Source organism: Ahaetulla prasina, chromosome 8, assembly GCF_028640845.1.
Source record: "Ahaetulla prasina isolate Xishuangbanna chromosome 8, ASM2864084v1, whole genome shotgun sequence".
In the NCBI taxonomy this organism is placed as follows: domain Eukaryota; kingdom Metazoa; phylum Chordata; class Lepidosauria; order Squamata; family Colubridae; genus Ahaetulla; species Ahaetulla prasina.
Genome location: NC_080546.1, coordinates 4,695,018 through 4,764,242, shown reverse-complemented (window position 1 = coordinate 4,764,242; position 69,225 = coordinate 4,695,018). Strand labels below are relative to the sequence as shown.

The 69,225-nt window shown below is 46.9% G+C and overlaps 1 protein-coding gene across 3 annotated transcripts; it reads right to left on the bottom strand.

Moving 5' to 3' along the window:
- Positions 1–18,932: 18,932 nt before the first annotated feature.
- LZTS3 (leucine zipper tumor suppressor family member 3) lies at positions 18,933–64,978 on the bottom strand. 3 transcript variants are annotated; one of them, XM_058193499.1, is made up of 5 exons: positions 64,900–64,978; positions 53,393–53,473; positions 24,585–25,029; positions 21,078–21,911; positions 18,933–19,807 (listed from the first exon to the last, which is right to left on the bottom strand). In XM_058193499.1, exons 3-5 carry the CDS (start codon positions 25,002–25,004, stop codon positions 19,088–19,090), a joined length of 1,974 nt encoding a protein of 657 aa, XP_058049482.1. In that variant the 5' UTR covers positions 25,005–25,029; positions 53,393–53,473; positions 64,900–64,978; the 3' UTR covers positions 18,933–19,087. The 3 variants fall into 3 exon arrangements, with proteins under 3 accessions (XP_058049482.1, XP_058049481.1, XP_058049483.1); XM_058193498.1 differs by lacking the exon at positions 64,900–64,978 and having other exon boundaries at positions 24,585–24,991; positions 53,393–53,547; XM_058193500.1 differs by lacking the exon at positions 64,900–64,978 and having other exon boundaries at positions 53,393–53,514.
- Positions 64,979–69,225: the final 4,247 nt, after the last annotated feature.

Sequence of the window (69,225 nt, the reverse complement as noted above, 5' to 3'; positions counted from 1 at the left end):
AATTAAATCGATTTAGAGCCTAATAATCCTAGACGTGTTTGTTCAGAAGATAGTCATGCTATCTTTTTTTAATTATTGTTAAGTTTGTGGCTATAGAAATAACAACAAGTGGAATCCTAGCCTGGAGCCCTTTGGAATTCAGTGGCATTTACTTCTGATTAAATCTGATTAAGTTTCCAATGCTGTTGTGCAGATCCCGAATCACTTGAGAGTTAATCTAAGACGTAACACTCCATTCCCTTTTCATGTTTATAGAATAGAATAGAATAGAATAGAATAGAATAGAATAGAATAGAATAGAATAGAATAGAATAGAATAGAATAGAATTTTATTGGCCAAGTGTGATTGGACACACAAGGAATTTGTCTTGGTGCATACGCTCTCAGTGTACATAAAAGAAAAGATACGTTCATCAAGGTACAACATTTACAACACAATTGATGGTCAATATATCAATATAAATCATAAGGGTTGCCAGCAACAAGTTATAGTCATACAGTCATAAGTGGAAAGAGATTGGTGATGGGAACTATGAAACGATTAATAGTAGTGCAGATTCAGTAAATAGTCTGACAGTGTTGAGGGAATTATTTGTTTAGCAGAGTGATGGCCTTCGGGAAAAAACTGTTCTTGTGTCTAGTTGTTCTGGTGTGCAGTGCTCTATAGCGTCATTTTGAGGGTAGGAGTTGAAACAGTTTATGTCTAGGATGCGAGGGATCTGCAAATATTTTCACGGCCCTCTTCTTGATTCGTGCAGTATACAGGTCCTCAATGGAAGGCAAGTTGGTAGCAATTATTTTTTCTGCAGTTCTAATTATCCTCTGAAGTCTGTGTTTTTCTTGTTGGGTTGCAGAACCGAACCAGACAGTTATAGAGTGCAAATGACAGATTCAATAATTCCTCTGTAGAATTGGATCAGCAGCTCCTTGGGCAGTTTGAGCTTACTGAGTTGGCGCAGAAAGAACATTCTTTGTTGTCCTTTTTTAATGATGTTTTTGATGTTAGCTGTCCATTTGAGATCTTGCGATATGATAGAACCCAGAAATTTGAAGGTTTCTACTGTTGATACTGTGTTGTCAAGTATTGTGAGAGGTGGAAGTATGGAAGGGTTTCTCCTAAAGTCTACCACCATTTCTACGGTTTTGAGTGTGTTCAGTTCCAGATTGTTTTGGTTGCACCACAAGGCTAGTCGTTTTAAAGCTACGTTGTGCTAGACTGGGCTTTTATAATCTCGCTTTTCAAAGTTTTCCAAGCTTCTTGGCATGTTTTGCCCTTCAGGATTCTTCTCATCCATGGTATCCTTCCCAGTGGTGGGTTTCAATTTTTTTTTTACTACCGGTTCTGTGGGCATGGCTTGATGGCTGTGCCATGGCTTGGTGGGCATGGCTCGGTGGGCGTGGCAGGGGAAGAATACTGTAAAATCTCCATTCCCACCCCAGTCCAGGGGAAGGTTACTTCAAAATTCCCATTTCCTCCCGATCAGCTGGAACTTGAGAGGCAGAGAATAAACGGTGGCGGGGCCAGTCAGAATTTTTATTACCGATTCTCCGAACTACTCAAAATTTCCGCTATCGGTTCTCCAGAATACCGAAACCCACCTCTGATCCTTCCCAAACGCTCTCTAAATTTATTGAAATTGGCACTCTTACAATCCAAAACTCTAGTCTGGCTTTGTTCTACTGCTTGTGCTTGCATAATGCTAAATTTCAATGCAGGGAGTCTTCAACGTAAGACCACAATTGACCCCCCCCAAAAAAACCTGGGTTTTTCCCCCAGATTTTTCAGGTTTTTCCCCCAGGCCTTCCCATTTCAAAGTCCACCCTTCTTAAAAAGTGTTCCAAACATCTTAAAATTGGTTCAAACATTGAGAGATCTGGGAACACATCACCTGCGTCTCTCCAGGGCTGTTTTCCTTCTTAAATTTCATGTGGTTTTGTTCAGGAGTGTAATGTAAAATTTGTTACTACCGGTTCTGTGGGCGTGGCTTGGGGGGTAATGTGACTGGATGGGCGTGGCCAACTTTTTTTTTTTTACTTTTAAAAGCATTTTTTCTACAATCTCTTCAGCCAGAGAGGTTGTAAAAAAAATGCTTTTCAAAGCCTCTGAAGATCAGGCAATTCAGCTGGGATCGCCAAAGGAGCCTTTTAAAAACATTTTTTTTACAGCCTCTTCGGCTGAAGAGGTTGTAAGAAAAATGCTTTGAAAAGGCTCTGACGATCCCAGCTGAGCCGCGCGATCATCAGAGGCTTTTTAAAAAACGTTTAAAAGCATTTTTTCGGCCGAAGAAAAAATGCTTTTAAAAGAAAAAAAAACACCTCTGATGATCGCGCGGCTCAGCTGGGGCGGAGGGAGGCAGGGATTTTTGCTACCGGTACTCCAAACCGCCCACTGCCATTGCTACCGGATCGGGCAATCCGGTCTGAACCGGGAGCATTTCACCCCTGGTTTTGTCCTTTCAGACATTTTTATCACCACGTTTTTGTTATTCTTCCTTACAGTTACACAGAAATTTGGAGAGTCACTTTACAATTGCAATGGATTCTTACCGTTTTGAATATTTCAATATCACCCGCAAGTTAAAATCTTAAATTATTGGTCATCAGGCCAACCGTTACCCAGTACAAACATAAATTATTTGTCCTGCTGTTGACATATATATTTCCACCAGAATGTCTCTGCCTTTAGTATATGGGTACTCCTCAACTTGCAACAATTCACTTAGTGACCATTCAAAGTTACGGCACTGAAAAAAAGCGATTTAACAACCGTTTTTCACAGTTACAACCTTTGCAGCATTCCTGCGATCACGTGAACAAAATTCAGATGCTTGGCAACTGGCATGTACTTATGACGGTTGCTGTGTCCCAAGGTCGTGTGACCTTCTGACAAGCAAAGTCAATGGGGAAGGCAGATTCACTTAACAAACAGGTGACTAACTTAACAAATGCAATGATTCACTTAACAACGTTGGGTGGCAAGGAAAAATCACTTAACAAATGTCTCGCTTAGCAACAGAAATTTGGGGTTCCATTGTGGTCGTAAGTCGAGGACTACTATATAATGGATGGGGAGAGCATTCACCTGGTAAAACTCACTAGAAATATAGGGAAGGCTTTTCCTGTTGAATTTCCTGCGAATGGTACATGACCTCTATTTGAAAATCAAAGCACATCTTAAAAATGGTTCTGAAATGGATTTTTTTCATAGTTTTCTGTGCTTATCAGCGGAGAGATAGACCGAGGAAGGCCAAGCTAATAAATAACCTGAATAAACCATTTTTTCCGTGTTCTCCAGAACAAACATTCCACGTTTACATTCGGATGCCTAGATTGGCGGGACAAAATTCTTTTGGTAAATACCACTCGTGTTTTTTTTTAAAAAAAACAACAACCTTGAATTACAGTCTAATTAGCTGAAAGTCTCACCCCTGTTGACTTTTAGTTCAATAATTTACGAATGTAAAAAAAATAAAATCACTCTTTTTAAAACCAGTTTACAAGCAGCAGGTTGTTTAGGATAAAGATGAGTTTTTTTTAAAAAAAGCCTCTAGTAAGAGGCATGACTAAAATAATGTGGAAATGGATGACAGGTTCATTAATTAAATCGGCTGTTTAGCAGAGGCCTTAATTGATCTGCGACAAGTTTCCGGAATAAGTGCAATGAAGAGTCTATTACTCATCTGTTCTTATTAATGCTGCTTTATCTCTGGGTTTGAATAACCGACCGACAATCCTGCATATATAAATATTTATTATCTGGGAGGTCCTGTTACAGCAGTAACTGTGAGAGGGATCTCCTAAGGTGGTGATGGCGAACCTATGGCACGCGTGCCCAAAATGGCACACAAAGCCATGTGGCCCGGCATGAGCGGCCTTGCCTGTTTGTCTTCTGGGTTTTTGGCGCGCATGCGCATGTGACGATCATGTGTCCTTTGCATGCGCGGCAGTCAGGGGTGGGTTCTACTTACCTTTATTACCGGTTTGCATCGTGCAAGTGCGCAGGCGCTCGCTCCGCTCTTTCTCTCTCTTGCGCGCTCTTCTGCGCATGCGCAGAAGAGTTTTGATGACGTTTGGGTCAGTGGGCGGAGCCTCCCGCTGGTTTTACTTACCAGTTCTATAGAACCGATCCAAACTGGGGGCAACCCACCGCTGGCGGCAGTGTCGAAAACCAGTGTCTGCATGCGTGCCGGCCAGCTGATTGGCTTTTCCAGAGCATGACCCTTTTGTGTTCGGCAGTGCCGAAAACCCACATGTGTGCTGCCCAGCTGATCGTCGGGCGCGCATGTACGCTAGAACCCAGAGGTTCGGCTTTCCCGGAGTGCAGCCTTGACGAGCGTGCGCGTGTGCCAGAGATGGGCTTCAGCAGATTCTGACCAGTTCTGGAGAACCGGTAGCGGAAATTTTGAGTAGTTCGGAGAACCGGTAGTAAAAATTCTGACTGGCCCCTCCCCCATCTATTCTCCGCCTCCTGAATCCCAGCTGATCGGGAGGAAACGGGGATTTTCCAGTAATCTTCCCCTGGATTGGGCAGGGAATGGAGATTTTATAGTATCCTTCCCCTGTAGTGGGGTGGGAATGGAGATTTTATCCTTCCTCTGCCATGCCCACCAAGCCACACCCACAGAACTGGTAGTAAAAGAATCTGAAACCCACCACTGCTGCAGTCCTCCCCTCTGCTCCTGCCCAAGGCTTTGTGGCAGGCGGACGTTCGACAGGTAAAGTTTCCCCAATTGCTGGGTTTCAGCTGAGGCTCCCTTCAGGATTCATTGCCCAATGGATGCTCCAGGTATGGCAGGGTAGTGGAAGAGGGTCTTCCTGTAGCCCTCTACCTAGTTTTAGCCCTTTCCTCTAAACTTTAGGGCCTCCAGGGGTGGGGGAGGCTGTTTTTGCCCTCCCCAGACTCACAGAAAGGCTCTGGAGCCAGGTGAGAGAGAAAAACGGGCCTACCAGGCCATCATGTGCCAGGAGCGGGAGGAAATGGGGTGGGGTCGCACACGCATGTGCGGGGGTGGGGCGCATAGAATTATGGGTGTCGACAAACACACGTGACAACCTCCTCCCGCCCCCCGCCGGCACGTGATGGCAAAAAGGTTAGTGTTGTGACCCAGGTTCCTGGACCCGGACTCCTGGACTCGGATGATTCAGAAAGTGAGGGAGAAGACCTGGCCAGCCCTGCTTCTCTTGAGCCCTTTCCCTCCCTGGCACCCACTCAAAGGGAGGAGGAGGGGCCGGCAAAGCCTGATTCCTTGGAGCCTCCTTCTGATTTGGCAACGCCCCAAGAACAGTTTTGGAGTGATGCAAGATTACGCAGACGTGACCGGCGTGCGCAGCAGCGGAAGAGTTGGGACAAAGCCAAGTCATAATTGTCATGCAGTGACATCTGCAGAGACTATAAATAGGAGGCGGGACTTCCTGGTTTTTTGTCTTGGACAAAGTAATGAATTTGCGCGGGCAATCTGTATCAACGGAGGGAAGAATATATTCGTGAGTAATTCTGGCCTTATCTGTAATTTCCTTGTTATCTCCAGAAACTTGGCAGGCCCGTGGGTAGACGTAGCCAGGACATTTATATATATGTAAATAAATCAGAAAAGGAGGCCTCTGACTGACTCTTTGCTGGGAGTATTGGGGGAAGGGAAACAGAACATTTTGTCCAAGACCCCGACTAAAACATCTTCTACCAAAGATGGACCAGCAGCAGGTACAACAGCAGTTACAGCAGCTACAAGCGGCTAATCAACAGCTCCAGCAGCAAGTGGCTCACTTGGCAGGCCAACTTGCTGCCAGGGATGTGGCTGCAGCCCCCATCCTCCCACCTCCTCCTCCTCGCCGCAGTGCCCGATAACCGTGCCGGATAAGTTTTCTGGGCAGCCTGAGATGTTCCCGACCTTCTTGGGACAGTGCCAGCTCTACATGGCTATGCGGCCAGAGGATTTCCCAGACGACTGGGCTAAGGTGGCCTTCGTGATTAACCTTCTTTCCGGCTCGGCTGCTCGATGGGCCACACCCCTCTTGCTCCAGGATAGCCCCCTGCTGGCGGACCAACAGCGTTTTTGGCAGCACCTGCGCACCATGTACGAGGACCCAGTTCGAATGCTGACGGCAACCAGGCGCCTTAAGGAACTCTGTCAAGGGAAACGCCCCCTGCAGGAGTACATCGCCGAATTTCGTCTTTTGTGCCAAGACTCTGACTGGAATGATGCAGCGCTGGTGGACGCGTTCCAGGAGGGACTCTCAGAGGAATTGCAAGATGAGCTGGCCCGGGTGGAGGCGCCGCGGACCCTCGACAACTTGGTGCCCCTTTGTCTCCGACTCGATGCCCGTCTGCAACGGCGACCATCCCGTCGCACCCCCCGGGACCCGCCGTCGACATCTGCACCCCCACTTCCTGCACCACCAGCACCCCAGGTCGCCCCACGTTTTGTAACCGCTGCGGAAGAGCCCATGGAGTTGGGAGCGGCCAGACCTCGCCTGACAGCCCAGGAGCGGAACCGGAGGCGCCAAGGGGGATTGTGCCTGTACTGTGGAGAGCCCGGCCACTTCGCCGCTTCTTGCCCCAGAAAGCGAAGTGGGGCACGCACGCCGGTCCCCGAATCACAACGTAACCAATCGGGAAACGGAGCAGGCCCGACCTCGGGGAAACCCTAGGTCGGGCACGTACTAAGCCCCCACTGGACGTTGCGGAAGTAGACTCTGGGCCCCCTCGGCATCTGATTCTGGACACACGGATATGGTTGGGGAACCAGTCGGACGGGCTCCAGGCGCATGCGCTGGTGGACTCAGGGGCCACAACAAACTTTATGGACCAGGCCTTTGTGACCCAGTTTGCGGTCCCCATGGTTCCGGTGGACCCTCCGATGCGGGTAGAGACAATTGATGGACGAGAACTGGTGTCCGGCCCCATTAAATTCGCCACCCAGCCTTTGCGCCTGGCTATTGGGGACCATGAGGAGGCGATCCAGTTTTATGTCACGGCGGACCTTCATTTTCCCTTGGTCCTTGGGATGGCCTGGCTTCGGACCCACGATCCTCAGGTGGCCTGGTCGCGGAACGCCATCTCTTTCCCGAGTCTGCAGTGCGTCGACCACATCCGCCACACCTGTGCCGGCCAGAACGTCCCCACCGCTGCCATCACCTTGCCTCCGGAGCTGACGGACTTCGCCGACGTGTTCAGCGAGAAGGAAGCGGACCGACTACCCCCGCACCGGCCCTACGATTGCCCCGTGGACCTTCTGCCCAACGCACCACTGCCTGTGGGACGCCTGTATTCCATGTCGGAGCCCGAGTTGGCCGCCCTCAGGGACTTCCTGGACAAAAACCTGGCCCGAGGGTTCATCCGGCCTTCAAAGTCCCCTCTCTCGGCCCCGGTCCTCTTCGTGAAGAAGAAGACAGGGGACTTGCGCCTGTGCTGTGATTACCGCCGGCTAAATGCCATTACGGTACGGAATCGCTACCCCCTGCCGCTCATCCCGGAGCTACTGGAGAGGTTGCGGGAGGCCACGATCTTCAAGCTCGATCTCCGCGGGGCCTACAACCTGGTGCGGATGCGAGAAGGAGACGAATGGAAGACGGCATTCAGCATCCGATACGGACACTACGAATACACTGTCATGCCATTTGGGTTGACCAACGCTCCCTCCGTTTTCCAGCACTTCATGAACGACGTGTTCCGAGACATGTTGGATCGGTTCGTGGTTATCGACATCCTGATTTATTCCCGGTCCAGGGAAAGCCACCTTCGACACGTCGGTCTGGTTCTGCAACGCTTGTGGGAGCAACAACTCAATGCGAAGCTGGAGAAATGCGTCTTCTTCCGGACTTCCATAGAATTCCTCGGGCATATCATCTCGCCCGAGGGCATAGCCATGGACCCATGTAAAGTAGAAGCTTTGTGTAGCTGGGAAGCCCCTCGTCGGGTGAAGGATGTTCAGCGCCTGCTGGCCGCCAACTACTACCGGACCTTCATCCCGGGCTTCGCCACACTGACGGCTCCACTTACCCAGCTCCTCAGGAAGAAGGTTGCGTTCCGGTGGGGTCCCCCGCAGCAAGAAGCATTCACAGCCCTCAAGAAAGCCTTCGTCATGGAACCCGTCCTGAGGCATCCTGACCCGCTCCGGCCTTTGTGGTGGAAACGGACGCATCCAATGTGGCTCTGGGAGCGGTGCTGCTACAGGCTCCGACGAATGGCGGCACACTTTTTCCCTGCGCTTACTACTCCCGGAAACTGAATCCTTCCGAGCGCAACTACACTATCTGGGAAAAAGAGTTGCTGGCTATCAAGGCTGCATTCGAGGCTTGGCGACACCATCTGGAGGGGGCCCGACATCAGGTGGAGGTCCGAACGGACCATCGGAATCTCGAGCACCTCACCACAGCTCGGAAGTTGAATCAGCGGCAGATCCGGTGGTCGTTGTTTTTTGCCCGGTTTAACTTCCGCGTGACCTACATTCCCAGCGGTCACAACCAGAGGGCGGATGCCCTGTCCCGCAAGCCAGAGTACCTCTGCGCCAAGGACCCCCTTCCTCCACGGACAGTGCTGCCGGCAGAAGCCTTGGCCGCAGCACGGCAGCCAGTGGACTTGCGGGCCCAGGTGCGAGAGGCACAGCGCCAGGACGTCTGGTCGCAGCAAAGGAGAGCGGAGGTGGGCCCCGCGTCTCCTTGGACCTTGGAGGAGGACTTACTCAAGTTTCGGGGGCGATTATATGTGCCCACAGGACCACTCCGAGCCCTTGTCATGACCCAGTGCCATGACAACCCTGCAGCAGGACATTTTGGGTTCTTCAATACCCTCCACCTGGTGACACGGACCTTTTGGTGGCCCCGAGTGCGGCATGATATACATGCCTACGTGACATCCTGCGTACCGTGCCGGCAAGCCAAGACCGCCACGGGGGCCCCTCCCGGGCTCCTCCAGCCCTTGCCGACACCCGACAGACCCTGGGGGGCGATCTCTATGGACTTCCTGACAGACCTGCTGCCGTCCTCTGGGTTCACCACGGTGCTGGTGGTGGTGGACATGCTCACCAAGATGGCACACTTCATCCCATGCCGCGGACTGCCCACAGCCGCAAAAACGGCCCGTCTCTTTCTGCAGCACATCTTCCGCCTCCATGGTCTACCGGACAGGGTGGTTTCGGACCGCGGAGTTCAGTTCACAGCCCGCTTCTGGAAGAGCCTGATGGCCGCGTTGGAGGTGCAGGTGTGTCTGTCATCATCGCACCATCCGGAGACCGACGGGGGTACAGAGAAGGTCATCGGTATACTGGAACAGTATCTCCGTTGCTTCATCAACCAGCAACAGGACAACTGGGCCGACTACCTGTCCCTGGCGGAGTTTGCTTTTAACAACTCTCAGCACACCTCTACTCAGATGACCCCGTTCTTTGCCAATGTGGGGTACCATCCGCGGCTCTTCCCTCTGGCACCACCGGACTCTCCTGTTCCCGAAACGCAGACCTTCCTGACGGAATTGCATGCGGTCCAACAGTTGGTATGTCAGCAGCTGAATCGGGCAAAGGAGGACTACAAACGGTCCGCCGACCGCTCCCGACGGGCAACGCCCCCGCTGGCAGTTGGAGACTGGCTCTCCACCAAACACCTCCCATCCGACCGACCGGTAAAGAAGTTGGACCACCGATCCATCGGCCCGTTCCCTGTCGAGGCAGTCATCAACCCAGTAGCCTACCGACTGATCCTGCCACGATCCATGCGGATCCACCCCATTTTTCACTGGTCCCTTCTGGTTCCTGAGGCCACACCGAGTCCCCTTCGGTGCCCAACAGCACCCGTCACTGTCGCCGAGGACGGATCGGAGGAATATGAAGTCCACAGCGTACGAGACTCCCGCTGGCTGAAGGGTCGTTTCCAATATTTGATCGCGTGGAAGGGATACGGGACTGATTTCTCCTGGGTAGATGCCTCCGACGTTCATGCCCCTGACCTGGTGCAGGCCTTCCATGAGCAGAACCCAGCCCGACCGCATCCCGATCGTCAGCCCCGGGGGAAGGGCCCTGCGGTGAGGGATAGTGTTGTGACCCAGGTTCCTGGACCCGGACTCCTGGACTCGGATGATTCAGAAAGTGAGGGAGAAGACCTGGCCAGCCCTGCTTCTCTTGAGCCCTTTCCCTCCCTGGCACCCACTCAAAGGGAGGAGGAGGGGCCGGCAAAGCCTGATTCCTTGGAGCCTCCTTCTGATTTGGCAACGCCCCAAGAACAGTTTTGGAGTGATGCAAGATTACGCAGACGTGACCGGCGTGCGCAGCAGCGGAAGAGTTGGGACAAAGCCAAGTCATAATTGTCATGCAGTGACATCTGCAGAGACTATAAATAGGAGGCGGGACTTCCTGGTTTTTTGTCTTGGACAAAGTAATGAATTTGCGCGGGCAATCTGTATCAACGGAGGGAAGAATATATTCGTGAGTAATTCTGGCCTTATCTGTAATTTCCTTGTTATCTCCAGAAACTTGGCAGGCCCGTGGGTAGACGTAGCCAGGATATTTATATATATGTAAATAAATCAGAAAAGGAGGCCTCTGACTGACTCTTTGCTGGGAGTATTGGGGGAAGGGAAACAGAACAGTTAGCCATCACTGCTCTAAAGTATTGCCACTGGGTCTTTGAGGCTAAAACATAAAAAAGAACGTTTGCTGGAACTGGGTATCTACTTTAATGAAAAGGAGGACTAGAGGTGACACGATAGCCGTATTATTTGAGGGGCTGCCCAAAGAGGGGGTCCACCTATTCTCCAAAGCATCTGAAGGCAGGACAAGAAGTAATGTGTTCTGACCCAGTTCCCCACACACGACAAACCCTCTGTAGTTGAAGCAACGATTCCTTTATTAGGTGCACCGGCAGCCCCGGCAAAGTTTCTCTCTCGCCGCAGGCTAACAAATCTGTCCGGCAGGGAGATGAATAGCCCCCACTGCCGGTGCTACCGGTTCGGCGGGGTGGTGGTGGGGAGATTTCACTGCTGGCCCAAAGTCTCCCAGCTGGCTTTCATGCCTAAAGTGGGACTAGAACTCGCCATATCTGTGTTCTAATTTTTATGAATATAAAGTGTTAGTGTTAAATTTGTACCCTATGACTATCATTAAGTGTTGTAAGTGTTGTACCTTGATTAAGGCATCTTTTCTTTTATGTACACTGAGAGCATATGCACCAAAGACAAATTCCTTGTGTGTCTAATCACACTTGGCCAATAAAAAATTCTATTCTATTCTATTCTATTTTATTCTATTCTATTCTATTCGATTGCCATCTCTTTTACCTTTTTAAAGGGAAGGGAAGTTTTGCTCCATCTTCTTTTTCCCTCCCGGAATAAATACTTTTCAGAGCCAGGTGGAGATTAAGACAGATCAATACACATATAATATATGTATATATAGACTTGTATATATTTATATCTGTTACACATGTATATACACAATACTTCTCTATAACTTTGTGCACGCGTATGTAAATATATATTTATTTATGTTTTGCAAATATATATTTATATCTATCTATCTATTTGTATTTATTATAAACAAAAATAACAACAACCTTGGAAGGCAATAGCTGTTTTCGTCTTTAGAATGCAGAGGTGTGATGAAATTGAACTGCGCCAGAAGGCAGAGGTGGTATTCAGCCGCCCGAACCGGTAGCGGAAATCACTGGTGGGCGAGCCCACCTGCCCCAGCTGTATGCCGTCCAATTTAGGCACGTTTTAGAGGCCGGGCGTATGTGCGAAAGGCGTGCGAGCGAGTAAAGCATGGACACACGCGCTCTCACATTTGCGAACTGGTAGGAAAAGTAAGTGGCGATAGGTGTAAGCAACCGTTTAAAAATCGCTGCCTTTTTTTATACAAAAAGACCATAACTTAATCAGAAAGGCAAAGGCGATCAAACAAAGTTTGAGTGCAAAAAAAAACTAGGTAAGAGAATTTTTATTTTATTTTTTTTTAGCATTTTTTAAATTCTCTTTTCTTTTTTCTTTTTTTTTCACCCTTCACTTTGGAGAAGAACGAACTCTCCTCAAAGATAGTTCCCCCCCACCAAAAATAAAATAAAAATAAAAATCAACAGTCGAGTATCGAGTATGTGACAAAAGGATTAACAAGTTTTGATTCGGGACGCCTGACTTAAAATTCACAGTAAGAGCAGAGAAACCGGTGGGGGCTTTAAACGAGGATATAAAAGAACATCAGGGCAATTTTGCTCCCGATCTACAGGTGGTCCTTGACTTACAGTGGTTCGCTTAGTGACCGAAGTTGCAACGGTCCTGACAAAAAAAAGTGAATGTCAATGACTGCTTTTCACAAACGTGAAAAGCCGCATCCCCATGGTCACGTGGTCAAAATTCAGGCGCTTGGCCACTGACTCGTATTTACGACGGTCGCAGTGTCCTGAGGTCGTGTGATCCCCTTCTGCGACCTTCCGAGAAGCAAAAGTCAACGGGGAAGCCAAATTCACCTTCACCAAGTTAAGGAGAAACTTCCTAACAGTGAGGACAATTAACCAGTGGAACAGCTGGCCACCGGAAGTTGTGGGTGCTCCATCATGGCAGGTTTTGAAGAAGAGAGTAGGACAGCCGCTTGACTGAAATGGGTAGAGGGCCATGATGGGACGCAGAGCCATATCTGTGGGCACGCGAACGTTGCCCTAGCTCAGCGCTAACGTTGCCCTAGCTCAGCACCAACTGATTTTCGGGCCTTCCGGGCCCACCAAAACTTGGGAAACAGGCTGTTTCCGGCCTCTGGAGGGAATGGGGAAGGCCGTTTTTGCCCTCCCCAGGCTCCTAGAAAGCCTCTGGAGTTTAGGGGGGGGCGAAAAACGGGTCCACTGTGCCATCAGATGCCAAAAGTGGGGGTGTCGCGCAACCATACGTGGGGGGGGCACGGGGCGCATTGAATTATGGGTGTGGGCACGCACGCGACACCCCCCCCCCGCTTTTGGCACCCGATGGCAAAAAGGTTAGCCATCACTGGTATAGGGTCTCTTGCCTGAGCAGGGGGCTGGACTAGAAGACCTCCAAGGTCCCTTCCAGCTCTGTTCTGTTTCAATCTACCAAAGCCCAACCAAAGTTGTGAACCCTTGAGACAAAACCTAAACAGAAAAGGAGACGACTTCTTGTAAATCCTGGAGCGATCCAGAATGACTCTGGTACCGTAGGAACCCTAAAATTGAGAATTTGGCAAAGGTGGTCTTTTTTATCATTTGAAACTTCTGTTCTGGATTTTTCTGCTCTTACCGTGCAACGTAGTTTGTTAATCACATTTTTTTTTCAACCCTCTCTTTGTACACGTCTTTTTGCTTTAATCGTCACATAAACAGATACAGAGAGTATTTACATCCAAGTAACTTGCTTCTGTATAATTTTAGCAGCATTAATCAGTAAATCCTTCTCTTTGTGTTTCCGTCTATATTCATTTTCACTTAGCAGGCAATCTATTCCATCGGGTTGCCTTGGTCTCGGATAGGTAGGTTCTGCGCTCCATTCAAGAATGGCAGATATTCTCTTTTAAATCTAAGACAGCATATGTATAGATATATATATTATATTTTATATATATATATATGTATTCTTTGTTTTCTCTTACCAGGCGAGGTACAAAAAAAAGTGCCTTGTTTTTTTGAAAAAGAAATCTTGAAAAATGTCTTCCTACAGGTAAGACAAGTCACAGTTTACGAAAAGACCTAACAGGGTCTTTTGAGTCACTTCAACACAAAAAATAAAGAAAACGAAAGAAAGGAAATGTAAAGAGAAGAGGAGAGAGGAGAGGAGGAAGAGAGGAGAAGAGGAAGATGAGAGGAGTGGGAAGAGGAAAGAGAGGAGAGGAGATGAAAGGAAGAAGAGAGAGGAGGAAGAGAGGGATCTTGGAGTCCTAGTTGACAACCATTTAGATATGAGCCAGCAGTGTGCAGCAGCTGCTAAAAAAGCCAACACAGTTCTGGGCTACATAAACAGAGGGATAAAATCAAGATCACGTGAAGTGTTAGTGCCACTTTATAATGCCTTGGTAAGGCCACACTTGGAATATTGCATCCAGTTTTGGTCTCCACGATGTAAAAAAGATGTTGAGACTCTAGAAAGAGTGCAGAGAAGAGCAACAAAGATGATTAGAGGACTGGAGGCTAAAACATATGAAGAACGGTTGCAGGAACGGTTGCAAGAAAGAAGCAACTTAGAACTAAGGAGAAATTTCCTGACAGTTAGAACAATTAATAAGTGGAACGACATGCCTGCAGAAGTTGTGAATGCTCCAACACTGGAAATTTTTAAGAAAATGTTGGATAACCATCTGACTGAGATGGTGTAGGGTTCCTGCCTAGGCAGGGGGTTGGACTAGAAGGCCTCCAAGGTCCCTTCCAACTGTTGTTATGTTATGTTAAGAGGAAAGAAGAGGAGAGGAAGAAGAGGGGTGGAAGAGAAATGAAGAGAAGAGAAGAAGAAGAGAGGAGGAAAAGGAAAGGAAGAAGAGGGGAGAGGAAGAAGAGGAAAGGAGTTGAGAGGAGAGGAAGAGAGGAAGAAGAGGGGAGAGGAGAGGAGGAAGAGGGGAGAAGAGGAAGGAGAGGAGTGAGGAAGAGCTTACGCCAAATTCCTGACCTTCGGACATTTCGTCGCGAACTCAAGACTCACCTTTTTATCCGCGCGGGGCTGGCTTAAATTGGGATTTTAAATTTTAAATTTATTAATTTTAAATGGGGTTTTAGTAGAGTAAATTTTAATCATTGGGCTAATTTAAATAAGTTTTTTAAATGGGATTTTAAATTTGTATATTGTATTGCTGGTTTTATTATGCCTGTACACGCCCTGAGTCCTTCGGGAGAAGGCGGTATAAAATTAAATAAAATAAAATAAAATAAAATAAAATAAGAGGAAGAGGAGAGGAGAGGAGGAAAAGGAAAGGAAGAAGAGAGGAAGAAGAGGAAAGGAGTTGAGAGGAGAGGAAGAGAGGAAGAAGAGGGGAGAGGAGAGGAGGAAGAGGGGAGAAGAGGAAGGAGAGGAGTGAGGAAGAGCTTACGCCAAATTCCTGACCTTCGGACATTTCGTCGCGAACTCAAGACTCACCTTTTTATCCGCGCGGGGCTGGCTTAAATTGGGATTTTAAATTTTAAATTTATTAATTTTAAATGGGGTTTTAGTAGAGTAAATTTTAATCATTGGGCTAATTTAAATAAGTTTTTTAAATGGGATTTAAATTTGTATATTGTATTGCTGGTTTTTATTATGCCTGTACACCGCCCTGAGTCCTTCGGGAGAAGGGCGGTATAAAAATTAAATAAAATAAATAAATAAATAAATAAGAGGAAAGAGGAGAGGAGAGGAGAGGAAAGGAAGAAAAGAGGAGAGGAGGAAGAGGAAAGAAGAGGAAGAAGAGAGGAGGAAAAGGAAAGGAAGAAGAGGGGAGAGGAGGAAGAGGAAAGGAGTTGAGAGGAGAGGAAGAGAGAAGAGGAAAGAGAGGAAGAAGAGGGGAGAGGAGGGAGAAGAGGAGAGAAACCTTGGTTGAACCAAATACACACAGAACATAACGTCCTGGGGAAGAAGAGAAGGTTATTTTGCAGGGGGGGTTGTAGGATAAAAATCATTTTTCTGTGGGATAAAGGAGACAAATTTCCTTCCTGCCCCATAACACCAAAAGTCTGAGCGTAGCTTTTTTGAAGTCAGAGCAAATCCACCTGGCTTTAGATGCAGGGCAGTGATTACAGGTACTCCTCGACTTACAACCATCGGCTCAGTAACCGTTCGAAGTTACAACGGTACTGAAAAAAGCTGACCGATGACCGTTTTTCATGCCTGCGACCGTCGCAGCAATCCCTGCGGACACGCGATCAAAATTTGGGCGCCCGGCAACCAACCAGCACGGTCGTGCATGATCCTAATTTGCAGCCTTCCTTCCCAGCCGGTTTCTGACAAGGAAAGTTGGAAGGGGGGGGGAGCCAGATTTGCTTTACGACCGCACGATTCACTTAACGCCTGTAGTGATTCGCTGAACAGCTGTGGCGCCATAAAATGGGGCCAAACTCACCTTAACAACAGCGTCGCTTAGCAATGGAAGTTTTAAGCTCAATTGTGGTCGTAAGTCGAGGACTACCGGTATAGAAAATGTGATAAAACCAGCTTTTTTGCTGTCGCGTGCCAAAAGCTGGGGGGGGGGGGTGTCACACGGGCTTTTGTCCACACACATAATTTAATGTCCCCACACGCCCCACCTCCCTGCACATGCGCACACAACCCCCCTGCCCCCCCCCCCCCCCCCCTTTTGGGAACGCGACAGCAAAAAGATTACTGGTGGGCCTGGAAGGCCCGTTTTTCGCCCTCCCCAGACTTCAGAGGCTTTCTTGGAGCCTGGGGAGGGCAAAAATGGCCTTCCCTACCCTCAGGAGGCCAAAAACGGCCCATTTCCTGACTTCCGGTGGGCCCGGAAGGCCTGTGTTTCGCCCTCCCCAGACTCCAGAGGCTTTCTTGGAGCCTGGGGAGGGCAAAAATGGTCTTCCCTACCCTCAGGAGGGCAAAAATGGCTTCCGGTGGGCCCGGAAGGCCTGTCTTTTGCCCTCCCCAGACTCCAGAGGCTTTCTTGGAGACTGGGGAGGGCAAAAATAGCCTCCCCCACCCCCTCAGGAGGCCCTCCAAAGGCCAGAAACAGTCCATTTCCTGACTTCCGGTGGGCCCAGAAGGCCCGTTTTTTGCCTTCACCAGGCTCCTAAAGACTTTCTTGGAGCCTGGGGAGGGCAAAAATGGCCATCCCTATCCCCCGGAGGCCCTCAGGAGGCTGGAAACGGCTCCTTTTCCAACTTCTAGTGGGTTTCAGGCCAAAATTTGTCCCACCTCAGTAGCTGAATTCTGCGTAGAACTTCCATTTTATCCTCATCCCGTCCTCTTCCTTCCATAGCTCCCCGTTCCATTCTCGGTGGACCCCCAAGAATTTGAAAACTGGAATGAAGCCCTGGTAGTCCTCGACTTACAAGAGTTGTTTTAGGGGCCGTTCAAAGTTACGATGGCACTGGGGGAAAAAAAGGGACTTAACGACCGATTTTCACGCTTAATGACCATTGGGTCATGGTGATTTAGGTCCGGACGTTTGATAACTGGTTCATATTTATGACGGTTGCGGTGTCCTGGGGGGGAGGCGGGGTGCCACGTGATCCCCTTTTGCGACTTGACGAGCAACGGCAATGGGGAAAGCCAGATTTACTTAACAACCGTCTTGCTCTCTTAACGACGGCAGCGTTCCACTGAACAATGGAGGCAAGAAAGGGTCGTAGGAGGGGGTAAAAACTCGCTTGACAATGGTCTTAGCGACAGAAATCCTCAGCCGCGGTCGTAAGGCGAGGACTACCTACAGAGAATCCTAAAGACCAACTGGTCTGTAAGTGGAACGCAGAAACGCCGGTTCTGGATCCACAACCTTCGTGTGCAATGAAGATCTTCCCATCAGCAAATGATGTGGGAGAGAGATGGAGTGGACAAAGAGCTACAACCAAGATACATCCTGAATTCACTCGCTGCAATCTTTAGTCTAGAGCAGGGTTCTCCAACCTTGGCAACTTTAACACTTGTGGAATTCTGGGAGTTGAAGTCCACAAGTCTTAAAGTTGCTAAGGTTGGAGAACCCTGGTCTAGAGGACCTCAGCGTACCCCCGAGTTACATAACAGTGCCAGAAGGACCCAGTCACAACCATCCGTGGTCAGGGTTGCTTCCAAACCTAAGATCGCTCTGAAAGGATTTCAAATGATGTCCCTTAAAATTTCTGGCAGGCTTTTAAAAAAACCAAACACCTTTTGAGGTATCCTATAACTGAAGACTACTTTTAAACTGCTCAATAGGTAGGTAGGGTTCTTCTCCATGAACCTTGGGAATGGTAGTTTTTCTCAGAGAAACGTGGCATTCCGCCTTCTCTTGGAGTGATGGACGTTAAAAGAGTTTCACAGAGGGGGGAGGGAAGGGCAAAGGTGGAGGTGGGCCAGGAAAATCCCCACCTGCCGTGACTTCAGAGTTTCTATTCTCATAGGAGGGGAATATTTGTAGCTCCGGGTTGAAATGAGCCTTGGTGCTTTCTGAGCTTGGTGGTTTTCTTAGACGTTTCATGACCCAGCTAGGTAACAGCATCAGTGCTACAAAGGAATGGGGTTTGCAGAGAGGAGGAGGGGAAGGAGGAGGAAAACTGTGGGGTCCTTGGTGCTCTCTTAGCTTGGTGGGTTTCTTGCAGACGTTGAGGAGGGGGAAAAGGGAGGAGGAGCTCTGTGTTTCTATACAAGTTGGTGTTGGTGGGAGTTATGCCAGGTAGTTCCTTCATTAGGCTATTGTTTATTGTTAGTTTGAATTGATAGTTCCTTGATTGTGGCATATTGGTTGCTTCTTGATGCCTGGTCTAGTATTAATCTTGGTTTTAATGTCTCCCTATCTGGGTGATGATTGCTGGTGAGGAAGCGTTTCTGTTTTGATTGTCTCTTTTGAATGGCGTGTAAATGCTATTTATCCCTACGTGTCTGCTGATGGCTGATTTGTCTGTTGATGGCTGCTTCCAGGAATTCTCTAGCATTTGTGGACTTAACTTGGTCTAGGATGGTCGCGCTTTCCCAGCGGAAACTATAGTTATCCACGGGTGGGAGTTTTCATCATGCCTTCTGATCGCTAGTTGGTACTCATGCTGGTCAGAGCACTGACAATGTTACCTAGTTGGGTCATGAAACGTCTGCAAGGAAACAACCCAGCTCAGAGAGCACCAAGGACTCCACAGATCTAAGCAGGCCACGTGGGAGAATTCGAGAAGGGAGCCGAGACTGGTAGTACATTGGCTAATGGGAGTCAGAACGAAAACCACGTCAACGAAAAGCCCCACAGAACAACGCACAAGAACTCCTGATGTCAAACCATTCCTGGAACATAAAAGTACCCCAGTGGCTTTCCACCTCCCACCCACCCACCACATAAAGAGTAATTTGTAGAGCACCAAAGTATATCTGAAGGGGACCAAGTGCAAAAGATTTAAGCTGCTGGTTATGTCACATATTCTACTTGGGAAGATCTCCAGCTCAATTACAGGCACCGTAATTAGGAAGAGAAAAAAATAATTGTACTCCAAAAAAATGCCGTTGTTTCTTTCCTTAGATTTCTGTGGACTCTATCCGTTCCAGTCTGGAGGGAGTCCACGTTTTCTTTTCCTCCGCGTGGGAGAGGCTGGTGGCCTTGTTGGCTATCTCGTTCACCTTGTGCTCCAGGAGTTGGTTCTTCTGGTACATCTCCACGTAGTTCAACTGCAGCTGCTTCTGGTACTTGATGACTTTCTCCTTCTCCTCTTGCCACGTGCAGCGCTCCTCCTCGAAGTCCGAAATCTGTTGCTCCCGCAACTGGCGCTCCGCTTTCAGCTCCGCCTGGAGCCTCTCCACTTCTCTCCTCAAAGCGTTGAGGTTCTCCTCGCTCTGGCGTTTCATCTTGGCCTCGTCGCTCTCGCAGGCCAAAGGGTCCCTGGCGGCGAGCTTCTCGGGCAGTTCCGAGGCGACGTGGTTGGGGTGTCCTCCCAGGTGAGCCAAGGTCTGCTTCAGGTTGGAGACCTCCAGCTCGCACTGGCTGAGCTTCTCCCTCAGCATCTGGACCTCCGCCATCTTGAGCTGCAGCTCGCTCTCACAGAAGTCGAGGCTAACGCTTTTGGTGCTGTAGGAGTCCTTGAGCGTCAGGATCTGCTCTTCCTTCTCTCGGAGGAAGCCCTTGCCTTCTTTGAGCTGGGTACGCAGCCCAACGATCTCGTTGAGCTTTTGGGACACGTCAGCCTGAGAATCCTTCAGCTGTTGCTTCAGCAGGGAGATCTCGCCTGCCTTCTGGCACACCTGGAAGAGAGAGAGAGAGAGAGAGAGAGATTCTCGTGAGGTCCCTTCTTAAACAAAGTTAGTTGGCTGGGCACAACCAAATGTTGTCTCAAGAGCTGCAAACAGGAAGTATAACTGAGCCCTTTTGAAATCCTACGATCACCTGATAAGACTGTCCCAAAGGTGCTTTTTCAAGAGGAAAAAGGAAAGGGGAAAGAAGGGGGAGGGAAAGGGAAGGGAAGGGGAGGAGAGGAGAGGAGAGGAGAGGAGAGGAGAGGAGAGGAGAGGAGAGGAGAGGAGAGGAGAGGAAAGGAAAGGAAAGGAAAGGAAAGGAAAGGAAAGGAAAGGAAAGGAAAGGAAAGGAGGAAAGAAAGGGAAGGGAAAGGAAAGGAAGAAGGAAAGGAAAGGAGGAAAGAAAGAAAAGGAAAGAAAGGGAAAGGAAAGGAAAGGAAAGGAGGAAAGAAAGGGAAGGGAAGAAGGAAAGGAAAGGAAAGGAAAGGAAGAAAAGTAAAGAAAGGAAAGGAAAGGAAGGGAAGGGAAGAAGGAAAGGAAAGTGAAAGGAAAGGATAGGAAGAGAAAGAGGAAGGAAGGAAGAAAAGAGAAACGGAGGATAGAAAGAAAGGAAAGGAGGAAAGAAAGGAAGGAAGGAAAGGGAAGGAAGAAGGGAAGGGAAGGGAAGGAAGGAAGAAGGAAAGGAAAGTTAAAGAAGGAAAGGAAAGGAAAGGAAAGAAGGGAAGGGAAGGGAAGGGAAGAAGGAAAGGAAAGTTAAAGAAGGAAAGGAAAGGAAAGGAAAGGAAGGGGAAGGGAAGAAGGAAAGGAAAGTGAAAGGAAAGGATAGGAAAGAGAAAGAGGGAAGGGAAGGAAGAAAAGAGAAACGGAGGATAGAAAGAAAGGAAAGGAGGAAAGAAAGGGAAGGGAAGAAGGAAAGGAAAGGAAGAGAAGGGAAGGGAAGGGAAGAAGGAAAGGAAAGGATAGGAAAGAGAAAGAGGGAAGGGAAGGAAGAAAAGAGAAATGGAGGATAGAAAGAAAGGAAAGGAGGAAAGAAAGGGAAGGGAAGAAGGAAAGGAAAGGATAGGAAAGAGAATGAGCAAGCCACGCCCATAGAACCGGTAGTAAAAAAATTTGAATTTCACCACTGGAGCACATGGTGCCTCAGGGTGGCTGAATGGATGGTCGTGAGTTGAGGATTACCTATAGTTGGAAGAGGACGGAGTAAAAGAAGACCCCTTTTTTCTCAAAACCGCCCACCCTAGGACGCCACCGTACGGTGTTGATCCCGGTTGACTCTCACCTCCCATTTGGTCTCTTCAATCTTGGGAAGAAACTCGGCCTGTTCTTTTTTGAAAGCCACAAATTTCTTCTCCAGCTCTTCCCGCTGTTGAAGGAGTTGAGCGACGTCATCTTGGACCTTCTTCTTCTCCTGCTGGAGCTTAAAGATCTGGAGCTGGAGAGCTTGTTGGGCTCGCTGGGCTTTCTTGGAGACTTGCTGGAGCTTGTTGGCGTAGTTCTGCCTCAGCTCGTCCATCTCCCGTTCCCAAATCTTTTGCTTCTCCTCAAAGACTTGGTAGATGGCCGCCTCGCTCTTGTCCAGGTTCCTCCTCATCTGGAGGACTTCCTGTTCTTTCTCCCACAGACGGTTCTCCAAGTCTTGGATGATGTCGTCCGTGGAAGGCGAGTGGAAAGGCATCGTTTCGTTGAGATGGTTGAGTCGGCTGAAGGAAGAGGTGCTCTTCGTGGAAGACCGGCCGCTGTCTGAGGTAGATATCCCGTTGTATCCCACAACGTTCTTCTCGCCGTAGGTGGTCCCGATGCGGTTGATGTGACTGGTGGACGCGCTCATGGGACCAACATGCTGGCTGTAGCCTGTGCCGTACGTGGGCAAGCTGGTTAAAGAGTTGCGGCCAGAATCGGAGAGACCAACCCCTGGGTTGGTAGTCCTGTTAAGGCTGGCCTTCTCCAGGCCGCTTTTGACCGGCGCAGGACTATTGCTGTGCGTGTGGTTTGAAGTCTTTCGGTTCTCGGTGGCGACGCCGTTGCTCTGCGGTGGACACAGGTTTTGCATGGAATGGAAGTTTTTAGGAACAACTGGTTTAAAGGCTGAAGGTCTAACTAAGGGCTCAGTATTCTGAAAGGAAAAAGAAGAAGACACCAGATAAAACAATTCAATTTATTTATCTATTTATCTATCTATCCATCATCTATCTTATCTATCTATCTATCTATCTATCTATCTATCTATTTTTCTATCTATCCATCCATCATCTTTCTATCTATCTATCATCTATCTATCTATCTACCTATCCATCCATCATCTACAGTATCTATCCATCATCTATCTATCTACCGGTATCTATCTATCCATCACCTATCCATCATCTATCTATCCATCCATCTATCTTCGATCATCTATCTATCTACCTACCTACCTGTCCACCTCTCTACCTATCTATCTACCTACCTGTCTACCTACCAACCAGTATCTCTATCATCTATTTATCCATCCCTGTCTGTCTCTATCTACCTACCTCTATCATCTATCCATCATCTATCTATCTATTATTGATCATCTATCTATTTAACTATCTATCCACCTCTATCTCTCTATATATCCATCCATCCATCATCTATCTATTATCCATTATCTATCTATCTATCTATCTATCTATCTATCTATCTATCTATCTATCTATCTATCTATCTTTCTATCTATCCATCCATCATCTATCTATCTATCATCTATCTATCTACCTATCCATCCATCATCTACAGTATCTATCCACCATCTATCTATCTACCGGTATCTATCTATCCATCACCTATCCATCATCTATCTATCCATCCATCTATCTTCGATCATCTATCTATCTACCTACCTACCTACCTGTCCACCTGTCTACCTATCTATCTACCTACCTGTCTACCTACCAACCAGTATCTCTATCATCTATTTATCCATCCCTATCTGTCTCTATCTACCTACCTCTATTATCTATCCATCATCTATCTATCTATTATCGATCATCTATCTATTTAACTATCTATCCATCTCTATCTCTCTATATATCCATCCATCCATCATCTATCTATTATCCATTATCTATCTATCTATCTATCTATCTATCTATCTATCTATCTATCTATCTATCTATCTATCTATCTTTCTATCTATCCATCCATCATCTATCTATCATCTATCTATCTACCTATCCATCCATCATCTAGAGTATCTATCCACCATCTATCTATCTACCGGTATCTATCTATCCATCACCTATCCATCATCTATCTATCCATCCATCTATCTACGATCATCTATCTATCTACCTACCTACCTACCTGTCCACCTGTCTACCTATCTATCTACCTACCTGTCTACCTACCAACCAGTATCTCTATCATCTATTTATCCATCCCTGTCTGTCTCTATCTACCTACCTCTATCATCTATCCATCATCTATCTATCTATTATCGATCATCTATCTATTTAACTATCCATCTCTATCTCTCTATATATCCATCCATCCATCATCTATCTATTATCCATTATCTATCTATCTATCTATCTATCTATCTATCTATCTATCTATCTATCTATCTATCTATCTATCTATCTATCTATCTATCTATCTCTATCATCTATCATCCATCTATCTATCTATCTATCTATCTATCTATCTATCTATCTATCTATCTATCTATCTATCTATCTATCTATCTATCACCTACCTACCTGTCTACCTAACTACCTATCAGTATCTATCTATCATCTATTTATCCATCCCCATCTGTCTCTATCTCCCTACCTCCATCAACTATCCATTATCTATCTACCTATCCATCTATCACATTTATTAAATTTATTTATTACATTTCCAGGTAGACCTCGACTTAAAACAGTTTTCATTTAGGGACCGTTCAAAGTTATAATGGCATTGGGGGAAAAAGTGAGATATGACCGTTTTTCACACTTACGACCATTGTGGCATCCTCATGGTCACGTGATCAAAATTCAGATGCTTGGCAACTGGCTCATATTTATGACAGTTGCAGTGTCCCCGGGGACGCGTGATGATCCCCTTTGCGACCTTCTGACAAGCAAAGATAACGGGGAAGCCAGATTCGCTTAACAAATGTGTTGCTCACTGAACAATGGTTCGTATAACAACTATGGCAAGAAAGGTTGTAAAACGGGGCAAAACTCACTTAACAGGTACCTCATTGAGCAATGGAAATGTGAGGCTCAACTGTGGTCGTAAATCGAGGACGGCCTAAATCGGAAAAGCATGGAAGACAAGCACCATTCTTCCTAAAGCCACCCATAAAGCCGCTTGGAAACAAGACGGGCAGCAAATAAATTTAATTAATAAATAAAGCAACATCTTAGGTCAGGGGTGGGGAATTGTGGCTCCTTTAGGACCTGTGGACTTCAACTCCCAGAATTCCTCAGCTAGCATGAGGAACGATGGCCCTTTTATGACCTGTGGACTTCAACCCCCAGAATTCCTCAGCCAGCATGAGGAACGATGGCCCTTTTATGACCTGTGGACTTCAACTCCCAGAATTCCTCAGCCAGCATGGGGAACAATGGCCCTTTTGACCTGCAATTCCCAGAATTCCTCAGCCAGCATAGCTGTCTCAGGCATTCTGGGAGTTGAAGTCCCCAAATCCTAATTGGGCCACATTTCCCCACCCCTATAAGGTTCTCTGTTGATTGGCACGGAACCAACCGCCATCTTGAGGGTTGGACTAGAAGACCTCCAAGGTCCCTTCCAACTCTTCATGAAGATGGGCACCCACCTGGTCCAGTTTCCCAGAGACTGGCAATATCTTTGGTGGTTTATTGGCTTCTCTGTACTGGGGCAACGGCGGAGGCATGTTCTTCTCGTTGTTGGCCGCCACGTTCCCACCAACGTCGCTCTTTCCCTTCTCGCACTTGCGCAAGTCCCCGTTGATGTAGATGGAGCCGGAGACCTTCTCCTCCCCGGCGTGACGCGTGGAGAGAGAGTAGCTACTCCGCGTCCCGTCCAGCGGCTGGTGCGTGTTCTGAGGCCTGGTGACCGCCAGGTTCTTCACGGCGAAGTCCATTTCGTGTGCGACGCCGCTGCCCACGCTGCTCTGCGAGGCGGATTCGGAGCTTCTGGGATGGAAGGCATGGAAGGTCTCCTGGCTGCGGTAGCTGGCATCACTCAGGACGGAAAGGGTCTCTAATTTGGCCATGGCAAAAGGTGGGAAGTCAGTGGCTCTGGAAGAAAGAGAAGAAAACAGCCCCCCCCCAAAAAAATAGAGCATTGGGGGGGGGGGAAATGCTATTTCCCCCCTCCCTATGCAGTAGCGAGCATTAAACACGGAGCCTGTAGCACAACCGTCTGGGAGAGACGGTTCAAGTTGGACCAGGAATAAGGATGGATCTAAGTTTTGGAAGAGAATATTTGTAGCTCAATTGTGGGGCGCTGGCTGCTTTCTGAGACTGGTTGCTTTCCGGCAGACGTTTCATGATCCAGCTAGGGAACATCATCCGTGCTAGAAAAGAGGGGGGTTTGTGGAGAGGAGGAGGAGGAGGAGGAGGAGGAGGAGGAGGAGGAGGAGGAGGAGGAGAGGACTGTGGGGTTCTTGGTGTTCTCTGAGCTTGGTGCTTTTCTTGCAGATGTTTCATGACCCAACTAGATAATATCATCAACGTTAGAAGGAGAGAGGCTGGCGGACAGGAGGAGGAGGAGGTCTGTGGAGTCTCTACTGCTCTCTGAACTTGCATACATTTTGTTACCCAACTAGATAACATCACCAGTGCTAGAAGAGAGTGGGAAAGGAGGAGGAGGAGGAGGAGGTGGTGGTGGTGGTGGTGGAGTAGTGTGGGGTCCTTGGTGCTCTCTGAGCTTGGTGGTTTTCTTGCAGATGTTTCATGACCCAGCTAGATAATAACATCACCAGTGCTAGGAGGGAGTGGGAGAGGAGGAGGAGGAGGAGGAGGAAGAGGAGGAGGAAGAGGAAGAGGAGGAGGAGGAAGAGGAGGAGGAGGAGGAAGAGGAGGAGGAGGAGGAGGAGGAGGAGGAGGAGGAGGAGTGAGGGGTTCTTGGTGCTCTCTGAGCTTGGTGGTTTTCTTGCAGATGTTTCATGACCCAGCTAGATAATAACACCACCAGTGCTAGGAGGGAGTGGGAGAGGAGGAGGAGTGAGGGGTTCTTGGTGCTCTCTGAGCTTGGTGGTTTTCTTGCAGATGTTTCATGACCCAGCTAGATAATAACATCACCAGTGCTAGGAGGGAGTGGGAGAGGAGGAGGAGGAGGAGGAGGAGGAAGAGGAGGAGGAAGAGGAAGAGGAGGAGGAGGAGGAAGAGGAGGAGGAGGAGGAGGAGGAGGAGGAGGAGGAGGAGGAGGAGTGAGGGGTTCTTGGTGGTCTCTGAGCTTGGTGGTTTTCTTGCAGATGTTTCATGACCCAGCTAGATAATAACATCACCAGTGCTAGGAGGGAGTGGGAGAGGAGGAGGAGGAGGAGGAGGAGTGTGGAGTTCTTGGTGCTCTCTGAGCTTGGTGGTTTTCTCGCAGGTGTTTCATTACCCAACTAGATAATAACATCAATGTTAGGAGGGAGGTTGGTGGAGAGCAGGAGGAGAAGGAGAGTCTACACTGCTCTCTGAGCTTGGTGGTTTTCTCGCAAAGGTTTTGTTACCCAACTAGATGACATTATCAGTACTAATGGGGTGTGAGTGGGGTGTGATCCCTGTTATATACAATTGTTTGCCATGCCAGTATTGGGGTGTGTGTCTGTGTCTGGTTTTCTCCTTGACGGTTCCTTGATTAGGGAGCTAGTTAATTAGGGAACTGTTTGATCAAGGAACTTTAATTCAGGGAGTCCCTGGTGCTCTCTGTGCTTGGTTATTTTCTTGCACGTTTCCTTATCCAACGAGGCAATGTCATCAGTGCTAGAAGGGAGTGGGGTTTGGGAAGAGGAGGTGGAGAAGAGGAGGAGATGAAAAGAAGAGGAGGACTATGAGATCCTTCGTGTTCTCTGAGCTCGATGGGGTTTTCTTGCAGACGTTTCATGACCCAACTAGGTAACAAGGGCCTCTGGTGGTGCAACAGGCTAATGCAGCCTATTATTAACAGCAACTGCTTGCAATATTGCAGGTTCAAGCCCCACCAGGCCCAAGGTTGACTCAGCCTTCCATCCTTTATAAGGTCGGTAAAATGAGGACCCAGATTGTTGGGGGGCAATAAGTTGACTTTGTATATAGTATACAAATGGATGAAGACTATTGCTTGACATAGTGTAAGCCGCCCTGAGTCTTCGGAGAAGGGCGGGATATAAATGCAAAAAAAACAACAACACATCATCAGTGCTGGAAGGGAGTGGGGCTTGCAGAGAGGAGGAGGAGGAGCAGGAGGAGGAGGGGAAGGAGGAGGAGGAGGAGGATGAGTGCGGGGTCCTTGGTGCTCTCTGAGTTTGGTGATTTATTTGCAGACATTTCATGACCCAACTAGGTAACATCATCAGTGCTAGAAGGGAGGAGGGTATATGGAGAGGAGGAGGAGGAGAACTGTGGGGTCCTTGGTGCTCTCTGAGCTTGGTGGGTTTCTTGCAGACGTTTCGTGACCAATGTAGGTAACACCATCAGTGCTAGAAGGGAGTGGGGCTTGCAGACAGGAGGAGGAGGAGGAGGAGGAGAAGAAAGAGGAGGAGGAGGAGGAGGAGGACTGTAAGGTCCTTGGTGCTCTCTGAACTTGGTTGTTTTCTTGCAGACGTTTTGTGACCAATGTAGGTAACACCATCAGTGCTAGAAGGGAGTGGGGTTTGCAGAGAGCAGGGGGAGGGGGAAACGGGGGAGGGGGAAGAGGGAGGAGGAGGAGGAGGAGGAGAACTGTGGGGTCCTTGGTGCTCTCTGAGCTTGGTGGGTTTCTTGCAGACGTTTCGTGACGAATGTAGGTAACACCATCAGTGCTAGAAGGGAGTGGGGTTTGCAGAGAGCAGGGGGAGGGGGAGACGGGGGAGGGGGAAGAGGGAGGAGGAGGAGGAGGAGGAGGAGAACTGTGGGGTCCTTGGTGCTCTCTGAGCTTGGTGGTTTTCTTGCAGACATTTTATTATTTATTAATCAAACTAGGTAACATCACCACGGGCAAAACAGAAGAAAGAAGAGAACAGCAGACCTTGTACAAAACAAAGACAAGAGTGGGGGAAAATTATTGAGTGTTGCATAAGTGGCTGAGCAAAGTTGCTTGGATTTTGGCTTCCAATGTGCAGGCACCCCACCCCCAATCCATTACAAGCGAGACCGACCTTCCAAAAAAAAAAAAACTTTACCAACAGCTTTTAAAAAACGGACAGCAGTAACACCTGGCGATTTGGAGAGGTGTTACTTCTCCCAGTTTCTAAAGGGTGAGAGAAGTGTTGACATTTCAGCAGCCAATGGAGATGCAAAGATCAGAAAAACACCCCTTCATTCTGTATGCTGCCTCTCGTTTAGCTGTGAAAAGCCCCGGGAACTGGGTCAAAGCAAACCCCGACTGCTCTTTAGAAGGCCAGAAAGATCCTGAAGAGGAAACTCAAATCCTTTGGCCACCTAATGGCAAGGAAGGACTGACTGGAGAAGAGCCGAATGCTGGGAACGATGGAGGGCAAAAGAAGAAGGGGAACTCCAGAGGATGGTAGAGGACAGGGAGGCATGGAGGAATGTTGTCCATGGGGTTGCGATGGGTCAGGCATGACTTCACAACTAACGATAGATAGATAGATAGATAGATAGATAGATAGATAGATAGATAGATAGATAGATAGATAGATAGATAGATAGATAGATATTTATTTATTTTGTCACAACATCATACAAAAAGATTATATAGTATATACACATATAAACATATATAGGAAGAAGAAAGAAAAACAATAGGACAGGAACGGTAGGCACGTTTGTGTGCTTATGCACGCCCCTTATGGTCCTCTTAGGAATGGGGTGAGGTAGATAGATAGATAGATAGATAGATAGATAGATAGATAGATAGATAGATAGATAGATAGATAGATAGATAGATAGATAGATACATCCTGCAAGTCCCTTGGACTGCAAGGCGATCCAACCGGTCAGTTGTAGAGAAGATCAACCCTGACTGCTCTTTAGAAGGCCAGAAAGATCCTGAAGAGGAAACTCAAATCCTTTGGCCACCTAATGAGAAGGAAGGACTCCCTGGAGAAGAGCCGAATGCTGGGAACGATGGAGGGCAAAAGAAGAAGGGGACGACAGAGAATGAGGTGGCTGGATGGAGTCACTGAAGCAGTCGGCGTGAGCTTAAATGGACTCCAGAGGATGGTAGAGGACAGGAAGGCCTGGAAGAACATCGTCCATGAGGTTGCGATGGGTTGGACATGACTTCACAACTAACGATAGATGATAGATAGATAGATAGATAGATAGATAGATAGATAGATAGATAGATAGACAGACAGACAGACAGACAGACAGACAGACAGACAGACAGACAGACAGACAGATCCATCCTGCAAGTCCCTTGGACTGCAAGGCGATCCAACTGGTCAGTCCTAGAGGAGATCAACCCTGACTGCTCTTTAGAAGGCCAGATCCTGAAGAGGAAACTCAAATCCTTTGGCCACTTAATGAGAAGGAAGGACTCCCTGGAGAAGAGCCGAATGCTGGGAAAGATTGAGGGCAAAAGAAGAAGGGGACGACAGAGAACGAGGTGGCTGGAAGGAGTCACTGAAGCAGTCGGCGGGAGCTTAAATGGACTCCAGAGGATGGTAGAGGACAGGAAGGCCTGGAGGAAGGTTGTCCATGGGGTCGTGATCAGAGGTGGATTCAGCCGGTTCAACCCGGTTCGGCCGAACTAGTAGCGGAAATTGCGGGTGGGCCTGCCCATCCGCCTCGGCTGTACGCCATCCTATTTAAGCATGTTTTTGAGGCCGGGCGCATGCACGGAAGGCCCGCACTCACATTTGCAAACCAGTAGGGAACGTAAGTGAATCCCACTCCTGGTCACAATGGGTCGGACACGACTTTGCAACTAAAAACAAAAATCCTTCAAGCACATTTAAAAAAAAATAATAATACTAAATCTGGGTGGCAAATATCCAGCCAGCCACAAGAGGGCAGGAAAGAGTAAATGCTTTTCGGTATGTAGGAAGCCCCACCCCGCCCCACCCCCCCTAACGTGTTTCTCCGAAAATAAGACCCTCCCTGTCTTATATGTTTTGAACCCCGAAATAAGCACTTGGCCTTATTTTCAGGGAGGTCTTATTTTGGGGCGTGTGGAGCAAGACGGGGCTCCTCTTGCCGTCTTACCTGATTTCCAGCTCTGCGTTTAAATATTTTTGGGGAGGGGGGCTTATTTTCAGGGGGAGGTTTATTTTAGCGCATGCGCTCAAAAGCGCGATTGGGCTTATTATCAGGGGAGGTCTTATTTTCAGGGAAACGGGGTAGAAGAATGAAATATTTTCGGAAATATTTAAAAAAGGCAGGATAAAATATTTCCCCTAAAGGAGAAATTGGGGTGCGGGTGGGAAATTTTAAGGGAGGCAGATACCAGCCCCAGTCTCCTTGCCTCCAAGCAGAAACTGAGCAGGACAGTTTTTAGAAATGCAGATTCGTAATCCGTTCGGAAAGACAGAAACTTCAGATAAGCAATTGGGCCAAAAGAGTTGAGAGGATTAGCTCAGACAAGCACCTAAGATATACATTTCCTCTTCCGTCTATAGAGGAGGGGTATCAAACTCGATTTCATCCAGGGCTGCCTCAGGGTTATGTTTGACCTTGGGGGGCTGTGGGCAGGGAGGGGCACGGCCAGCTTGACATCACTCATTTGGGGAGGGGGTTCGTGTGGGGCAGTGGTGGGTTTACAATTTTTTTTACTACTGGTTCTGTGGGTGTGGCTTGGTGGGCGTGGGCATGGGTATGGCGGGCATGGCAGGGGAAGGATACTGTAAAATCTCCATTCCCACCCCACTCCGGGGGAAGGATACTGCAAAATCCCCATTTCCTCCCGATCAGCTGGGACTTGGGAGGCAGAGAATAGATGGGGAGCGGGGCCAGTCAGAATATTTATTACCGGTACTCTGAACTACTCAAAATTTCCACTACCGGTTCTCTGAACTATTCAAAATTTCCGCTACCGATTCTCCGAACTATTCAAAATTTCCGCTACCGATTCTCCGAACTACTCAAAATTTCCGCTACCGATTCTCCGAACTGCTCAAAATTTCCTCTACCGGTTCTCCAGAACTGGTCCGAACCTGCTGAAACCCATCTCTGATGCGGGGGCCTGAGTGCTCTGCCAGTGAAAACGGTGGCGGGGTACTGCGGGCCGTGGGCCAGATCTAAGCATGCCGCGGGTTGGATCTGGCCTATGGGCCTTGAGTTTGACACCCCTGCTATAAGAGCCAGCCATGACCCCATAGGAATCTGACAACAGCCAATAGATTATTGAAGGACATGCCCTTGCCCAGGAACAGGAAGCTCAAATACAAAGTTCAAAGAAGGTATTAAAAAAACCACCTACTCTCAACTCCCTTTGGTCAGCTGCCCCAGAACCACATGCTGTTGGTGGCTCTGTTCACCAATAAACAGAATCTTCCTTTCCAATCAGTCTCCATTTTATTTCCCGTGTTTTTCTCCCGGCTTGGAACTGAACCAGATGGATTTTCCTTCTAACAAGTATATTTACAACGGCACTGACTTACGACCACCCCAGAAACATGCTGCTGTCACTGAAGTTTCTGGCTACTATATAAACAGAGACCTCCTTCCCAAAATGCAGCCTGCTTCCATTTTATTTCCAGCATCTTTCTTCCAACTTGCAACCGGATCAGAATTTTCTTCCAACACCGTAACTTTTTCCTACCCCCCCCCCCAAGAAACCAGCACCAGAAATAACAGGTGTGAATTGTCAAGCTCCAAACTTTCCTTTCAGAACAGGTAATCCTCGACTTTCGACCACAATTCAGCCCCAAATTTCTGTTGCTAAGCAAGACGGTTGTTCCATGAGTTTGGCCCCATTTAGATTTTAGATTTTATTAGATTTTTATACCGCCCTTCTCCCGAAGGACTCAGGGCGGTTCACAGCCAGAATAAAACAAAAATATGCACAGTAAAACAATAATTTAAAAACTTACATACGGCCAAAATTAAAATCCCTTTAAAACCATAAAAACCCCATTAATTTACATCCAAAATATTAAAAACTACTAAAATTTCTATGCCAGTCCTGCGCGAATAAATAGATATGTCCTCAACTCGTGGCGGAAGGTCCGAAGGTCAGGCAATTGGCGCAGTCCTGGGGGAAGTTCATTCCAGAGGGTGGGAGCCCCCACAGAGAAGGCCCTTCCCCTGTGGGCCGCCAGCCGACATTGGTTGGCGGATTTTTAAAACCTTCCTTTGCCTCCGTTGTTAAGTGATTTGCTGCGGTTGTTAAATTAATCACACGGTCGTTAAGTGAAACTGGCTTCCCCGTCGACAGGTGCTTGTCGGGGGGGGGTCACAAAAAAAGGGGATCACATGACCCCGGGACACGGCAACGATCACAAATATGAACCAGTTACCAAGTGTCTGAATTTCGATCACGTGGCTATGGGGATACTCATAGGGGGTTTTCAGCTGGTTTGGACCGGTTTGGGCGAACTGGTCGTGCCGATGATCAGTTGGCCCCACCCACCCCGCTCTATCCTGTCCTTTATTTCCTGCTTTGTAGCTCATCTCAATCGCGTCGCACAGCTGCCTCCCTGCCTCGCCGTTCTACTTACCGTTGCTAACTTGGAAAGTAAGCAGCTGAGCTTTTATTTATTTATTTATTTATTTTATTTTATTTTTTATTTTATTTATTTACATTTATATCCCGCCCTTCTCCGAAGACTCAGGGCGGCTTACACTATGTCAAGCAATAGTCTTCATCCATTTGTATATTATATACAAAGTCAACTTATTGCCCCCCCAACAATCTGGGTCCTCATTTTACCTACCTAATAAAGGATGGAAGGCTGAGTCAACCTCGGGCCTGGTGGGACCAGAACCTGCAGTAATTGCAGGCAGCTGTGTTTTAATAACAGGCTTCTTACAGCCTGAGCTATTACGGCCCTCATGCAACGTTTTCAGCACTGCGCGCAAGTGCCTTAGGCACGCAAAGCGCACGCTCACCAAACCGGTTGTTAAACCGGCAGCAACCCGGGATGCTGCAACGGTCGTTAAGTGTGAAAAAAATGGTCACGAGTCACTTTTTTCAGCGACGTTGTAACTTTGAGCGGCCACTAAATGACCTGTTGTTAAGTCCAGGACGGCCTGTACCGTATAACTGTGCTCCTCAACCTTGCCGACTGGAAGATGGGTGGATTTCCAACTCCCAGAATCCACCCCCACCCCCCACCCGGCCAACGTGCGTGGATTTTAATACTCCAGCAAGCATGCTCGGAGTTTGAAAAAACCCTGCGCTCGAAGATGATTCGCTAGACTCACAGAGGACTAGCCTCTTGCTTGCTTTTTTTTAATTCGCTTGAACTGGATTAAAATCTTCACAGACTCGGCTGGATCGACCGCATCCTCTAAATTTGGAGGTCTGATTTCCTTCTCGGTGTTCAATCTGGCCAAGAAGGGATGGCCGGACGGTTCTAAGCAAAGCCATCCGGAAGGTCGATGGGTCCTAATTCCAACGCAATCAAGCAAGCGAATCTTGAATCAAGTCTTTATTACTCCTTTCATCCGGAATACTTTTTTTTTTGTTTTCTTTGGCTGAACCTGGAGAGAATTTACTCCACAAAAACTCCACTAAACCGACAGTCAATATTTAACCAGCCCCTCCCTGCTCCAAAGGCTTTGGGTTTCCAAACACCCATTAAAGAGATTTTTTTTTAAAAAAAAAAGACAAAAAGTGCTTTTCTTTTATTGATGCTAATCTCAGCGGCTGTTTCCACAGGGAGGGGCGGTGGAGGCTGAATTGGAGCTATTTGCTCCAAACCCCATCCCTTCAAAAACGTTCAAAGGAAACTTGCATTTTCTTTTTGGCTAGATTATAGTATAAGTCAGGGGTCTCCAACCTTGGCAACTTTAAGCCTGGAGGACTTCAACTCCCAGAATTCTTTGCTGGCTGGGGAATTCTGGGAGATTTATTTATTTATTTATTTATTTATTTATTTATTTATTTATTTATTTATTTATTTATTTAAATTTTTATACCGCCCTTCTCCCGAAGGACTCAGGGCAAAGTTAAAACAATTTAAATATACACAATTAAAATATAAATTTAAAATACATATTCAATAATGGCCAAATTAAAACCGTCAATTGACCCAACCTAAAATACCCCATATAAAATTACAAAAAATTAAAATTTGGAAATTTAAAAATCAAGCCAGTCCCGCTTGGATAAATGAATAAGTTTTTAATTCCCGGCGAAAGGTACGAAGGTCAGATAATTGACGCAAACCAGGGGGAAGTTCGTTCCAGAGGGTAGGTGCTCCAACAGAGAAGGCCCTTCCCCTGGGGGCCGCCAGCCGGCATTGCTTGGCAGACGGCACCCTGAGAAGACCTTCTCTGTGAGAGTATAAGGCATAAGGTAACAGCAGGCGGTCCCATAAGTATGTCCTCCAGGCTTAAAGTTGCCAAGGGGCCTCTGTGGCTCAGACTGCTAATGCAGTCTGTTATTAACAGCAGCTGCTTGCAATTACTGCAGGTTCAAGCCCCACCAGGCCCAAGGTTGACTCAGCCTTCCATCCTTTATAAGGTAGGTAAAATGAGGACCCAGATTGTTGGGGGCAATAAAAGTTGACTTTGTATATAATACACAAATGGATGAAGACTATTGCTTAACACATTGTAAGCCGCCCTGAGTCTTCGGAGAAGGGCGGGATATAAATGCAAATTTAAAAAAAAAAAGGTTGGAGACCCCTGGTATAGGTGGTCCTCGATTTACGACCACAAAGGAGCCCGAAATGTCTGTTGTTAAGCAAAGCTGGCTGGGGGATTCTGGGAGTTGAAGTCCTCCAGGCTTAAAGTTGCCAAGGTTGGAGACCCCTGGTATAGGTGGTCCTTGATTTATGACCACAAAGGAGCCCGAAATATCTGTTGTTACGTGAGACGTTTGTTAAGGGAGTTTCGCCCGGTTCTACGCCCTTTCTTTGCCACGGTTGTTAAGCAAAAATCACACGCAGCTATTAAAGATAGTAACCCGGTTGTTAAGTGAATCCACTGACTTGGCTGGTCAGAAGGTCGCAAAAGAAGGACACTGCAAACCGTTATAAATATAGGAGTCGGTGGCCAAGCTCCCGATGCTGCAGCGGTTGTTAAGCGTGACCAACGGCCGGAAGTCCCTTTTGTCGTAACGGTCACTGAACAAATCGTTGCAGTTGATAAGCAAGTCACCCGGTTGTTACATGAATCCGGCTTTCCCATGGATTTTGCTTGTCAAAAGGTCGCAACAGGGCCAAGCGTCTGAATTTTGATCACGTGACCATGGGGGATGCTGTAACGGTCGTAAATGTGAAACACAGTCATAAGTCGCTTTTTTTTTCTTTCCACTCTCTAACTTTCTTTACTCACAGGGAATTTAAGAAAGAAAGAGAAAAAACAAAAACTAAGGGAGCCACGAAAGAATTTTTCTCCGCACGGTTTCAACATTTCCAGGAAAAAAATAAATATATTTCACAACATTACTGGCAGAAAATTCTGCAGGATTTCAAAGGGGAAGAGGGACGTTTTAAAGTCTCTGTTTGCTTTCTTAATCAGAATAGAGCTGGAGGGGACCTGAGAGGCCTTCTAGTCCAGCCCCCTGCTCAAGCGGGAGACCCTATACCAGTGATGGTGTACCTGTGGCACATAAAACCTTCTCTGTGGGCCCAGCCCAGCTCCCTTGTGTTTCTCCCACAGGGGGAGAGAAAGAGAGAGAGGGAGAGGGAGGGAAGGGAGAGGGAGGAGAAGAGAGAGAAAAAGAGAGAGGGGTAGGGAAAGAGAGAAAGAGAGAGAGGGAGGGAAAAGAGAAAGAGAGAGAGGGAGGAAAAGAGACAGAAAGAGAGAGGAAGGGAGGAATGGAAAGAGAAAAAGTGGGGAGGGGAAGAGAGAGGAGGGAGGGAAAGAGAGAGAGGAAGGGAAAGAGAGAGAGAGAGACAGAGAAAGAGAGAGGAAGGGAGGGAGGGAAGAGAAGAAGGGGAGGGGAAGAGAGAGAGGGAGGGAAAAGAGAAAGAGAGAGAGGGAGGAAAAGAGACAGAAAGAGAGAGGAAGGGAGGAATGGAAAGAGAAAAAGTGGGGAGGGGAAGAGAGAGGAGGGAGGGAAAGAGAGAGAGGAAGGAAAGAGAGAGAGAGACAGAGAAAGAGAGAGGAAGGGAGGAGGGAGGGAAGAGAAGAAGGGAGGGAAGAGAGAGAGAGAGGAGGAAAGAGAGAAAGAGAGGAGGGAAAGAGTAAGAGAGAAAGAGAGGGGAAGGGAGGGAGGGATAGAGAAAAAGGAGGGAGGGGGAGAGAGAGAAAAGGAGGGAAGGGAAAAGAGAGAGAGGGAGGGAGGAGAGAGAGAGGAAGGAGGAAGGAAAGAGGAAAGAGAGGGAGGAAAGAGAGAGATTGGGAAGAAAAGAGGAGGGATGAGAGAAAGAGGGAGGGAGGGAAAGAGAGAAAAAGAAAGGGAGGGAGGGAGGGGAAGAGGAAAAGGGGAGGGGAAGAGAAAAAGAGGGAGGGAGGGAAACAGGAAGGGAGGGGAAGAGAGGGAGGGGAAGAGAGAGAGGAGGGAAAGAGAGAAAGAGAGGAAGAGAGGGAGGGGAAGAGGGGGGGAAAGAGGGAAATGCTATTACAAAAGTTTTCCTTTTTTCTTGTTGTTAAACGTAACATTTGAACGAAGGGGCATAAAAGTGCATTTATCACGTTTTTCTCAGAACAATTAGCTGAGCTCTGCCTTGTTTATCCTTATTTTAGGTAGTAAAACCTCATTATTCAGGTTAAATTGCCGCGTTGGCACTTTGCGAGAAATAAGTGGGTTTGGGGTTGGAGTTTGGGCCCTCGGTCTCTAAAAAGCTCACCATCACTGGCCCTAGACCATTTCAGGCAGGTGGCTGTCCAGTCTCTTCTTAAAAGCCTCCACTGATGGAAACACCCACAATGTCTGGTGGCAAGCTGTTCCGCCGGCTCACTGTCCTCACTGTCAGGAAGTTTCTCTTTAATTCCAGGTTGCTTTTCTCTTTGTTTAGTTTCCATCCGTCGCTTCTTGTCCTGCCCTCAGGTGCTCGGGAGAATAGGTCGAAACCCTCCCCCTCCTCTTCTTTGGGGCAGCCCCTCAAATATCTATCTGAGATGGTGTGGGGTTTTCCTGCCTGGGCAGGGGGTTGGACTAGAAGGCCTCCAAGGTCCCTTTTAACTCTGTTGTTGTTATTATTATTATTATTATAAATACTGGAATACTAATATTATGTCCCGTCCCCCCCCCAGTCCTTCTTTTCTCTAGGCTGGCCAAACCCAACTCCTGCAACCGGTTCTTCCTACCTTTTTTATTTATTTATCTTATTTATCCCTTATTTATCCCAAGGCCCGACTGGAGTAATTTTGAAGAATTTGAACGAGTCCTCAGAATTGCAAATTTATTTATTTTTAAATGATGCACCAGTGAGTTTGGGAGCTCCTAAAACCCTCCTTTAGCAGCACAGAAAGAAAAACACCCGAGAAATTGCTTGTGTCTTTTCCGAGCCAGTAATGAGATAATTGTAGGGTTTTCTTGTCTGGAAAACAATATTGCGGTTTCTGGCTTGCATCGCCCGTGAGGGAAAGACAAAGGACAATTAAGACTGATACTGATTGAAACAAACAACTATGCAATAGTAACAATGACAAGAGAAGCAGAATGTTTCGTCGTCCTTGTCCTCAAGTTTCCCCTGTCCTTACATCCATGTTAAATTCGACCATTTAGGTCCTAGAAATATATATATATATATATATATATATATATATATATATATATATATATATATATATATATATATATATATATATATATATATATATATATATACATATATATATTTGTTTTCTGAGTTTTCGCAGGTGTTTGTATATAGGTCTTTGGTTATTGGGTTTTCTCCGTGTAAAATTGGAAGTGTCTTGGCGGCAGCCGAGTCTCATTCGTCATCTTCAGGCTTCAGCTTCGTGCTTTTTCCCAGCCACTGAAACTACGGATGGTCTCCAGATCCATACTTGTCAAGTCAAAGACTCCCTGTTTGGCAGCAGCCACCATCCAACAACAGCTCCTATTGCTATTATGTTATCAATATTATTGTCATGAATACTGCAACAAATATGTGGATTATAACTGCTTCAAAATAACTGTACCCAGATCACACAAACTGAGCGTTATATAAATAAAATAAAATATATAAAATATAAATAAAATAAGGGGACGCGGTGGCTCAGGGGCTAGGACGTTGAGCTTGTCAATCGGGGCTTGCCGAAATCGGGGCTGCTCAGCTGCCATTTCAGAAGGGAATGGAAAAGGAGAGGAGAGAGTGAAGGAAGAAAGTAGGTAGGAAAGAGAGAGGTAGAAGAGGGGGAAAGGAGAGGAGAGAGTGAAGGAAGAAAGTAGAAGAAAGTAGAAGAAAGTAGAAGAAAGTAGAAGAAAGTAGAAGAAAGTAGAAGAAAGTAGAAGAAAGTAGAAGAAAGTAGAAGAAAGTAGAAGAAAGTAGAAGAAAGTAGAAGAAAGTAGAAGAAAGTAGAAGAAAGTAGAAGAAAGTAGAAGAAAGTAGAAGAAAGTAGAAGAAAGTAGAAGAAAGTAGAAGAAAGTAGAAGAAAGTAGAAGAAAGTAGAAGAAAGTAGAAGAAAGTAGAAGAAAGTAGAAGAAAGTAGAAGAAAGTAGAAGAAAGTAGGTAGGAAAGAGAGATCGTCTCCTGCTGATTGGCCCAAAGTCACCCAGCCAGCTTTCATGCCTAGGGTGGAACTAGAACTCATAGTCTCCTGGTAATTAACCCAAATCACTTAGCTGGCTTTCATGCCTAAGGCGAAACTAGAACTCACCGTCTCCTGGTGATTGGCCCAAAGCCAGCTTTCATGCCTAGGGTGGAACTAGAACTCACAGTCCCCTGGTAATTAACTCAAGTCACCTAGCCAGGTTTCGTGCCTAAGGCGAAACTAGAACTCACTGTCTCTTAGTGATTGGCCCAAAATCACCCACCCAGTTTCATGCCTAGGGTGGAACTAGAACTCACAGTCCACTGTTAATTAACTCAAGTCACCCAGCCAGTTTTCATGCCTAAGGTGAAACTAGAACTCACCGTCTCCTGCTGATTGGCCCAAAGTCACCCAGCCAGCTTTCATGCCTAGGGTGGAACTAGAACTCATAGTCTCCTGGTAATTAACCCAAATCACTTAGCTGGCTTTCATGCCTAAGGCGAAACTAGAACTCACCGTCTCCTGGTGATTGGCCCAAAGCCAGCTTTCATGCCTAGGGTGGAACTAGAACTCACAGTCCCCTGGTAATTAACTCAAGTCACCCAGCCAGCTTTCACGCCTAAGGCAAAACTAGAACTCACTGTCTCCTGGTTTCTCGCCTAATGCTTTAACCACTAGTCCAAACTCTCTCTTGAGCTAATTTGGGCAGATGACTTTTGACTGGGAGCCACCCAGAGTTTGGTATAAGATGGGGCAGCTCTAGAAATGTTTTAAATAAAACGGAAAAAAAATAAAAAAAAGAATAAAATGCACAGCTGATCTTAGAATGCAGAGAAATGGCAGGGTACCCCTTTAGCCAATCAGAACTCCCTTTGGCTGACCAATAGGCTTGCGCAAAAGGTCAGCCAGGGGTCTCCAACCTTGGTCCCTTTAAGACTTGTGGACTTCAACTCCCAGAGTTCCTGTTGAACTACATTGTTCCTGGTCGTAAGTGCGAGGACCAGTTGTAAGTCCTTTTTCCCAAGCCACTGAAACTACGGATGGTCTCCAAATCCATACTTGTCAAGTCAAAGACTCCCTGTTTGGCAGCAGCCACCATCCAACAACAGCTCCTATTGCTATTATGTTATCAATATTATTGTCATGAATACTACAACAAATATGTGGATTATGACTGCTTCAAAATAACTGTACCCAGATCACACAAACTGAGCGTTATATAAATAAAATAAAATATATAAAATATAAATAAAATAAAGGGACGCGGTGGCTCAGGGGCTAGGACGTTGAGCTTGTCGATCGGGGCTTGCCGAAATCGGGGCTGCTCAGCTGCCATTTCAGAAGGGAATGGAAAGGGAGAGGAGAGAGTGAAGGAAGAAAGTAGGTAGGAAAGAGAGAGGTAGAAGAGGGGGAAAGGAGAGCAAGAAGAAAGGGGAAAAAGAGAGGGTTAGAAAGGGTGGAAGAGAAGAGTGGGGAAGGAGGAGAGGAAGTAGAAAAGCGAAGGAGAAGAAGGATGAAGAAAGTAGAAGAAAGTAGAGAAGGAAGGAGGAAAGATTTTTTTAAGGAAGGAAGTGGTAGCTGGGCAGGTCCGAATAAGTAACAAATGAAAGTTAATGACTAATGTTGAATAAGAGACTGTATATTGAATAGGCTATTGGAAAATGGAAATAAAACTTTTTTATTAAAAAAAAAAAAAAAAGGTTGGCAGCTCGGCGGTTCGAACCCCTAGTGCTGCTGCGTAACGGGGTGAGCTCCCGTTACTTGTCCCAGCTTCTGCCAACCTAGCAGTTTCAAAAGCACGTAAAAATGCAAGTAGAAAAAATAGGGACCACCTTTGGTGGGAAGGTAACAGCGTTCCGTGTGCCTTTGGCTTTGAGTCATGCTGGCCACATGAAGATGTCTTTGGACAGCACTGGCTCTTCGGCTTTGAAACAGAGATGAGCACTGCCCCCTAGAGTCAGGAACGACTAGCACGTATGTGCGAGGGGAACCTTTACCTTTACCTATAAATAAAATAAATAAAACACGTGGAGGAGGGGAAAAACAGCTCCTATTTTTTTAAAGGTGTAAAATCTTTGTGCGCGAGAGTGCAAGGCCAGGAGCAGCTTATGGAATTATCAATTCTGGGAACGAAGTAATGGGAAGAGTTTGACGCAGCTGCTTAAACGGCCAGAGAAAAACCAGGTCATTATTTATTATTATTATTTTTGTGCAAGAAGTATGAAAAAAGACGAGAAAGATTTAAAATCAGGTTGCCCTGCAAAGGTATGAGAAAATTGGAAAAGGGGAGGCTGGGTCGAGCGAGAATTCCCACGAATTGGCTTAGATGAGAGAAAATGACTTAGATCCGTAATGGCGAACCTATGGGACGCATGCCCAAAGTGGCATGCAGAGCCACGTCGCCTGGCACGCCAGCTGTCACCGCAGGACAGCTCCACCGTGCATGTACGGGCGTGTTCTGTCCCACCCCCACACCTCAGTCCGGGAGGCACGAGCGATGACTTAATTAGCTGGCAATTCAGTCCACAGCAGCTATCAGCTCTGGCAGCAAACTAGAAAGTGTCTGCCAAGTTTCTCTGTTATCTTTTCTTGATGCTGGCGAGTCAACCAGGAAACCAGGAACAAACAGTACTTCAGCTCAAGTTCTCTCTAAGCAGTTGATTTGTTCGCCACGGAGTAGTATAGCAGCCCCTGCTGCTTTTATACCCTGTGGGGTGTGGCTCCGTGACTCAGCACTTCCTAGGCCTGCCCCACCCCTGCTTCTGTTGTTCCCGCTTCTCCTGTCTACGAAACCTAGGGTCCAACCAGGACTGATTCTACTCAGCTGGGTCTGGGAGCATTGCTTGGGCGGGGGGAGATACAGGAGACAGAGGCCTCGTTATTTCTTCCACCTGGCCTGCCTCTGGCTCCTGGAGCTGAGCCAGGGAAGCTGGCCCTGCAGAAGGGAGCCCTGACGGCCCTTCCCCCTCACTCTCTGAGTCACTCTCTGGCAGGGGGCCAGGCCCGGGGGGGGGGGGCTGGAGCCACAACAGGGCACCTCTCACCAGCCAGCTGGTCTTCAGATCTCTGCCATGCATGTGCGGACAGCGGGGCACCTGCAGGGGGTGTGCGTATGCACGGGGATAGGGGGCATGTGCGGGAAACGCTCGCATTGCATTTTGGGGAGCCATGCGCGCCCTCCAGCACCTCATTTTGGGCCTGGAAGGCCTCCTGAAAGCCAAAACGGGGTGTGGGGGTGCCGTGTGAGGCCTCACCATGCCCGTTTTGGGCCTAAAAACTCGGAAGTCAAAATGGGGCACAGGGTGCGGGGCACATGCATGAGGGGGGCACATGAACCGGGGACACATTTGGATGCGCGGGGGGGCGTGCGCGCTCAAATTGCATTTGGAGGGGTCTGGCCACGCAAAGCTGGCTGAGGAACTCTGGGAGTTGAAGTCCACAAGTCTTAAAGGGACCAAGGTTGGAGACCCCTGACTTAGATGAAAAGAAGAGGAAACTCAACAAATTCACAGATGACCCCACACCGACAGCCAACAGCCCAAAAGGCAAGCTTAGGATCCCAAAGGATTTTGACAAACTTGAACGATGGGGTCTTATCCAATAAAATAAAAACTGAACGCGGAGAAAAGCAAGATTTTACACCTGGGAAGGAAAGGAAGAAAAGGAAGGAAACAAGAAAAACACAGACTTCAGAGGATCATTAGAACTGCAGAAAAAATAATTGCTACCAACCTGCCTTCCATTGAGGACCTGTATACTGCACGAATCAAGAAGAGGGCCGTGAAAATATTTACAGACCCCTCGCATCCTGGACATAAACTGTTTCAACTCCTACCCTCAAAACGACGCTATCGAGCACTGCACACCAGAACAACTAGACACAAGAACAGTTTTTTCCCGAAGGCCATCACTCTGCTAAACAAATAATTCCATCAACACTGTCAGACTATTTACTGAATCTGCACTACTATTAATCGTCTCATAGTTCCCATCACTAATATCTTTCCACTTATGACTGTATGACTATAACTTGTTGCTGGCAATCCTTATGATTTATATTGATATATTGACCATCATTTGTGTTGTAAATGTACCTTGATTAACGTATCTTTTCTTTTATGTACACTAAGAGCATATGCACCAAGACAAATTCCTTGTGTGTCCAATCACACTTGGCCAATAAAAAATTCTATTCTATTCTACTATTCTAAAAAAAAACCAAAGGTACAAGTATGGATTAGGCGAAACCTGGCTCAAAAAACAGTCACTGTGAGAGGGACCTTGGAGTCCGAGCGGATGGTCGCTTAAACACGAGCCAGCTGTGTGCGGCGGCCGCAGCCAAAAAAGCTGATACGATCCTAGGTTGTATAAACAAATGCATCACGTGAAGTCTTAGACTTAGACTTACTTAGACTTAGACTTACTTAGACTTTATAGTCTTAGTAAAGCCACACCTGGAGTACCGCAATCCAGTTTTGGTAAACCACGTTACAAAACAGAGGTTGAGACTTTGGCAAAAGTGCCGAGAAGAGCGACTAAGATGATTTAAAGTCCCAGAGACGAAAACATATGAAGAATGATTGCAGGAATTGAGTTTAGCCAGTCTAGAGAAAAGGAGGAGTAGGGGAGACATGATAGCAGTTGTTGTGACTCCAGTTCCCGAACCTGGCCCTATGCCCGAAAGTGACTGTGAGAGTGAGGGTGAAGGGCCGGTAAGGCTTACCTCGGGAGCACTGATTCCTGTGACTCGGCTCCAGGAGCCAGAACCAGTCGGAAGACGTAATGAGGCCCTCATCCCCTGATTCCTCCCTTCCCCAGGCTACGCCTTCAGACCCAGCTGATAATAATAATAATCAAGCTTAGATTGACCCGCGCTTCAGAAAATTAGAAAGACGGTGTCATCAAAGGGAAGGGTGGGGCTCCTGCAGGATATATAAGGAGCTTTGGGACTGCTCTCACTCCACGGGAAGCAAAAGTTTAGCTGATCCGTTTCAAAAAGAGCTGAAGTCTTACTCTGTGAGCCATTTGTTTGAACTTTGGCAGGCAGCTGCGATTTCTCTGCCAGGACTGATAAGAGCCATGAATCCACTGGCTGAAGGCCAGCTCGTTAATCCGAAGTGGGGAAGGAGACAGAACAGCAGTCTTCCAGTATTTGAGGTGCTGCCCAAAGAAGAAGGAGCCAAGCTATTCTCCAAAGCACCTGAAGTTACAACAAGAAGCAATGGATGGAAGAACCTACAACAAAGGAGAAATTTCCTGATAGCGAGAGCAATTAACCAGTGGAACAGCTTGCCACCAGAAGTTGTGAGTCCTCCATCGCTGGAGGTTTTAAAGAAGAGATTGGACAGCCGTTCGTCTGTAAAGGTATTGGGTCTCCTGCTTGAGCTGGGGGGGCTGGACTAGAAGACCTCCAAGGTCCCTTCCAGCTCTATTCTGATTCTGAATCGGGCATTAAGAAGACGTGCACCTTGGCTGCAAAATGGAATTTTTGAATATGCGATGAGCTAATAATAGGAATACTAATTTTCCTCAGAGAACTGCCGCCAGTTTTCCCCCAGCTCAGATGCGCAAAGATTTTGCAGAACTGAGATGCAGCATTGCTAACCTGGGGTGAAACTGGCCCAGTTTTTCAAGGAAAAAATTATTATTATTATTATTATTATTATTATTATTATTATTATTATTATTATTATTATTATTATTATTATTATTATTATTATTATTATTGCCTTATACACTGTAAGCCGCCCTGAGTCTTCGGAGAAGGGCGGGATATAAATGTAAATAATAATAAAAAAAATTATTATTATTATTATTATTATTATTATTATTATTATTATTATAGGCCCATCGCACAGCCCCGCCAGCTGTTCAGACTGGGTTTTGCAAAGCTGGCTGAGGAATTCTGGGAGTTGAAGTCCACCAGTCTTAAAAGTTGCCAAGGTTGGACCCCCTCCCCCCACCCGTTAGAGGTAACGTCACAGGGTGGAAGCTGTTTCAGAGTACAGGCAGTCCTCGACTTATGACCACCATGGAGCCCAAAATTTCTGCGGCTAAGTGAGACCGCTGTTCAGTGCATTTTGCCCCATTTTACCACCTTCCTTGCCACCGGTTGTTAAGTGAATCCCTGCCATTGCCAAGTTAGTAACGCTGTCGTTGTAAGTCAGGGGTCTGCAAACTTGGCTCTTTTAAGACTTGTGGACTTCAACTCCCAGAATTCCTCAGCTTTGCTGGCTGAGGAACTCTGGGAGTTGAAGTCCACCAGTCTTAAAGGAGCCAAGTTTGCAGAGCCTTGGTTTAAGTGAATCTGGCTACCCCACACACTTAAGCTTGTCAGTGAGTCGCAAGTAGGGGAAAACGTGACCCCGGGAAACTGTGACGGTCATAAAATGAGTCAGTTGCCAAGCGGATGAATTTTGATCACGTGACCAGGGGGGAAGGCTGCAACAGCTGTGTGAAAAATGGCCATGTCGCTTTTTTCAGCATCGTTGTCACTTTGAGCGGTCACTAAACGAATGGTTGTAAGTTGAGGACCACGATACACTCCTGATAACGCTATTCGTGTGGGTTTTGTGACCACCACGTCGAAGTTGCTCTCTTGCCTTTCTTTATTATTGACTGTTTTTAAGCCCTGGGATTTTCAAGATAATCTCTCTCATTGTGGTAGCAGGAATGAGGCAGGCTAATTATAAATCATCCTCGACTTACGACAGTTCGCTTAGTGACGGTTCAAAGTTACAACAGCACTGGAAAAAGCGACTTAGGACCATTTTTCACAGTTACGACCTTTGTAGCGTCCCCATGGTCACATGACCAAAATTCAGTTGCTTGGCCATTGACTGACTCATTTTTTTTTATTATTTGCATTTATATCCCGCCCTTCTCCGAAGACCCAGGGCGGCTTACACTATGTCAGGCAATAGTCTTCATCCATTTGTATATTATATACAAAGTCAACTTTTATTGCCCCCAACAATCTGGGTCCTCATTTTACCTACCTTATAAAGGATGGAAGGCTGAGTCAACCTTGGGCCTGGTGGGACTAGAACCTGCAGTAATTGCAAGCAGCTGCTGTTAATAACAGACTGTCTTAACAGTCTGAGCCACCAGAGGCCCCTATTTATGACGGTTGCAGTGTCCTGGAGTCACGTAATCCCATTTTGCGACCTTCTGACGAGCAAAGTCAATGGGTAAGCCAGATTCACTTAACAACCGGTTGACTTAACTTATCGGGGTGATTCACTTAACAACCGTGGCAAGGAAGGTGGTAAAATGCCGCAAAGCTTAACAAATGTCTCGCTTAACCACAGAAATTTTGGGCTCCATCGTGGTCGTAAGTCAAGGACCGCCTGTAGTTAAATGTGATCGGCATAATACAAGCAGTCCTCGACTTCCGACGGTTAATTTAGCGACGGTTTGACCTTACAACATGCCTGAAAAAAGTGCTGATATTTAAAAGCATCACAGCGTTCCGACAGTTACATGATACCAATTTCGGCAATTGGTATATACAGCACTTTTGATGGATGTCTTTCGGGGTCACATGATCACCGAAAAGCCAAGCCAATGGCGGTATCTGAATTCACTTAACAACCATGGGGGAAAAATGGTTGTAAAATCCAGAGTGACTTGCTGAACAATTACCTCACCGGGCAACCGAAGTTCCGATCTCAATTGAGGTCGTACGTCGAGGACTACCTGTCCCGAATTGGGGGAATGCCCAGCCAATGGCAGAATCTGAATTCACTTAACAACCAAAGCGATTCACTTAACAACCGTGGGTGTGGGAGAAAGGTTGTAAAATCCAGAATGTCTCACTGAACGGCTCCCTCGCCGGGCAACTGAAATTCCGATCTCAATTGAGGACGTAAGTCGAGGACCTGTCCCAAATTGGGGGACTGCCAAGGTCATGGTAGAAAGTCCTTTCTATTTGCTTCTTTGTCTTCATTTCACGGAGTTCCTGGTCTCCTTCGGCTTAAATCGAACCAGGAACAAAAGCTGAGAATGGCCCAGCGCCAAAAAAAGAGAATATTTCGGCATCAAAGCCGTCGTTCTTTGATCGGTTCCTGCCAGAAAAAACGGGCTCGGCTCCAGCCAGTTTCGCAGAGCTTCGGGTGTCAAGGGAAGATAAAGGGAGCATTGTAACTCTCCCGTATTTGATGTCACCCTCAGAAACAAATAATCTTTTTTTAAAAAAATACAGGTTCACCTGCCTAGTTTTTTTCTCCTGAAAAAGGGCCCCTTTTATGCAGGTGGTCCCCGACTTACGACCACAATAATCTAAAAGAAAAAAATTAAAAATAGGTTCACCTGCTTACGTTTTTCTCCTGAAAAAGGCCCCCTTTAATGCAGGTGGTCCCCGACTTACGACCACAACGGAGCCAACATCTGTTGCTAAGCGAGACATTTTTTGAGTGCGTTTTTCCTTCAGGTGATTACCATTTTTGCCAGAGTTGTTAAGTGAATCGTACCGGTTCTTAATCCCACCGTTGTTAAGTGAATCTGGCTTCCCCATTGACTTTGCTTGTCAGAAGGTCGCAAAACGAGACGACGTAACCCCCGGGACACTGTGTATGATTGTCATATATACAAGTAGCCCTTGATTTACTCAGTTCACTTAGTGACCGTTCAAAGTTACAATGGTACTGGAAAAAGTGACTTAGGACCATTTCCCACACTTACGACCATTGTAGCATCCCCAGGGTCACATGAACAAAATTCAGATGCTCGGCCACTGGCTCATAGTTATGACGGTCGCACTGTCCTGGGGTCATGTGACCCCCTGTTGCGACCTTCTGACAAGCAAAGTCAAAGGGGAAGCCAGATTCAATTAACACAACCGTGTTACTATTTGTATCGTATTGTGGTGTATTTTACAACAGCTTTGCCAAAAATGAGCATTTACTCCCCGTCTGTGGCCATATCATCCCACCGCAAACCTTTGGTTCGCGAACTTAAAACCTATTTATTTCGCATGGCTGGACTGGCTTGATTGTTAAAATTTTAATTTAATTTAATGGGTTTTAAATTTCTGTAATTTTATAGGGTGTAATTTGTATTTTAAATTTCTTTGGCCAATTGAATAAGTTTTTTAAGGGTTGTTCTTAATATTGTATGTGTTTGTGTTTGTATTTTATTTGGTTGTTCACCGCCCTGAGTCCTTCGGGAGAAGGGCGGTATACAAATTAAAATATTATTATTATTATAACAACCAGGACATTCGCTTAATGACCATGGGGTTGACTTAACGGTCGCTGCAAAAAAGATAAAAAAAATCAGTCATGCGGATGATCCGATTTATCATGAACGTCTGTGATGGGCAGACTCCATTATGGTCACAAGTCAAGGACCGTCTTGTATTCAAGTCTAGCCCATCCCACACAATGCAAGAATGGGTGCGATCTAAAAGCCATTCCAGCAAAGAGACAGCCAGTTCGGTCTAGTGGTTAAGGAGCCAGGATAGAAAGCGGGAGACAGTGAGTTCTAGTCCTGGCTTAAGCATGAAAGCCAGTTGGGTGACTTTTGACCAATCACCAGGAGACGGTGAGTTCTAGTCCCGCTTTATACATGAAAGCCAGTTGGGTGACTTTGGGCCAATCACCAGGAGACGGTGAGTTCTAGTCCCGCCTTAGGCATGAAAGCCCCCTGGGTGACTTTGGGCCAATCACCAGGAGACGGTGAGTTCTAGTCCCGCCTTAAGGCATAAAAGCCGGCTGGGTGACTTTGGGCCAATCACCAGGAGACGGTGAGTTCTAGTCCCGCCTTAAGGCATAAAAGCCGGCTGGGTGACTTTGGGCCAATCACCAGGAGATGGTGAGTTCTAATCCCGTTTTAGGCATGAAAGCCAGCTGGGTGACTTTGGTCTGCAACTGCTTGCTTTACAACATCAATGCTGGGCTCAATTGTGGTCATAAGTCAAGGACCACCTGTACACGATTTGTAATTTCGGGTTCTCTTCCCTTCTGGCTGTCGCTCAGCACCCCCACCCCAATAAATGACAGCATTTTCCCTGGTTGGTGCCAGACCAGGAGGGCGTGGGTGGGAACTGGATTGCTGCCCTTGAAAATATTTATACCTAGTTAATGACAAATCGGCTTTGTGTTCCCGGTATGGGAACTGAAGCCATTTCGGGGACGTCTGCATTTCTTAAAGAGGGCATAAACTTTGCACATTCGTACAAATGCAGGGTGCCTTTTCCTTCTCCCTCAGGAGCTTGGGACTTGGCATATGCGCTTAATTTTGCTTCCTAGCCTCAGTTTCCCTTTGTTTTGTTCTGTTATTAATCAACCGTCTTTGCTATTTATTTATTTATTTACCAATAAATCAAGGTGGCGAACAGATCCAACCCGCCTTCTTCCTCCTATTTTCCTCACAACAACCCTGTGAGGTGCATTGGGCGGAGGATGAGGGAGGGATTAATCCAAATTAATCCAAAGCACCTGAAGGCAGGACAAGAAGCAACGGGTGGAAACTAATCAAGGAGAGAAGCAACTTAGAACTAAGGAGAAATTTCCTGACAGTTAGAACAATTAATCAGTGGAACAACTTGCCTGCAGAAGTTGTGAATGCTCCAACACTGGAAATTTTTAAGAAAATGTTGGATAGCCATTTGTCTGGGGTTGGACTAGAAGACCTCCAAGGTCCCTTCCAACTCTGTTATTATTATTATTATTATTATTATTATTATTATTATTATTATTATTATTATTATTATTATTATTATTATTATTATTATTATTATTAAATTCACCCAACTGGCTTTCATGCATAAGGCAGGACTAGAACCCACCATCTCCTGTGGATTGGCCCAAAGTCACACAACTAACTTTCATGCATAAAGCAGGACTAGAACTCACCGTCTGCTAGTGATTGGCCCAAAGTCACTCAATTACTATTATTTGCAATTTATTTTTTCCCAGAGAAAAATTTCCAGAGAAAAAAATTACAGACTATAGGAACAATTTGCACCACTCAGGTGACCCTGAAGACACAGATAAACCTCCAAGTGGCCTCAACGACCCTCTAAAAGGATGCGAATGACCAGCTGCCTGCAAGGAATATCAATCCTTCCATTCCCCACTATCCTGTCAGAGCTGAAGAAGCTTCTTGGATGAGAAGTGAAACGTCTTCAAAAGAAAAAACCAGAAAGTCCAGTTGCCTCCTGAAAAAGCACCTTTGGGACAACCATGACCTGGATGGCTGAGAATCTCTGCAGACTTTTGCGGTAAGCTGCATGGAGTCTCCATGAGTGAAACGGGCAGCCGTAGAAATTTTCTTCCTAACGAATAAATAAACAAAAAACCCTTTTCTTCCTCCAATGGCTTTCCTGTCTGTTTTGTGCACATCGCCATCAGGGCACCTGATGCAATTGTTTATCGTCTCCTCTCAGCTCTCCTTTGGGATCCTTTGGGATCCATGTCAACATTCCACCCTCCGAAGCGAGGTCCCTAACCGGTGACTTCATTCCACGGCTCTGGCGCCAGATCGGTCAGTCCTTTGCAAGCCGAACTCTCAAGCAGCTTAATAATAATAATAACACTAACAACAACAACAACAACAACAACAACAACAACAACAACAGAGCTGGAAGGGACCTTGGAGGGCTTCTAGTCCAACCCCCTGCCCAGGCAGGAAACCCTACACCATCTCAGACAAACGGTTATCCAACATTTTCTTAAAAACTTCCAGTGTTGGAGCATTCACAACTTCTGCAGGCAAGTTGTTCCACTGATTAATTGTTCTCACTGTCAGGAAATTTCTCCTTAGTTCTAAGTTGCTTCTCTCCTTGATTAGTTTCCACCCGTTGCTTCTTGTTCTACCCTCAGGTGCTTTGGAGAATAGCTTGACTCCCTCTTCTTTGTGGCAGCCCCTGAGATATTGGAAGACTGCTATCATGTCTCCCCTAGTCCTTCTTTTCATTAAACTAGACATACCCAGTTCCTGCAACCGTTCTTCATATGTTTTAGCCTCCAGTCCCCTAATCATCTTTGTTGCTCTTCTCTGCACTCTTTCTAGAGTCTCAGCATCTTTTTTACATCGTGGCGACCAAAACTGGATGCAATATTCCAAGTGTGGCCTTACCAAGGCATTATAAAGTGGCACTAACACTTCACGTGATCTTGATTCTATCCCTCGGTTTATGCAGCCCAGAACTGTGTTGGTTTTTTTAACAGCTGCTGCACACTGCTGGCTCATATCTAAATGGTTATCCACTAGGACTCCAAGATCCCTCTCACAGGTACTACCATTGAGCAAGGTACCACATATTCCGTACCTGTGCTTTTTGTTTTTTTTGGCCTAAATATAGAACCTTCCTTTTTTCATTGTTGAATTTCATTTTGTTAGATAGCGCCCAATGTTCAAGTCTGTCAAGCTCATTCGAATCAACTTCAAAGGCCTGAAATCTGGGAGCACCACAGTATAAATTTCTAAAGAAATGCTGCGGCACCGAAGATAATACTCTAGAACTGTTCGGGTTCTAGATTCCTGTCCCTTTTGAAGGAAAAATTCAAGAGGGGTTTGGCAATTTGACACATGTGGGGGTCTCTGGGTGGTCCCTGGGTATCCTCTCATATACCCCACTCCCTTCTAGCACCGATGATGTTACCTAGCTGGGTCATGAAACATCTGCAAGAAAACAACCAGGCTCAGAGAGCACCAAGGCCCCACCTTCCTCCTCCTCCTTCCTCCTCCTCCTCCTCCCTTCTAGCACTGATGATGTTACCTAGTTGGGTCATGAAAGGTCTGCAAAAAAGCCACCAAGCTCAGACAGCACCAAGGACCCCACAGTTCAATCCGAGCTACGCATATTTTCTTTTTACATTACATGAATTACATTTATTGGTGGCCTATCTGTTTTTCCTCCGTTGCCACTACGCTCTTCCTTCCTTCTCTTCCCTTAATTTGAGCCACAGCAAAACCCTCCGAGAGAGGTCATCATCTGCAAATATCACAACTGGTCCACCACAACCAACCAGTGAACTCAATGGCCTACCCTGGATTTGAACTCAAGAACCGAGAGGACAAATTTCACAGGATAAAACCCAATCAGGCTGCCTGCCATAACAGAGAAAACCCCTTTCTCTAACTTTCCCCATCTGGGAAGGTTTTTAATGCAGCCGAATATTTGTATCCCGTTGATGAAGTTTGGGAGAGTTTATAACTATTTGTAGACTTGTTGTGTAAGGGGACAACACATATACAGGGCCTCTGTGGCTCAGACTGGTAAGACAGTCTGTTATTAACAGCAGCTGCTTGCAATTACTGCAGGTTCAAGTCCTACCAGGCCCAAGGTTGACTCAGCCTTCCATCCTTTATAAGGTAGGTAAAATGAGGAGCCAGATTGTTGGGGGCAATAAGTTGACTTTGTATATAATATACAAATGGATGAAGACTATTGCTAACATAGTGTAAGCCGCCCTGAGTCTTCGGAGAAGGGCGGGATATAAATGCAAATTAAAAAAAAAACATAAGGTAGTTTCGATGTATTTATCAGTATTCAGTTTACATTGAATATTAATATGAATTACGTATTTCAGGTTTTTTTGTACAGATTTTTTTTTTAATTTTTACTGTCAGATGACTGTCAGCTTGTTTTTTCTTTTTCTTTTTTTCCCCTTTATTTTGTATTCTAACTTTGGGAAGAGAAAAAAAGAGAGAACCCTTCTCTTATTTAAGCTGCCTCTGGCTTTGCAAAACCGCCCGAGAGTTTCTATAAAATAAACTCACTAAAGCAGGAGTCTGCAAACTTGGCTCTTTTAAGACTTGTGGAGTTCTGGGAGTTGAAGTCCACAAGTCTTAAAAGAGCCAAATTTGCAGACCCCTGCACTACAGAGAAGCCACAATTGTCTAACTTCACGCCAAACTGGACTAAAGAGTGAGCCTCTGGTCAGGTTATCAAAAAACAAAAACACCAGCTGAAATTCTGAAACAAAGAGTTGCTCAAAGCATGTGCAAAGTGCCAGCCAAGCTAACTGCTACTCTCCCAAATGCATCCGATATAAACAGAGAGCCAGAGAGCCATTTTTAAACAATGACCCACAGTTACAAAGAGGGAAAAATGATCCTGTTTTTCCTACAACAAATTCGTCCCTTCCAGAGTTTATTTTCTCCGCACAGAAAAAAAAATCAAGGCTGGCTTTAAGAACCCAAATAAAGTTATTTTTAAGCTCCGCTCGGCATGCCGTTCCAAGTGGAACATTCGACCGTTGTTTATTTCAAGATAATTCGCCCTGCTGCCTTCATAGTTGGCATTCTTGGCTTGGGTTCACCCAGTACCTTTGCCCACACTTAAGTAAATATATACACTCTCGATTCAATTAATCAGGATTTTCTCGCTGCGCATACACACGGACACGCACCGAATCCCAAGAGACGAGTGCAGAAAACTTCACTCAATCCAAACAGGGTGTGGGCTGAATCTTTAGCTGAATGGGTTGTGTGAACGCAACCTGAGCTTTGATTCGTGGACTCCCATATGTGTTTGCAATTCCAGGCAAAGCTCACGGTAAAAGAAACCGACGACGCTACATGGGAGGGGAGAAAAAGACACACACACACACACACAAAATCAGAATTTTCCAACCAGGAGGAGGGGATAAAAGACCCCCTGTCTCCTCCCCACGTTCTTCGAAAGCCCCCTCCTCCTTAAATCATCTTCCAAAGAGGTTTGTCTGCTTGCAAAAGCCCGTCGGAAGAGTCGAACGCGAAGAAGGACGGACGCAGAACATTTTGGGAAACGAAAGTTCATTTTTTTTCTCCGGAACCTTACCTGGATGTTCCAGCAGGTTTTCTTCACATAACTCCCACCAGCAACTCGAGTTGAAGGGGGCTTCCTCGCCTCGTAGGCACTCTGGAGAAAGAGAATGAGAAAAGCAGACGCTAAAACTTGGAGGAAGTCCGTCCATCACCTGTTCGCTCAACTGAAGCTGGATTGAGCCTCGTTCCTGCAGATGGCTGAAAACCAACCAGGAAGTTTACAAGTTTGCAAGCAGCCAGATTCATTAACTCTTCTCTGGCAAGTTGGCAACTTTTCAAAAATAATAATAATAATAATAATGATAATAACAACAACAACAACAACAACAACAACAACAGGAGAGTGAAGCCAGATGCGAAAGGGACTCCGATTTGGAGAGAATCGAGGGTACTGCAAAGAGCTGATAATCCTTCGCAGACTTACGACCCCAAGGGCGTCCAAATTTTCTCTTGTTCAGTGAGACGTTTAGTTAGAATATTTTGGACACGGGATGCGACCCCTGGAAAAATACGCCACATAACGTCATTTAAAGGGGACGTGGTGGCTCAGTGGATAAGACGGTAAGCTTGTCGATCAAAAGGTCGGCAGTTCAGCGGTTCGAATCCCTAGTGCCGCCTAATGGGATGAGCTCCCGTGACTTGTCTCAGCTTCTGCCAACCTAGCAGTTCGAAAGCACGTAAAAAATGCAAGTAGAAAAATAGGGACCACCTTTGGTGGGAAGGGAACAGTGTTCCGTGCGCCTTTGGCGTTGAGTCATGCCGGCCACATGACCACGGAGACGTCTTCGGACAGCGCTGGCTCTTCGGCTTTGAAACGGAGATGAGCACTGCCCCCTAGAGTCAGGAACGACTAGTGAGGGGAACCTTTACCTTTATCGTTAACTTCATTTAATCCTCCCATAGAAAGATTGAAGGCAAATGAGATCCAGGCAGAAGAAGAAAACCATGGCTTCAAAAATGTTCATTTATTTATTGCTACCCTGCCTTTATTACTTCATAAATAACTTAAGGCGGCAAAGATATCCAATATATCTTCCTCCTTCTATTTTTCTCCACAACAACAATCTTGTGAGGTGGGTTGAGCTGAGAGAGAGTGATTTAAAGCCAAAGTCACCCAATTGGCTTTAAAGACTAAGGCGAGACTAGAACTCACCGTCTGCTGATGATTGGCCCAAAGTCACCCAGCTGGCTTTAAAGCCTAAGGCGGGACTAGAACTCACCGTCTCCTGGTGATTGGCCCAAAGTCACCCAGCTGGCTTTAAAGCCTAAGGCGGGACTAGAACTCACCGTCTCCTGGTGATTGGCCCAAAGTCACCCAGCTGGCTTTAAAGCCTAAGGCGGGACTAGAACTCACCGTCTCCTGGTGATTGGCCCAAAGTCACCCAGCTGGCTTTAAAGCCTAAGGCGGGATTAGAACTCACCATCTCCTGGTGATTGGCTCAAAGTTACCCAGCCAGCTTTCGTGGCTAAGACAGGACTAGAACTCACCCTCTCCTGGTGATTGGCCCAGCCGGTTTTCCTACCTAAGGCAAAACTAGAACTCACCATCTCCTGCTTTCTAGCCTGGCACCTTAATCACTGGACCTCTGGACTCTCTCTCTTTTTTTTTTCCCCTGCCGTATCCTCACAACCTTGTTTTCAAATCAATCCTCAGGATAGACTCAGGTCATCCTTACCTATTTCAGTTTTAAAACAATACTTTCTCTTTCTGGCAGTCAAGCAAGCTCACCACTTTTACCTGGGCACAACCCGACATATTTTATGCTTGGCCGCTAGTGTGAAAACACACACACACACACCCCTTCCGTTGGTAGCCACTCTGCTCCAGATACACAGGAGGATCAGGTGTTTTTTGAAGCCGCCTTTTCCTTGTACTCACCTGTCAACCTTCGACGTAGACCATACCTACCAAACCACAATCACGCAGGTTAATCCCATTTTCACTATAAAGTTACGGTAACAGAATCCCTGCAGGTCTGAATAGGTTTCCCGCCTTCCTCTTTCTATCTTTGTGAGAACTAGGGAGGGTCTTGTCTGAGACGCTTTCTCAGGTTACGGGTTCTCCACGGGACTCAGGTTTCTTTTATCTGATCTTGGTCTGGGTTGCCACTTTTCCTCCTGTTCCTCAAGGCCATTCCTTTTGCCCCTCAGACCCACCAGATCTCTGGGTCGATCCAGAGATCTGGCTTTGCAAACAGGCTTTAACTGCTCACTGGCTTTGAAGCAGGCTTAACTAGCAGACGGTTAGCTAGCATCGATGAGGTAACCTAGTTTGGATAGTGCAACGTTTGCAAGGAAAACAGCGAGTTCAGAAAGCATCAAGGAGCCCACAATCATTGTCCTCCTCCTCCCACCTCCTCCTCTTCTCCACAAACCCCACTCTCTTCTAACACTGATGAGGTTACCTAGTTGGGTAATGAAACGTCTTGCAAGAAAACAAGTTCAGAGAGCACCAAGGACCCTAAAGTCATCATTCTCCTCCTCCTCCTCCTCCTCTTCCTCCTCCTCCTTCTCCTCCTCCTCCTCCCACTCTCCCCAAACCCCACTCCCTTCTAGCACTGATGAGGTTACCTAGTTGGATTCAGAGAGCACCAAGGATCCCTTAGGGTGGTGCGGGCAATTTTGGGAGCCTTAAGAAACGTCTCGCTTAACAATAGAAAAGTTGGTCATAAGTCGAGGACTACCTGTATATGCAGGTAGATACGTTTTGATGACTGTCAGCTGCCCAGAATTACCCTGCCGTACAATAGGCAGCCAATACCTTTTATAAATAAATTTTATACATAAATGCCGTGACTCTTTATGCAAGAGACTGGCATAGGGCCGCGGTGTGGCTCAGGCTGTAAAAAACCTGTTATTAAAACACAGCTGCTTGCAATTACTGCAGGTTCTAGTCCCACCAGGCCCAAGGTTGACTCAGCCTTCCATCCTTTATAAGGTAGGTAAAATGAGGACCCAGATTGTTGGGGGGGCAATAAGTTGACTTTGTAAATATACAAATAGAATGAGACTATTGCCTTACACACTGTAAGCCGCCCTGAGTCTTCGGAGAAGGGCGGGATAAAAATGTAAACAAACAAACAAAAAAAGAGACGAAACCGCAGCTTAGAACGAGGGCCTTGCAATAACCTCCTCAGTCTCTTCTAATAATTGATATGGGTGCGACTCAGTTGATTCACGGGGCCATTAAATTAATCAATGGGTTCGACTCCAGGCTTAAAAGCCACCAGGGTTGCACGATAAGGAAAAAGGAGGGAAGTGGACTTGCATTAAAAGGATTTCCCAGCAGATGTGTGGAGCACATCTGTCCTAACAGCTGCTTGGAGGTCTACTGAGGCCCCTGCTTACGAGAAGTGACTGCGAAAAGGGCCTGAATTCGAAGAAAAACCTTCTTCACAGCCATAGTTCTATCAAACCAGTGGGAAGACTTTGCATTTTTGCATCCTCAGCCGTTTGTTTTCTTTATTTCTTTATTTCTTTTATTTGCATTTATATCCCGCCCTTCTCCGAAGACTCAGGGCGGCTTACAATGTGTCAAGCAATAGTCTTCATCCATTTGTATATTATATACAAAGTCAACTTTTATTGCCCCCAACAATCTGGGTCCTCATTTTACCCCCAACAATCTGGGTCCTCATTTTACCGACCTTATAAAGGATATTATATACAAAGTCAATTTAATTGCCCCCAACAATCTGGGGCCTGGTGGGACTTGAACTTGCAGTAATTGCCAGCAGCTGTGTTAATAACAGACTGCATTATTCTGTTGAGCCACCTGAGGCAAACAAACAAATAAGCTCAGAAACTCTAAGGAGCTTCTCAATCATCCAGGTCATAGATGATTCCCAAAGATGCTTTTCCAGAAAAAAAAAGATGATTTAAAGGCCTGGGACATAGGAAGAATGGTTTCAGGATTAGGGCTAGTCTAGAGAAAAGAAGGACTAGGGGAGACATGATAGCAGTCTTCCAGTATTTGAGGGGTTGCCACAAAGAAGAGTGGGGGGGGTCAACTTATTTTCCAAAGCACCTGAGGGCAGGACAAGAAGCGACGGATGGAAACTAATCAAGGAGAGAAGCAACTTGGAATTAAGGAGAAATTTCCTAACAGTGAGGACAATTAACCAGTGGAACAGCTCGCCACCAGAAGTTGTGGGTACTCCATCACTAGAAGCTTTTAAGAAGAGACTGGAAAGTCACTTGTCTGAAATGGTACAGGGCAGTGATGGCTTGCGACCCCTGGGGCCCGTTTTGGGCCTGGCAGGCCTCCCTGAAGCCTACTGGGACCAAAAACGGGCTACGGGGGGCGGGGGGGGAGTGGCACACGCACGCGAGACCCCTTTCTGCCCCCGCACATGTGAGCACATCTCCCACGTGTGCCCCCCCCCACCAGAGACCCAAAAATCAGCTGGCCAGTGAGAGGCGCACACACATGCGCTATGGAGCTGAGCTGGGCCGCGTGCAATGTGGCACGCGTGTCGTATGTTCACCATCACAGGTGAACCTATGGGTCTCCATTCCTGAGCAAGGGGTTGGACTAGAAGACCTCCGAGGTCCCTTCCAGATCTATTCTGATTGATTGAAAAGGCAACTGGATTTCCTTGGTTGTTGTTGTTGTTTTCCTTGGGAACGTCTCCCTTCTCAATCCAAGATGCTTCTTCAGTTCTGGAAGGTTCTTCTTCAGAACTGAAGAAGCTTCTTGGATGAGAAATGAAACCTTTTCAAGGAAAAAAACAAACAAGGAAATCTAATTGCCTTTTGGAAAAGCACCAACTAAGGTCAACGAAGCTCAGAGAGGACCCAAGGATAGCTCGGTTCAATCTTGACCTACAGATTCTTCTCTTTGGATCTCCAAGTTCTCTTCCAATAAATTCTGATTCTATGTAGGGGGGCAACCAAATATACAGGTAGTCCTCGATTTACAACAGTTCACTCAGTGACCGTTTGAAGCTACGTCACTGAAAAAAAATGACTTATGACTGTTTTTCACACTTATGTCCATTGCAGCAGTGGTGGGTTGCTACCGCTTCACCTGTTGTGTCTGCACCCCCCGGGCCGGGCCCCCTGCCAGAAAGTGACTCGGAAAGTGAAGGGGAAGGGCCATCAGGACTTACCTCTGGAGCACCGGCTTCCCTGGCTCAGCTCCAGGATCAGAGGCAGGCCAGGTGGAGGAGATAACGAGGCCTCCGTCCCCTGACTCTTCCTCCCCCAGGCCACGCCTCCAGACCCGGCTGATGGCAATCAGGCCTGGCTGGACCCTAGGTTTTGTAGGCAGGAGAGGCAGGAACAACAGAAGCAGGGGTGGGGCAGGCCTAGAAAGTGCTGAGTCATGGAGCCACACCCCACAGGATATAAAAGCAGCAAGGGCTGCTATACCCCTTCGTGGCAAGCAAATCAACTGCTTAACTAGAGCTGAAGTACTGTTTATTCCTGGTTGACTCATCGGCATCAAGAGAGATAACAGAGTCACTTGGCAGATGCTCGCTAGTTTGCTGCCAGAGCTGATAGTTGCCGGCTAATTAAGTCATCGCTCGGACTGAGGCGAGGGGGACAGAACATTGCCCCAGCTCAGGCGAACGGGTAGCACCGGTGGCGGGAGGCTCCACCCATCCACCTGGACGTCTCTGCGCGCCCACAAGTGAACCAGTAGCGGCCAAAATTGAAACCCACTACAGCATCTCTATGGTCACGTGATCCAAATTCAGATGCTTGGCAACTGACTCACAGTTACGACGGTTGCAGTGTCCCAGGGTCACGTGATCCCCTTTTGCGAGCTTCTGGCAGGCAAAGTCCATGGGGAAGCCCGATTCACTTAACAACCGTGTGACTTAACAACTGCAGTGATTCATTTAACGAATGTGGCAAGGAAGGTTGGTAAAATGGAGTGGGGCCAAACTCCCTGAACGACAGTCTGTCTTAGCAACCGACATTTGGGGCTGAACTTGTAGTCGTAAGTCAGGGATTACCTCTTTGGTTTTGCTTGTATGAGTTCATGAAGATCACAGATGAGGTTGCCTAGCTCAGAATGTCACCCTCCACTCCAATCCTCACATCCTTTTGTACTCTTTATATTCAGTAGTTAGATTGCAATGGGGTTTTTATGTGTAAAGTAAATAGCTCATGGATTCAGGTTAAGTAGAGAGGGCCCTTTAAGAGTGTCCTCTGACATGAAATCAAGGGGAGGGGAGATTGATGGTTTGAATTCAGCAAGAATGTTAGAGCGTGGGCTTTCAACGGACATTGAATTCCTGAGATGATTTACAGCCAGAGATCTGTGGAAGAAGATTACCAGGAGGGCGGGGGCGAGAAGGAGCTGGCACTGGACCAGACCTGCTGACCTCTTGGGGGTGGAGGGACAAACGATGGGATATGGAATGTTAGCCATATTTTGTCTCAGATCCAACTTTATACTGCTGCGGTCCGGATGTATTTAGTAAAAGTACTTTTTTTTATTTGCAAATGAAGTCAAGGTGTATTCTTTCCTAAATATAATCAGAGGCAGCTTGACAGAACCCCTAGAAAAATATATATGTGTCAGAATGATGTGTTTAAGGGTATATATTTAACACCATGAAAAGCAGAGGCTGTTATTAGCACTTCATAAGGCCATTGTCATATTAAAATAAATAAATAAAATTAGAGTCGCCGGGTGTCAGCAGATATATCAATTTAATAAATTGTTCTTATTACTATTATTGGAACCTGTTTGCATCCCGTTTAAAGAGCAGCAGGCCAAATATAATCACTTGGAAGTCTGGCTTCTAAATGGGAATATTTAGAATATTCGTTTACAAATATTGCAAATTGGTTGATGTATTAAAAGGGAAAAATCAGAAACCCAACTGTTCTTTTTCTACTTTCGCTTTTCTTTTCTTTTTTCCCCTCTTTCTGGTGTTTTAATTCTTGTTGTTGTTGTTTTTTTCCTTTCATCGGCAGACAAACAAAGACAAACTAATGCTAGGAAACAAAACAATGGAGTAAAATAATCAGGTGCAGATTGAAATCTTTATGGTATCATAAATATTTTGATGGGAATCACAGCTGTTTTACTCGCCTTTGGATGAAAAAGCCAAATAATTTAACGCTTGTAATATGGACATCCTAAATTGTAATGGATGCTGCAACGGTCGTATGTGTGAAAAACGGTCACTTTTTTCAGCGATGTTGTAACTTTGAACGGTCACTAAAGGAATTGTTGTAAGTCGAGGACTCTCTGTACATGACAGTTACAGTAGGCAGTCCAAGAAGAAGGAGAAGGAGAAGGAGAAGGAGAAGAAGAAGAAGAAGAAGAAGAAGAAGAAGAAGAAGAAGAAGAAGAAGAAGAAGAAGAAGAAGAAGAAGAAGAAAAACAATGAAGAAATGAAGAAAAAAAGAGCATGTATTTAAATTTATTATTTATTATTTATTTATTTATTATTTTATTTTTTCAAATTTATATACCGCCCTATCTCCCTAAGGACTCAGGGCGGTTCACAGGCAGTTAAAATACATATAAATACAAATTAAAAAACAACAATTAAAAAACTTATTCTATTGCCGAATTTAAAAAACAATATAAATAATAAAAAACCCTTAAAACCAATAACTTTAAAATCTAATCCAGTCCCGCGCAGATGAATAAGTGCTTTAGAGCAACGCTTTAACTCCAAAAATAATCATACAGGCGGTGCTCACTTAACAACCTCAATCGAGACTGGAATTGCAACCGCGGTCTAAATGAAGCAGTCATTTCGGGAAAGCATCACATGACCATACTGCTTAATAACAGCAGTTCCGGTAGACACAGTTGTGGTCGTTACTTATGATGGTTGCCGTGTCCCTGGGTCATGTGATCCCCTTTTGCGACCGTCTTTGCCACTGTGCTTGTCAACGGGGAAGCCAGATGATTCACTTAATGACCGTGTTAAGTCGATCCCTGCAGTTGTTTAGTTAATAACAACTGCAGGGGTCTGCTTAACAAGTGTGGCAAGGAAGGTCGTAAAACAAGGCAAAACTCACAACAAATGTCTCGCTTAGCAACAAAAACATGAGGTTCCACGTGCTCGTAAATCAAGACTGGTGCAGTAACCTAGAGGTGGACCTCTCGTCTCACAATCAGGAGACTGTGAGTTCGATCCTAGATAGAGGCAGATATTTCTCTCTTTGGGCACACAGAGAATATATCTGCTGCACAAAACTCCGCATTGGCGACAGGGAAGGGCATCCGGCCAGTAAACACTCAGCTCATTCGGTTGCGCAAGACTCCACCCCGCAAGGAATTACAGGATCTTTACAAGAAGATGATGATATGTAATGAAACGCTCGGCCTCCGACTGAGTGGCGAGTTCTGTGGTTGTGTGTGTGTGTTTGTGTGTACGCCACATCTCTGCCTCAGTCCTTGCCAACGCACTTACAACATGCCCAGCCAGTCTGAAAATAAAACACAAGTGCTCGGTACCCAGGGGAAGCTAAAAGAGGATTATATCCTGGATTTTTCCTGAATGCAGCACTGCAGATTTGAGTTGCTCTCGCTCTTTTACGGGACAAAAAACTGTCATTAAAACACACATACACACAACTTAAAGCAGAGGTCTTCAACCTTGTCAACTTTCAGCCTGGCGGACTTCAACTCCCAGAATCCTGGAGACCTCTGCCCTAAAGCACTGAGATTAGATGCCAAGCTACAGAAAATACATCTATCTATCTATCTATCTATCTATCTATCTATCTATCTATCTATCTATCTATCTATCTATCTATGCCATTTTATTTCTCTTCTCTCCTGCAGCTAGACAGTCAGGAAAAATTTATGACTCTCCTGCCATCGGTGCAAGCTGTTCCAGGAAGAATTCAGGAAGGACGGTATTGAAGAGATACACTCTTATCACACATACACACAAATTCACACTATTTTAAGAAACATTGGCAGCTACCGAAAGGGGGAAGTTAAGGTTACGCAGATCATATTTTTTTTACATCTACCACGAGCGTCCACTAGGTCTAAAAAATAATAATAATAAGGCCAGTTTCCAATCAAACCAGAGAGTCATAAAAATGGCTTTTTAAAAGAAATGTCTATGGAGATTCTGGGGAAAAAAATGTCTATGGAGATTTTTAAAAAAGACATTTTCTGGGGGGGAAAAAATAAGACCAGTTTCCAATCAAACCGGAAAGGCACAATTGTTTAAAAACATTTTCAGGGGTTGGAGGGGGGAAATAACACCAATTTCCAATCAAACAGGAGAAGCACCAAGAATCGCCTTTTAAAACATTCTGCAGAGACGGAAAAAAATATAAGTTAATCAATTAAAACCCAAATATCTGGTGTGCAGGGGAGAGACTTGAGCAGGGATTTTAAAAAATGTTTCTGCCCTGGGGGGAATGGATCAAAGACCTAGAGAAAGAAGCAAAAGACTTGCAAAATAAAAAAACAGAACAAAAAGGGATACTTTTAAAATGTATTTATTTATTTATCTTACTGGCATATCCTAACAGGGATTTGCAATACATGCTAACGTTTCACCTCGATTAAAAAAAAACACAGTAAAATACGAACCTTCCAGATACCAGTGTCTTAGGCCCTCTAACCGTAGAAGCACAGTGAAAAAAAAATCAGAAAACAAATATATATATATGCCGGTCCAGCATCTGATTTTTAGGCTTCGAACCAGAAAGCATCTTCTGGATGTCATTGGGAAGCCAAGAGGAGGTGGCTATAACCCCCCTTTCCACCATCCCCCAAAAAATATGGACTGGACTTTATTTTGGAACGAGGCTACAATATTTAAGAGGTGACCGGCTTTAAGCTGAATGCATATATATAATGCATTTATATATGCTTTCAGCTTAAAGTCGGTCACTTTTTAAATATTGTAGCCTCGTTCCAAAATAAAGTCCCGTCCATATTTTTTGGAGGGTGGTGGAAAGGGGGGTTATATTTCCCGTCTCCTCCTGGCTTGTCATTGGCAGGAATGGCATCCAGAGGATGCTTTCTGATCCTAAGCCTGGATAGGTTTTCAAAAAATAATAATAATAATAATTACGATTAAAAAATTTGACATCTCTCTGCTCTCTTTTCCAATCTCCCCCCCCCTCCTCCTCCCTGCCACCTTCTGCATCATTACTCAGCTCTAAAAGGGTGGCGCGATTACAGGATGACATAATCGGAGCAGCCAGGGCTGCTCTCCAAAATCAGCCCACCCCACCCCGCTCCATCCCCCGGACTGTTGGACTGGACGGTCCCGCCTTTACGACCTCCGATTCAAATCAAATCCAAATTGGGTGGTTTTTTTTAATTAAAAATCCAAAGTAACCAAACCTACCCCCTCCTCTCTCTCTCTCTCTCTCTCTTGCAGCTAACACACATTGTCCTTTCCCCTCTTTTTCTCCCCCTTCCCCACAACGCCTTCTCTCCACGGGAGATGGGTTCGTGGACATCGGGAGGGGGGGAGAGACTCCACCAGAGGCAGGCGGGCGCGCGCATCGTCTGTGCAAAACCTTTGCACAGTGCAAAGCAAAACCTTCGTCGTTTGCACGCCCGAAAGATGCTCTGGACCACCCAACCACCTACGACGCTTATCTATCTATCTATCTATCTATCTATCTATCTATCTATCATCTATCATCTATCTTCTTTCCCATCTCTCTCTTCCATCTATCTGCCTGTCTGGATCTCTCTCTCTCTCTCTCCTCTGTCCCTCCCTCCTTCCCTCTATCTATCTATCTATCTATCTATCTATCTATCTATCTATCTATCTAACTATCTATCTATCTATCAAATCTATCTATCTATCTATCTTCTTTCCCATCTCTCTCTTCCATCTATCTGCCTGTCTGAATCTCTCTCTCTCTCTCTCTCTCTCCTCTGTCCCTCCCTCCTTCCCTCTATCTATCTATCTATCTATCTATCTATCTATCTATCTATCTATCTATCATCTTCTTTCCCATCTCTCTCTTCCATCTATCTGCCTGTCTGCCTGTCTCTCTCTCCTCTCTCCCTCCCTCCCTCCTTCCCTATATCTATCTATTTATCTATCTATCTGTCTGTCTGTCTGTCTGTCTATCTATCATATATATCTATCATCCATCTACGTCTGTCTGTCTGTCTGTCTGTCTGTCTATCTATCTATCTATCTATCTATCTATCTATCTATCTATCTATCATCTATCATTTTCTCTCTCTCTCTCTCTCTCTCTCTCTCTCTCTCCACACACACAGCCACGAGCATCCTCCACCGCGAGGTATCTTCTTCTGCCGGGTGGGCGTGCTTTACACGCACGTACACACACATACACACACACACAGGCGCGCGGCCGCGGACGGAGAAGCCGCGGATGCTCTTGCAGCAACCGTGGGGAAAGGAAGGTTGCAAAAGCCCACGCAAAGCTCGTCCCTCGGGCAAACACGCCCCCCCACCCTTCCACGCCCCCCACCCTTCCCCAAATCCCTGCGGCCGGAGTGTGTGTGTGTGTGTGTGTGTGTGCAAAGAAGGGGGACCCCCTCCCCCGGGATTCACCCCCACCCCACCCCTTCGCCCTCCTTACTCTTTGCAAGCGCAGGTCCGGGGCTTTCAAGCCGAAGCCGGCTTTCCGGGGCGGCGGGTGGGCTGGCGCCGGGGGAATTCAACCCCGAGCCGAGTCCCGGCAGACCGGCGCCGCTTGCCTGGCGCGCCGATTGGAGCGATCCGGACGACCAGCGCAAGCCGCGCTCCGGCGGGATGGCATGGCAAGCCCCCGCCCCCCACGCGCCCCCCGCGTTTCAAGCCGTGTCCCCACGCGCGCCCTCGCCGACACGCGTCTTGCTCGCTTTTCTTGCGGCAAACGGCGGCCACGCCCCCACCGGCCCCGGCTTCAGCCTATCAGCGGGCAGGATCGAGGAGGAGGTGGATCGCCCGGCTTTGTAACTCTTCTCTCCCCCCCCCCCACATTCCATCCTTCCCCCCCCCCGCAGAGCGATGCCCGAGCTGGCTTCGGGTCGGTCGGTTCCCACGTGCACGAAGCGCCCACGGGGTGGAGGGGGGGAGCAGCCAGCCGGGAGGGGAGCGTAACGTGGGAATGCAAAGGGTGAGGGGACAGGGGCCCGAGGAGAAGCCACCACGTGCCTGGTTGGTTGCTTGGTTGGTTGGGCTGGTGCGCGAATCCCGACAGTCGAGCGGGTCCCGTGTACCCTGAACCGAAAGGAAGCGGGTCGTGTGAAAGCGGCTTGCCTTCGCGCTTGCGTGCTGTGTGTGTTGGTGTGTGTTTGCACCGACTTGGCAAAGCGGATTGTGCCAACAGCCTGCCCTGCACGTGTGTGCAGGTATAGAAATACCTGCAGGGGTGTGCGCGCATCTATTCTATAGAGTAGACAGACAAGACAGAGAGATTATAGAGACAGACACAGGAGATAGAATAGGATGGATGGACAGAGAGGACAGACGCAGGCACAGATAAGAAGATAGATAAGAGTAGGCAGTAGACCAGTGGTTCCCAACCTTTTCTTGTTTGAGGCACCCTTGGAAAGCCTTTCAAAAGTTCCCGGCACCCTTATAAGGAAATAGATATTTAAAATCTCCGTAGCTCAAAAGTTCCCGGCACCCTCAAAAGATCTCACGGCACCCCTTAGTGCCGCGGCACACTGGTTGGGAACCACTGCAGTAGACAGATAAATACATAATTGGTAGATCAGAGAGAGGGACAGACAGATTTATAGAGACATGATAGAATAGGATGGATGGATGGATCATGGATGGATGGATCATTCATGGATGGATGGATGGATGGGTCGATGGATGGATGGATGGATCATTCATGGATGGATGGATGGATGGGTCGATGGATGGATGGATCATTCATGGATGGATGGATGGATCATGGATCGATGGATGGATCATTGACGGATGGATGGATGGATCGTGGATCGATGGATGGATGGATGATAGATGGATGGATCATTCATGGATGGATGGATGGATGGGTCGATGGATGGATGGATGGATGGGTCAATGGATGGATGGATGGATCATGGATCGATGGATGGATCATTGATGGATGGATGGATGGATCGTGGATCAATGGATCGGATGATGGATCAATGGATCATGGATGGATGGATGGATCATGGATGGATGGATGGATCATGGATGGATGGATAGATGGATCATGGATGGATGGATGGATGGGTCAATGGATGGATGGATGGATGGATGGATGGATCATGGATGGATGGATGGATTGATCATGGATGGATGGATCGATGGATGATGGATGGATCATGGATGGATGGATGGATGGATCATGGATGGATGGATGATAGATGGATGGGTCGATGGATGGATGGATCATGGATGGATGGATAGATACTGTGGAAAGACAGAAATATTGATGGTGTCTGTGTATAAGTCTATGTGAGTGTTTGCAATAATACCCAGAGCCAGAGGTATTATTCAACCAGTTCAGACTGGTACAGGCGAACTGGTAGTAGCAACCTGCAGGTCCTCCCACTCGCCCTGGCGTTTAGCCACGTTTTCAAGCCATGCGCATGTGTGGAAGCCACCCGTGCGCATAAAGCGCACACTCACATTTTTGGTGCTGGGGAACCAGTAGCTAAATTATGTGAATCCCACCCAGGGGTGAAATCCAACAGGTTCTGACAGGCTCGGGAGAACCGGTAGCGGAAATTTTGAGGAGTTCGGAGAACCGGCAAATACCACCTCTGGCTGGCCCCAGAGTGGGGTGGGAATGGAGAGTTTGCAGTATCCTTCGCCCAGGAGTGGTGAGGGAATGGGGATTTTGCACTATCCTTCCCTCAGGAGTGGGGAGGGAATGGGGATTTTGCAGTATCCTTCCCTCTGGAGTGGGGAGGGAATGGGGATTTTGCAATATCCTTCCCTCAGGAGTGGGGAGGGAATGGGGATTTTGCAATATCCTTCCCTCAGGAGTGGGGAGGGAATGGGGATTTTGCAGTATCCTTCCCTCAGGAGTGGGGAGGGAATGGGGATTTTGCAGTATCCTTCCCTCAGGAGTGGGGAGGGAATGGGGATTTTGCAGTATCCTTCTCCCAGAAGTGGGGAGGGAATGGGGATTTTGCACTATCCTTCCCTCAGGAGTAGGGAGGGAATGGGGATTTTACAGTATCCTTCCCTCAGGAGTGGGGATGGAATGGGGATTTTGCGGAATCCTTCCCCTGGAGTGAGGTGGGAATGGAGATTTTGCAGTATCCTTCCCCTGCCACGCCCACCAAGCCACGCCCACAGAACCGGAATTTTAAAAAATGTGGATTTTACCATTGATCCCACCCCTGATCTTACCACATGCTGCACTGTTGGCGTTAGGAATGGACGCACGCACAGTTTGGGCGCTCGGCCTCTAAAAGGTTCGCCCCCCACTGGGATCGGTCATCTTAGAGTTCTGAATTTTACAAGGATCCCACACAGACCCCACCCGCATTTGCACCCTTGCACCCACCTTTGTTTCAGGAATTGGATGTGTCGAGTTCAGGGGTCTCCAACCTTAGTAACTTTAAGACTTGTGGACTTCAACTCCCAGAATTCCTCAGCCAGCTTTGCTGGCTGAGGGATTCTGGGAATTGAAGTCCACAAGTCTTAAAGTTTCCAAGGTTGGAGACCCCTGGTCTAGTTTATTGAAAAGACGAAGTAGGGATGATAGGATAGCTGACTCCCAAATTTTTGAGGGGTTGACGCAGAGAGGAGGGGGTCCACCTGTTCTCCAAAGCACCTGAAGGCAGGACAAGAAGCAACGGATGGAAACCAGTCAAGGAGAGAAGCAACTGTAGAACTGAGGAGGAATTTCCTGGTAGTTAAAGCAATTAGCCAGTGGAACAGCTTGCCACCAGAAGTTGTGGGTGCTCCAACGCTGGAGGTTTTCAAGACGAAATTGGGCAGCCACTTGTCTGAAATGGTATAGGGTCTCCTGTTTGAGCGGTGGGTTGGACTAGAAGACCTCCAAGTTCCCTTCCTATTCTGTTCTTCTGCCATTCCTGCACCGGCTTTTTCCATCTCCCACGGATATTATGCTGCTATAGAGACAGGGCTTAAATAAACTCCAACTTGCTAAGCACACGAGTGAAAGTCATTATACAACGGCATGGTATCGGTGCATCACAAGTCCTTTTTTTTTTCCACGGGGTGGAAATACTTGGCACAATTTTTATTTAGTAAGGTAAGAGCAGGGATGAAATCTCCGTACCTTCCTTACCGGTTTGGAAGTGCACGTGTCACGCGCACGCCCCCTCCACGCATGCGCAAAAACTTTCCACGCATGCGCAGACGGTACAAAACACATTGCTTCCTGGATAAAACCAGGAAGTAACGACAGCCGGGCGGGTGGCCAGAGCCTCGCGCCGCGATTCTCCAAACCACCAGCCAAGATCGCTACCGGATTGCGCGATCCAGTCCGAACCGGGAGCATTTCACCCCTGGGAAAGAGGTATGCAGAAGTCAGGATCCTGAAGATAGAGAAGGGTTTGAAAGAATAATAATATTGGTGGGCGTGGCAGGGGAAGGATACTGCAAAATCTCCATTCCCACCCCACTCCAGGGGAAGGATGCTGCAAAATCTCCAGCCAGAGGTGGTATTTGCCGGTTCTCCAAACTACTCGAAATTTCCACTACCGGTTCTCCAAACTACTCAAAATTTCCGCTACCAGTTCTTCAGAACCTGTCAGAACCTGCTGGATATCAACCCTGCATAGTTTGCCCTCTTAATGGGGTGGGGGGTAATAGTTTTCTCCTTGGTAGTTCTTTAATTAGGGCATGGTTTCCTGCTTGATTGTTTGTCTGGGGTTAATCCCCGTTTATCTGTGTACTGGAAAGGAGTTTTCTGCATGGTATATGAACGCCTAGCAAGGTGACCCCATTCCCCATCCATGAA

Coding starts and splice junctions, on each gene's coding strand:
- LZTS3 (XM_058193498.1), bottom strand. CDS start 53,528: ATGGACGGACTTCCTCCAAGTTTTAGCGTCTGCTTTTCTCATTCTCTT. Junction 24,992..53,392: donor AAACCTGCTGGAACATCCAG/GTAAGGTTCCGG, acceptor TGGCCAAATTAG/AGACCCTTTCCGTCCTGAGT. Junction 21,912..24,584: donor TCTCTGGGAAACTGGACCAG/GTGGGTGCCCAT, acceptor TTTTCCTTTCAG/AATACTGAGCCCTTAGTTAG.